We start from the raw sequence: 72,089 nt of genomic DNA, 5'->3' as shown, positions 1-72,089 counted from the left end.
AGTACCAGAACAGAGTAGCACGTCCAATCCTCCAATGGACGTTACAGCTACTACAATGGAGACATTGTTAAAAAGGTTTCAGTCTTTCCATCCACCGACTTTGAAGGGTACGGAGAATTCCGTGGAGTGTGAGAGTTGGTTGGACGATATTGAGATGATGTTCGAATCTTTAGAGTATACTGACGAGCGAAGGGTGAAATTGATAGGACACCAGTTACACGACGTTGCTAAAAACTGGTGGATTACAACAAAACGGGCATTGGAACACCGAGGTACGACCATTACCTGGAATGTGTTTAGAACTGAATTCTATCAGAGGTTCTTTCCAGTGTCTTACAGAAAGGACAAGGGAGCCGAATTTGCTAATTTGAGACAGGGCCAGCTTAACATTGAGGAATATGTAGCCAAGTTCTCTTCACTGTTGCGGTTTGCTCCACACGTTGCTGAACATGATGAGGCCGTTGCTGACCAATTTATTAATGGCCTAAATCCGGAAATATTTACGTTGGTAAACACTAGGAGACCGAACAATTTTACCGACGCCTTGAACAGAGCCAAGGGAGCCGAAGCCGGTCTGATGAGGCAGAGAGGAGCTTCTTTTATGATTCCAGCACCGGGACCACAACAACCACCTCCTCGATTTGAAGGTGGCAGCAGCAGTATTAGGAAGAAGGATTTCTTTAAGGCTAGAGGGAAGCAGTTCGAGAAGTCCGGAAGCAGTTCTTCTAGCTCTGGGAGTCCTCGACAGAGCCAGAGCTATAGTGGACCTATTTGCAATACTTGTGGAGGGAAGCATCCCACTGAGCAGTGCCGAGGAGTGTTTGGCAGCTGCCGTATCTGCAAACAAAGGACACTTTGCCCGAATGTGCCCACAGAGAAGTAACCAGGGATCCCAGGAAGCTGAGTCATCTGGATCAGTGGCTCAGACAGGTAGACAACCATCTGTTGTTCATTCCTTTCAGCCAGCACCGTCTACTCAGTCACAGCAGAGGCCAGGAGGAAGCCAGACAGTGAGCCAGCCTCCTAGACAGCAGGCCCGAGTTTTTGCTTTGACCGAGGAGCAGGCACAGGATGCACCTGATGATGTTGTGGCAGGTAACTGTTTTATTTCTGGTTATCCTGCATACATATTAATTGATACTAGTGCATCGCATACTTTTATTTCTGAAAGGTTTGCATTGAGTCATACATTAACTATTGAGTCATTGCCTGCGGTAGTGTCTGTCTCTTCCACGTTAGGGACAGGTTTGATATCAGTGAAGTCTGTGAAATCTTGTATACTGCAGTACGATGGGCATACAATTGAGTTAGACTGTATTGTGCTTGGTTTATCTGATTTTGATTGTATTATCGGTATCGATATGTTTACCAAGGACCGAGCTACAGTTGATTGTTTCCACAAGATAGTGAGATTCAGACCTGAAATGGCTGAGGAGTAAAAATTCTATGGTAAGGGTTCTCGTGCTAGAATTCCTTTGATATCTGCTATGAATATGACTCGATTGTTGCAGAAAGGAGCGGATGGATTCCTGGTTTATTCAGTTGATTTACTGAAGTTGAGCCCATCATTGGCGGACTTGCCAGTGGTGTGTGAGTTTGCTGATGTCTTTCCAGATGAGATTCCTGGATTGCCTCCGATTCGAGAGATAGACTTCAGCATTGAGTTGATGCCAGGAACAGTTCCGATTTCGAGGACTCCGTACAGGATGGAACCGATCGAGTTAAAAGAGTTGAAAGAACAGTTGGAGGATTTACTGGCCAAGGGGTATATCAGACCGAGTGTATCTCCTTGGGGTGCTCCAGTCTTGTTCGTGAGAAAGAAAGATGGGTCAATGAGACTTTGTATCGACTACCGGCAACTGACTAAGGCAACGGTAAAGAATAAATATCCATTGCCTCGTATTGATGATTTATTTGATCAGTTGCAAGGTTCTTCGGTGTATTCCAAGATCGATCTGAGATCTGGATACCATCAACTGAGAGTCAGGGATTCTGATATCTCAAAGACAGCATTCAGAACCAGGTATGGACACTATGAATTTATTGTCATGCCATTCGGTTTGACGAATGCACCAGCGGTATTTATGGGATTAATGAACCGTGTCTTTCAGAAATATCTCGATGATTTTGTGATTATTTTCATCGATGATATTTTGATTTATTCAAGGAATGTGATGGAGCATGCTGAGCATTTAAGAACTGTGTTGAGAATTTTAAGGGCAGAGAAACTATATGCTAAACTGTCGAAATGCGAGTTCTGGTTGAAACAGGTGGTATTTCTGGGGCATATTATATCCGGAGACGGGATATCCGTTGATCCCAGTAAGGTTGAGGCGGTGATCTCTTGGCCGAGACCGACATCTGTACCAGAGATACGCAGCTTTATGGGTTTGGCAGGATATTATCGCTGATTCATTAAAGATTTTTCGAGTATTGCCAAACCGATTACACAGTTGACTCAGAAGAATGCTCCATTTGTTTGGTCTGAGGAATGTGAGACCAGTTTTCTCGAATTGAAGAAGAGATTGACCAGTGCTCCAGTGCTGACTATCCCGTCAGGTACTGGTGATTTTGTTGTTTATTGTGATGCACCTCACCGCGGATTGGGTTGTGTTTTGATGCAGCGGGGGCATGTGATTGCGTATGCCTCGAGACAGCTGAAACCCCATGAATCTCGTTATCCAATTCATGATCTTGAATTGGCAGCCATCGTCTTTGCATTAAAGATATGGCGACATTATCTGTACGGTGAAAAGTTTGAAATCTATTCTGATCACAAAAGCTTGAAATATCTGTTTTCACAGTCCGAATTGAATATGAGGCAGCGAAGATGGCTTGATTTGCTTAAAGATTTCGATTGTGAAATCAAATACTATCCTGGAAAGTCCAATGCAGCAGCTGATGCACTGAGTCGAAAGGTATGTTCTCTATCCTTATCGACTATGGGTGTGAGGCCTGGGGCCGAAGAGGGCGGGGGGTGATCGCCGGTGCCATCAGTTGCACGGACAATGAGCGGCTCCTGGCAGGCTTCTAGGTGAAGGGAACATGAATGAACCGAACCCACACGGGAATGAGAGGGATTCCGAGACTGTTTAATGTAATGGACTGTACAGTTTAAGAGGGCTTAAAAGATTTGATTTGTACTACTCATATCACGAAGGTGCATCTTCTTTTCGGTAGCTCATCACATAAGAACCCCAAAGTTAAGCGTGCTTGACTTGGGGCAATTTTGGGATGGGTGACCTCCTGGGAAGTTTCCCAGGGTGCGTGTGAGTGAGGACATAAGCACGCTGGAAAGACTCGTCTTGATACAGTGAGGACAGTCGTCGAATCTGGGGCGTTACAAGTGGTATCAGAGCCGACCTCTCTTAGTACGGTGTGGTTCGAGGACGAACCAAGCGGAAGCTGGTGGGCATGTGAGGCCCGGGGCCGAAGAGGGCGGGGGGTGATCGCCGGTGCCATCAGTTGCACGGACAATGAGCGGCTCCTGGCAGGCTTCTAGGTGAAGGGAACATGAATGAACCGAACCCACACGGGAATGAGAGGGATTCCGAGACTGTTCAATGTAATGGACTGTATAGTTGAAGAGGGCTTAAAAGATTTGATTTGTACTACTCATATCACGAAGGTGCATCTTCTTTTCGGTAGCTCATCACATAAGAACTCCAAAGTTAAGCGTGCTTGACTTGGGGCAATTTTTGGATGGGGGTGACCTCCTGGGAAGTTTCCCAGGGTGCGTGTGAGTGAGGACATAAGCACGCTGGAAAGACTCGTCTTGATACAGTGAGGACAGTCGTCGAATCTGGGGCGTTACAATGGGTGTCTCGAATTTGATTGAAGACTGCTGTTTGTCTGGATTGGTATTTGAGACAGATTGTAAACCGATGAGATTATATACTGTGCAAGCTGAACCAGAGCTGATTTTGAGGATTAAAGCAGCTCAGAAAGTTGATCAGAAAGTACAGAAATCGATTGAGATGGTCAGATCAGGTCATTGATCAGAGTTTCAGGTACATGAGGATGTACTGTATGTGAATCATCGTCTTGTTGTGCCGAATGTTTCAGAGTTGAGACAGCAAATATTGACAGAAGCGCATAACAGTCGATTTAGCATTCATCCTGGTGGCAGGAAAATGTATAACGATCTGAAAGGACAGTTTTGGTGGAAACAGATGAAGACTGACATTGCAGAATTTGTTTCCAGATGTCTGAATTGCCAACAGGTGAAAGCGGAAAGAAAGAAACCCGGAGGACTGTTACAGAGTTTGTCTATTGCTGAATGGAAATGGGATCACATTTCCATGGATTTTGTGACGCAGTTACCGCGTTCCTCCAGAGGGTCTGATGCGATTTGGGTCGTGATTGATTGATTGACCAAATCTGCATGTTTTATTCCATACAAAATGACGTACAGATATGATCAGATGGACGATATCTATGTCAAGGAAGTGATTAGATTGCACGGAGTACCGAAGTCGATTGTTTCAGACCGTGATCATCGGTTTACTTCGCACTTCTGGCAGAGCCTGCAGCAAGCTCTCGGTACAAAGTTACATCTGAGTACCGCATATCATCCGTAGACTGACGGACAGTCAGAGCGAACGATTCAGACATTGGAAGATATGCTGAGAGCTGTAGTGCTTGATTTTAGCACTAATTGGCAAGATGCATTGCCTCTTTGTGAGTTTTCGTACAACAACAGCTATCAAACGAGTATTGAGATGGCACCATTCGAAGGGTTGTACGGAAAGAAATGTCGATCCCCTCTTTATTGGGATGATATCTCTGAAGTTCCTGAGACTGGACCTGACATGATCAGAGATATGATTGAAAAAGTGAAACTGATTCAGAAGAAAATGAAGGCAGCTTAGGACCGACAAGCCAAATATGCCAACCTTCGACGTAGACCGTTAGTATTTGAGGTAGGAGACCGAGTATTCCTGAAGATTTCTCCTTTTAGAGGTGTGGTTAGATTTGGAAAGAAAGGAAAATTGTCTCCACGATATGTTGGTCCTTATGAGATTCTCGAAAAGATAGGAGATCGTGCCTATCGACTCACCTTGCCGCCTTCATTATCAGGGATACATGATGTCTTTCATGTATCTATGCTGCGAAAATATCTCCCTGATGATTTTTACGTTATTCAACCAGACGAGACTATGCTGGATGAGACATTGAGTTATGTCGAGAAACCGATTCGGATTATCGATCGTAAAGAAAAACAGCTCAGAACAAAGACGATTCCTCTTGTGAAAGTTCAATGGACTCGTCATGGCATTGAAGAAGCCACCTGGGAGACTTAATCAGACATGAAAATGGAATTCCCCGCATTATTTCACTGATGTAAATTTTTATTCGGTTTTAATTACATTCCTTCTTAATGATATGATTTGACTATCTATGATTTCGAGGACGAAATCGTATCTTAGAGGGGGAGAAATGTAATGCCCGAGATTTAATATCGTGTTAAATTACGATTATTGATTTTAATCGAGACGATTATGAGAGGGGCTAACCGAGACACAAAAGAAGATTTTATGTGGGAATTGTTGGTGCGAGGACCGAAGGTCTCGCGCATATGCGCGAGCTGTGCGGAAGCCATAATGAGAGACCGAGCATTGGGCGCACATGCGCGACCTCAATACGCGCACATGCGCGAGAGGTACAGAGAGTTGGGCGCACATGCGCGACTTAGATTCGCGCATATGCGCGAGACGATGTGCATGATACGCGCGGAGACAGAGTTCCTCGCGCATATGCACTGAGTGATGTCGCGCATATGCGCGAGACGTGGGTTGCAAAGAAGCGAGCCACTTGCCTTAATGCATGTAACGTATATATATATATATATACACATGTCTTCTTAAGCCTCAGAAAAAGGAAATCGAAGGAAACGTTGTCAAAATTGTTTTTGAAATCGTGGATTCGCGATTGTGTACAATCCGTCCGTCCGAATTGTAATCTGACTTCAGTACTGCAATCCTATCGACGTAGGCTACAACTGGACGTAAGTTTTGCTGTGTTTTGACATTTTTTGAAATTACGCTATTGTCGGAATTGAATAGGATTCATATATGATGTTCTTGATATACTAGACATCATAGAATCAAAGTCAGATTGAGAAACAGATCGATTATGAAATTGTTATGAATTTTCAGGGTATATTGATTTATACCAGACAGATTTGAATTGTGACTGGATTATAGATTGTATCGGATATGAGTTATGATTGGTAATTGATGTCTGTTGATATGGTATTGACGGGGATACTGAGATTGTGCCGTTATGCCGTGATTTGAATTAAATCCAGATTAATCAGATTCAGTGTTGAATTGAGAATGGAATATTGATATTATGATTCTCAATATGTCGTTTCAGATTTACAGAGACAGTCTTGAGTTCAGAATTGATATTGCTTCAGACCGAGACTACAAACGAAAGGTATAAGTCAATGTGGTATTGGGAGATCGACTTGAGTCGGTTTAGACTTGAGTTTCCCTAAATCACATACTTTATTTTATTGTATTGATATTTGCATTGATTTGATTGATGTACTTGTTCTCTTGAATTATAGATAGCAGGTATTAGACGAGTAATCTTGTGACAGAAGTGCCTGATAGTGGTGGGATCGCCACGGGCACATTGCACGATGTCACAAGATAGTATAGAAATCTTTTTAGAGATGTGCTTGATAGTGGCGGGATCCCCACGGGCACATTGCACGATGTCACAAGATAGGATATTGGCGATAGGGCCACAGTCCATGACGGTTAGGTCAGGACACTGGATGCTTGGTTATATCGACGTGGATAAAACTGGAGTCTTTTCTATTACTGTTGGTCGATATAGGAATATCCACATCTGGAAACCGGGATCCCTATACTAGGATTGAGTCTAGTCTTAGTCGTGGAGTCACGAGCATTGTCGACAGTTTGATATTGATTATGTTTCATCTTTTGATATATATTGCTGTTATCTATCCATGCTTTTATGTGTATCATATGATTACATGTTTAGTTGATTTATACTGGGATTATATTCTCACCGGAATTATCCGGTTGTTGTCTTGTTTGTATGTGAACATGACAACAGGTGGGACAGGATCAGGGTCCAGGAGATGAGGAGAGATCGTGATAGAGTGGAGACTTCGGACTTTGATGTATATAGGGTTTTGGCACTTGATAATTAGATGTTGAACCTTAGTCTTTATTGATTTGTAGACGGTACAGGACTTGTACTTTATTTTATATTGAGTTGTATATTAGTTTGATCTCACTACTTTCCGCATTAAAAAGAAAAAAATTTATGACCCTAATTACTTGATTAGTAAATTGATCTTGATGACGATTAAGAATTGATTCGCGTCCGTGTCCCCACATAGGCTCCACCAAACCTAACATTATCTTCCCCAAACAACCGACACCCTCCATTTCAGACACTTGCCCTTGGTTTTAGCAGCAACACTCTCGGTCTCAGCAAATCTCTTCAAGGAGGCCACGGCCAAGCTCATTTCTTGAAGGAAAAATAGTCTCCGACACTCGTTCTTCGATCCCCTCGCTTCTATAACATCTAAGGCACGCATGTATCATCCTTTTCTCTTCATACACGCTGATAGTATATTGAGTTTTATACAAATGCATGAAAGTTTATCGATCTACTTGGTGTCATGATTTTTATGCAAGAATTTGCCATGAAATGCTTCCTTTTGTAGCACTCTCTTTTTTTTTAATGTTTGTGCAAGGGGCTGTCCATTTTGTGGTGCCAAGGGCTGGTTATGTCGGTTGAGTCATGGGTTTAAGTGCTGGAGGTATAGGAAGATCTAAATCTAGCATAGGCCAATGGAAGTCCATGGTTGGTTGTGTGTCGAGATGGCAAGATCGGAAAGGTTGGGGTGTTTCAGCTATGCAAAGGACGTCCCTAGATCTGAACCAGACCCTATTAGGTCTGAACCATGGCCTGGGGTGGCTCGAACATGGCTGGAACTAGCGGCGGGGCCGTTAGTGCAAATTGTGCTAGTGTTGGTTTCGGGTAGGCTTTGTGGTGAACTAGTGGTTGTGTGAGTGGTACGGGCTGCATGGGGCAGTGAATTTATGTTTGTGGGGTTCAGAGGGGCCCTAGGGTGGTCTTAGGAAGGAAGAGTCGTAGCTGGTTCCATCAGATTTAGGCAAGAGTCGAAATAAGGAAAGATGGTGGCTAGGGTGTTCGGGTTAGCACGTTCAGGAATTTCCAGCAGCTTGCTGGCCTATGGTGCTAGTGACTAAGGTGCTGGTTTTGAGGTTTTTAGGACCTTTTAGATGTTTATAAGGTGTGGGAAAAGTTGAGAATAATTTGGTTAAGTTTTGAGTCGGTTCGGGTTAAAACCGGGACCCCGGTACAAGTTTTAAAATAATTCGATTAAGCTATGAAATGGACTCGAGTTTACGTCTAGGGATGGTTTTAAATATGTTTTGGGACATTTTTATGAGTTTGGTAAGTTTCGGATCAAAATGATGAGTTTTTGATTTATCCGAGATTTAATCGTCGGACGAAACGTTAATTAAAGGATTAATGGAAACACATAGATTTAAGCTTAATAAAATTATGGAAAATTATATTTAAGCTGAAATAATTATTAGAAGTCTAAGTTTTTAAATTGGGAATTTTATGCTAAGGTTTGGTTTAATTCGGGATTAAGATGCATTAATAGGTTATTTTTAAAGATTAATTTAAAAGTCATAGATTTAAGCCAAATAAAAATATGGGAAAGTTCATATAGGCTTAAATAATTATTTGGGACATGTTACAGTCAATGGAATTAAGAAAATATCAAAGACGTGAAATTTTACGTCTAGGGACAAAACGGTAATTTTTGGGTTTACAGGGGCAAAATGATCATTTTGCACCCGGAGTGAGATTTTGGTCAAGACAGCGCCCTGAGCACAAATTTTTGATATTTTAAATGTTCATGCATCATGATCACGATTTTAAGATTTTATGAAGATATACGTCGCATGCTTGGATTTAAGAAAAATTGCATTTATTCAAGATTTTTATAAGTGATGAAAATGATATGTTTTGAATGATGGGAATTAGTTGTAGCTATCGAAGTATATGTAAATGGTTAAGACGTATATGTAAATGCTGATGATGAGGCCTAGGCAAAGTTGATGGGTGATCCTGTCACTGATGTCCGACAGCCGCCGGGTACCACGGTTCTATGTATGATGGATCCATCGTAAATGATGTACGATAGTCACCTCTAATGAACTGAATTCACCAATGATAAATGATGAAATTTGAATGACGAACGATGAATGACGAACGATGAATGACGAACGATGAATGATGAATGATGATTAACGATGAGCTGTTTTGACACGTCATGATTTTACACGACACGTTTATGTCACGTTTGTAAAGTTCATGAAAGGTATGTTGAGTATGATATTTTTCACTGTTGTATGCTATGTATATGTATTTGCTATTAAGGGTGCAGGTGTGTTGAGTCTTTAGACTCACTAGGCGTGTGTGATGCAGATGAGCTTCATGATGAGGAGACTAGAGGTGCCGAACTCTGAATAGGCAGACCTGGTGCGGTGACATGACCCGAGGACCACATGTTTTTCGCATTACGATTTATGAGATTGAAATGAGAGGAATATTTTATTACGTGATGATTTTTAAGATTTTTATACGTTTATGTTTACGTATGTTTTAAAAAAAAATATTTCCGCACTTTTAAAACGGGTAGACGTTTCAGTTTAAAAATCCAAAATTTTGAAAACGGTAGTCGTTACAGTTTGTATCAGAGCCAGGGTCCTGTATAGGGTTGTGCCACCGCCGGTTTCTGCAGCTCAGTCTTCAAGCCTCGAGTCTGTAAGCTTTTATGATTTAAATGTTTTAAATGATTTGCTCATATCACCTGCATGTTAACTTGATTTACGCTTTATGATGATCTACGGTATATGTTTAACTGCTTTTATGATTTAAAAATTTACTGTTTAAATAAAAAAACAGATTAAATTGCATGTTGGTTACGTTTGGAATTGAACGTGTCTAAGAATTTGAATATTGGGCTTTAGGAGAAGTTGATAATGATTTGATTATATTGATTTTTAGGTCAGTAGTACTGATGTCCTCATTATGGGTCATTAGTTAATTTTGAAAATTATGAATAATTTTGGAACTTGTAGAATTTCTAAGAAATTATTGATGGTTCGTGGTTGCTAGTTGAATTAATTTTTGAGGATTTCATGTAAGGATTAATGATTCGATGACTACGAAAATCTTTAGGATTATAAACGTACAATTTGAGGATTTTAAGTAGCTATGAAAATGTAAGACAAGTTATGAAAATTTATTTAAGATGCATGCTCTACTTAGTGGGAACTAAGGATTGAATTGCATGGATTGAGAATTTTAAGGACCTAACTGTATTAACCAATAATTTGAGGACCTAAGTGCAACAATAAAATTCTAAGAGACTATTTCGATTATACCAAACTTTGGGATTAAATTTTTAGTTTTGAGAATTTTAAGGTTTAATGAAGTCAAGTCGAAAATTTTAAAAAAAAAATGCAAATTTCGAGTAGTTATCGGGCCAAAATTGTAATTTTCAAGAATTTTAAGGACCGAATTGAAAATTTTGAAATTTTGACGATTAAATTCAAACTTTTGAGGAACATTTGGGTAAAATCAGTAATTTTTGAGGTTATGAGAATTGATATTGGGTCTAATAATCTTAATATTATTAAACTTTATGTTACGATAAACCAATAAAATGGAATTAAGAACGCCAAGAAATTATGGGTAATTGTGGAATTTTCTAAATTAAGGACAAATTGGATAATTTTTGAGGAAATTAAGAGTTAGTTTTTTAATTTTTTAAAAAAATGCGGGGACTAGTTTAGCAGTAAGTGAGAATTGAATGATTTAAATGATATGAAATTTTGATGATTTAGATTTGAAGGGATATTTGGAACCTTGAGATATCTGGGTTATGTAAGAAATGGTAATCAAAAACATTGTAGGATGAATCAATCTTGGGCTTGAAAATTTAAGTGTTAGTGAAATAATGTTGTGGCAAATTAAGAATTTAAAGTGATGACAATTTAAGGTGAAGTTGATCAGTTAGTTAAGTTATAATAATAGACATGGAACTAACAAAATTTTGGGTGAAAAAAAAATAAAAATAAAAATAAAAAGTAATTAGTGGTGTTCAACATAGGTTACCAATGAACGAATATTGAGATTTTTACCGAGTAAGAAATCTAATATCTTGATATGGGAACTCTAGAATTCTATGGGTTATAAGTGGAGTTGATTTATTAAGGTTAGTCAAATGCTACCATGAGATAACTTATTAAGTTTTATACGTTAATATTAATTAAGCATTAGGGATACGTAAGAATGCGATATTCGTTTTGAGATGAAAATCTAAGAGTCTTAGGCCTCAACTATATTGTAATTGGGAAAAGAATAATTTAAGCATGCAACCGATGCGAGAAGGGTTTTACTAATTAGGTAGAAGATCATTATTGTATAATTGGGTTTTATGGATTATCATTATTCGAGGTTTAAGATTTTCAACAATTTTACATCTCGGATGTACTTGTAAATAGTAAGTTACGTAAGTTGGTGCCGTAAGATAAAGATTCGATTCAAGGATCTTATGTTAATAATATTATGGAGTTGAGATAAGGTTAACTTTTAAGTGTATTATCGAGGATAGAAGTCGATCAGTAATTTTTGGGTGCTAAGGTTTTTCAAGTTTAACTGCATAAATGCTAATATAATAGGTCAATGAATATCCTGAGTATAGTATAAAAAAGTAAGACACAATAAAATTCAGACTGCTATTTCTAATATTGGGAAGTTTAAGAAAAGTTGAAATTTGAGATTTATAGAAAAATGAAACTAAGTTACCATGGGTCGTTATAAGTTGAGTTTCACAAACGAGGATTTAGATGGTAGAGTTTATTAGAATTGAGGAGACGTAAGGACAACCTAACACTTATTTTATTAGAGTAGCGCAGCGGAAGCGTGAATTATTGGAATATTAGAATTAAGAGTCTAAAATTTCTGTTTATTGAGGATAATCAAATTTCGGGGACCAAATTCAATTTAAGGGGGGGAGATTGTAACGTCCCGAAAATCGAAAAGTCCACGTAAACCACATGCATGCAAATTATTAAATTCTTTTAAAGCATAAAATGTATTTTTATTTTATTAAATTGTGTTTAATTATTTTTATGTATTTTATGCATTATTATTGCATTATATGATTTAATTCATGAAATTTTAAAAGTTCATGCACTATGATTTTTAAGTTTCATTTCGCGCACGAACGAGGAACGGGAACCGGACCGGAGAATTTTCAAGAAAATTATTTTAATTACATGATTCATTTTTATAAATTAATATAAGATGTTTTAAAGGTATTTTTTTTTCAAGAATTGAGATTTATTGGTAAATTTTATCGAATCGGAGGACTTTTTGATGGTTCGGTTAATATTTTCAAAAACTTTCCAAAACGAAATATTTTTCGGGAGTGTGTTTGGATTTAATGGGCCTACTTTCAAGATTATTGGACTTAAATATTTTTTTAAACCTTTAATTAACAATTTAAGGTCCATTATCTTATTAATTAATTAACTAATTAATATGAAGGCTCCATCAAACCTAACATTATCTTCCCCAAACAACCGACACCTTCCATTTCAGACACTTGCCCTTGGTTTTAGCAGCAACACTCTCGGTCTCAGCAAATCTCTTCAAGGAGGCCACGGCCAAGCTCATTTCTTGAAGGAAAAATAGTCTCCGACACTCGTTCTTCGATCCCCTCGCTTCTATAACATCTAAGGCACGCATGTATCATCCTTTTCTCTTCATACACGCTGATAGTATATTGAGTTTTATACAAATGCATGAAAGTTTATCGATCTACTTGGTGTCATGATTTTTATGCAAGAATTTGCCTTGAAATGCTTCATTTTGTAGCACTCTCGTTTTTTTTAATGTTTGTGCAAGGGGCTGTCCATTTCGTGGTGCTAAGGGATGGTTATGTCGGTTGAGTCATGGGTTTAAGTGCTGGAGGTTGAGGAAGATCTAAATCTAGCATAGGCCAATGGAAGTCCATGGTTGGTTGTGTGTCGACATGGCTAGATCGGAAAGGTTGGGGTGTTTCAGCTATGCAAAGGACGCCCCTAGCTCTGAACCAGACCCTATTGGGTCTGAACCATGGCCTGGGGTGGCTCGAACATGGCTGGAACTAGCGTCGGGGCCGTTAGTGCAAATTGTGCTAGTGTTGGCTTCGGGTAGGCTTTGTGGTGAACTAGTGGTTGTGTGAGTGGTACGGGCTGCATGGGGCAGTGAATTTATGTTTGTGGGGTTCAGAGGGGCCCTAGGGTGGTCTTAGGAAGGAAGAGTCGTAGCTGGTTCCATCAGATTTAGGCAAAAGTCGAAATAAGGAAAGATGGTGGCTAGGGTGTTCGGGTTAGCACGTTCAGGAATTTCCAGCAGCTTGCTGGCCTATGGTGCTAGTGACTAAGGTGCTGGTTTTGAGGTTTAGGACCTTTTAGATGTTTATAAGGTGTGGGAAAAAGTTGGGAATAATTTGGTTAAGTTTTGAGTCGATTCGGGTTAAAACCGGGACCCCGGTACAAGTTTTAAAATAATTCGATTAAGCTATGAAATGGACTCGAGTTTACGTCTAGGGATACTTTTAAATATGTTTTGGGACATTTTTATGAGTTTGGTAAGTTTCGGATCAAAATGATGAGTTTTGGATTTATCCGAGATTTAATCGTCGCACGAAACGTTAATTAAATGATTAATGGAAACACATAGATTTAAGCTTAATAAAATTATGGAAAATTATATTTAAGCTGAAATAATTATTAGAAGTCTAAGTTTCTAAATTGGGAATTTTATGCTAAGGTTTGGTTTAATTCGGGATTAAGACGCATTAATAGATTATTTTTAAAGATTAATTTAAAAGTCATAGATTTAAACCAAATAAAAATATGGGAAATTTCACATAGGATTAAATAATTATTTGGGACATGTTACAGTCAATGGAATTAAGAAAATATCAAAGACGTGAAATTTTACGTCTAGGGACAAAACGGTAATTTTTGGGTTTACAGGGGCAAAATGGTCATTTTGCACCCGGGGTGAGATTTTGGTCAAGACAGCGCCCTGAGCACAAATTTTTTATATTTTATATGTTCATGCATCATGATCACGATTTTAAGATTTTATGAAGATATACATCGCATGCTTGGATTTAAGAAAAATTGCATTTATTCAAGATTTTTATAAGTGATGAAAATGATATGTTTTGAATGATGGGAATTAGTTGTGGCTATCGAAGTATATGTAAATGGTTAAGATGTATATGTAAATGCTGATGATGAGGCCTAGGCATAGTGGATGGGTGATCCTGTCACTGATGTCCGACAGCCGCCGGGTACCGCGGTTCTATGTATGATGGATCCATCGTAAATGATGTACGATAGTCACCTCTAATGAACTGAATTTACCAATGATAAATGATGAAAGTTGAATAATGAACGATGAACGACGAACGATGAACGATGAACGATAAATGATAAACGATGAATGATGAATGATGATTAACGATGAGCTGTTTTGACACGTCATGATTTACACGACACGTTTATGTTACGTTTGTAAAGTTAATGAAAGGTATGTTGAATATGATATTTTTCACTGTTGTGTACTATGTATATGTATTTGCTATTAACGGTGCAGGTGTGTTGAGTCTTTAGAATCACTAGGCGTGTGTGATGCAGGTGAGCTTCATGATGAGGAGACTTGAGGTGCCGAACTCTAAGTAGGCAGACTTGGTGCGGTGACATGACCCGAGGACTACATGTTTTTCGCATTACGATTTATGAGATTGAAATGAGAGGAATATTTTAATACGTGATGATTTTTAAGATTTTTATACGTTTATGTTTACGTATGATTTAAAAAAAAAATATTTCCGCACTTTTAAAACGGGTAGACGTTTCAGTTTAAAAATCCGAAATTTTGAAAACGGTAGACGTTACACCCCACTCACCTGCGATCGTTACTCATAGGACTTCTCCAGCCCAGGCACTGGAGATTTTACCTTCCCAAGATTAGAACCCAAGACCTCCTGGACATATAGGTCTTGACAGCAATCCTGGTACCAGTTGAGCTACTCTAAATGTGACACCCTAACCCGTTTTAAAAATAATAAACTCTATAATGCGGAAGCTTTTAAAAATAGACTTGGAGGAAGGTAAGTGCTTTAAAAATTGTGACAGAGTTTGCTCGTAAAAAGGAACTCATATCCAGTCTCAAGCAATAAAACCAATATGCCATAAAAATTTCCCACAACTAATACATAAAGATATACAAAATCAAAAGCATTCCAATTGATTACCAAAATAATTGAGACAAATTTAAACTCCCAAGATAACAAGTGGGCTACAACAAAATATATTAGCCAACTCCAACCATTACAAAACAAAATACTTTTTAACCATCCATTGACAAAATAATCATTTCATCCTTCCTCCAAGCTTGGCACATTTCTTTCTTCCGTCTCGACACCACGCCGTATCAGTCTCGGTTACTGCATCTGCATCTCATGAACATAACTGAAATGAGTTACAAAAACTCAGCAAGTAGACCTTTAAATAACAAGTACATATACCATAGTGTAAAGAAGGAATCCATACCATTTCTTAACCGTAATATGCCATCAGTCAATAAAATGTGTATATAACAATTATAAGATGGCATCTATAGAACAATTCATTTCTTTTCATTCGTATGGCATTGATAGGTCATCAGTCAATGGTACACATGTACGTCTCAGTCAAAATCAGTCACGGTACATGTCGATATGTTGATTAACTTCAGTCAAGTAGGTTTAGAATTACCATAGGTAACACCACAATACCACATAACCATCAAGCCATAAAAACATTCATTAAAACATTTTATCAAACACGTGGTGTGCGTGCTAAAGAATTAGCTCCTTTACTTTGCCCTTGGCATCAATTCCATTTCTTTTCAATATATCACTACATACAATATTCATAATCAATGATTTAAAGGAGCTAAAATCAATAAAAACTTCATTTATCATATACATAGCTCATGAGATGCATTCAAAGGAAAAGTCTATTTACAACCCAATATACAAGTAGTTGCTTAGTTCTTGACGGATTCCTACAACACAATATCAATAATAATACCATTAATCATTATATTAACAACCTTACCTCAACATTTAAACCAAACAACCCAATATCTTTCCTTCAATCACTAACCCAAGGAAAATAAGCTTTCTTACCTTGTTCCTAGACTCTTGAGGAGAAGAACTTCTAATCTCCAAGCAAAAATTAAAGAAATTGGATTGAAGGAGAAATGAGAAACCCTAGCTTTCAAGCCGATGGAGAGAAAAGAAGGAGAAGGAAAATGAGTAAAAAGATGATCCCATTCGATTTTATGCCTTCCCAAACCTCAAAACCGCCCTAGAGCCGAATTACTGCCAAAACAAAAAAATCCAGAAGCAGTGGCGCTCGGGCGGTATTTTCTTACCGCTCGGGCGCCGCTCTGCGCACAGCTACTGTAAAGATCGCTTCCGAAACGCCTCTTACCGTCCTAATTAGAAAAATTGGTAAACATGAAAGTTATAGCCCTATGTCTTGGTTTTCATCTCCAATTGGCCTCATGTCATTTGAAGGTTTGAGAAAATAGTTATGCTCATTCTCCCAACATGTGTCATTGTAGGAAAGACGATACGCACGACACACTTCGGGGCGCTTTTGGCTTGTCTTCCACAATGATTTGAACAAAACTCTAAACATGAAAGTTATAGCCTTATGTCTTATCTTTCTAATGAAAGAGACCTCACATTGATTGGATCAATAAACAAAACATTATGCTAAAAACCACAACTTCTGCCACAATTTCATACCGTTACAGCACTTCCATTACCTATTTAACTCAAAATCAACCTTCTATTCTACCCATCCATTATCTATTCCATTCTATAACATTCATTACCATTCATATCATAATGTAAAGCCATAAACCATCAAAATAAAAATACCGTAATTCTTAATAAAAGACATGAACGATCGACTATTACAATTCTCCTCCCCTTACAAAAATTTCGTCCCTGAAATTTACCTAGTGACATAAACAAGTCAGTATAACTTTGCTTCATCTCTTCCTCAGATTCCCATGTTGCTTCTTCGATGATATGATTACTCCATAACACCTTCACGATCCCAATTTCTTTTTTTCTAAGCACTTTAACCTTTCGATCCAGTATTTGTACCGGTCGCTCATGATAGCTCAAATTTGGCGTTAAGTCTAGTGGTTCGTGACGAAGTACATTAGTTGGATTCGATGCATATTTACAAAGCATTGAGACATGAAATACATTATGCACTCTATCCAAATCCGGAGGCAAAGCCATTTGATAAGCTCGCTCGCCAATTCTGTCGAGAATCTCGAAAGGTCCAATAAAACGAGGACTCAACTTCCCCTTCTTTCCAAATCTCATAACTCCCTTGAGAGGAGCTATCTTAACAAACACGTGATCACCTATCTCGAATGCCAAAGGCCTTCTTCGAACATCTGCATAGGTTTTCTGTCGAGACTGGGCAGTTTTCATTCTTTCTCGAATCAATGCTACAACATCAACCATTTGTTGAACCAACTCTGGTCCTAACATCTTTCTTTCACCTACTTCATCCCAAAACAAAGGTGAATGACACCTTCTCCCATACAGAGCTTCATAAGGTGCCATGCCAATCGAGGACTGATAGCTATTATTATATGTGAATTCCACAAGAGGAAGCTTCAAATCCAAACTTCCAGGAAAATCAATAATGCAGGCTCTTAACATGTCCTCAAGAATCTGAATAACTCGTTCTGATTGTCCATCACTCTGAGGACGATAAGCTGTGCTGAAGGCCAACTTTGTACCCAGAGCTCTATGTAAACTCTTCCAGAATTCAGACGTAAATCTTGGATCACGATCAGAAACAATTGACACTGGTATCCCATGAAGTTAAACAATCTTTTGAACATAAGCCTCAGCATCATATTGATTCATCGAATAAGTTGTCTTGACAGGAAGAAAATGTGATGACTTGGTTAAACGATCAACAATAACCCAAATGGAATTATAACCTTTCTGCGTCTTCGGAAGTCCGACAACAAAGTCCATTGTGATGTGTTCCCATTTCCACCGAGGTATCGGCAATGACTGCAACAATCCTGCAGGTCTTTGATGCTCAATCTTAACCTGCTGACATGTTAGACATTCAGAAATATACAACGCAATATCCTCCTTCATACCTGGCCACCAGAAAAGTCGACGAAGATCTTGATACATCTTGGTATTACCTGGATGTATCGAATATGGTGAGGTATGAGCCTCAATCAAAACATCTCGTCGAATATCATCGTCAATAGGAACATAGATTCGACCTCTGAAGGTCATCAACCCATCACTGTTTAAACCAAACTCAGAATTTCCTTTCAGCTCAGCATTAGATCTCATTTCCAGTAATTGCTTATCATTCTGTTGTCATCTTTAATCCAGTCATTCAAAGTGTAATGCTCGAGATTTTATTACCGTAATCTGAATCTAATCTGAAATGAGTTAGTGATTAATTGATGTGATTATAGACGGAACGGATTAGACCGAGAAAGACGAGAAAATACGCAAAATTATGTGCGAGGGTGTGCCATTCGCGCAGATGCGCGAGCCATGCGCGGATTTGGCAGAAGACCCCGCGCATATGCGCGGTGTGAGGGCGCGCATATGCCCGAGGTGTCCAGTAGCCAAGGGGCTGGAACAGAACACTGCGCGCACATGCGCGACGTGAGCCGCGCACATGCGCGAGGTAGGCAGAGAGTTGGGCGCACATGCGCGGGGTGAAGTCGCGCATATGCGCGAGCTATGGTAAAGGTTACGCGCGGAGACTGAAGGTCTCGCGCATATGCTCCAAGGAGTGTCGCGCATATGCGCGAGGCGTGCTGCATGTACACCGAGCCACTTGCCTTACATGCACGAGATGTATATATATATATACATGCAAATCTTCATTCAGCAGCCGAGAGTTTACGGAAAAAAGGCTTCAAGTTGCTTCGGCGTGGGAAATTGAGATTTACGAGAAATCCGTCCGTCAGATTTTGAATCCGACTTCAGTACTAAGTTTCTATCGATGCAGGCTACAACTGGATGTAAGTTTTGTTACGTTTAGACATGATTTGGAATTATGATATTGTCAGAATTGAATATACATCATATATGGTGTTTCTGATATAGTAGACATTATATATTTGAAGTCCGATTGAAGAACAGACTGTTTATGTAATTGTTATGATTTTCAGAGTTGATTTGATGAAGATTCAATATCAGAGTTGTATTGTTATTCAGATTATAAGTTGTACTAATATTGATTATGAGTGCTGTTATTATAACTGGATGTTGAGACTGACAGGGTTAGCGAGAATGTATTGTTATACCGTCGAAACATCAGTGGGTTGATATTGATCAGATTCAGTAGTGATTTCGATTATATCGTGATATCGTCGATATGGATTAGATTGTATCTTGATTCGATATTGATCAGATTATGTTTGATTTGAGTATTGATCAGAATAGATTTTGAATTGAGTTGCATATTGAGATTGTGCATATTCGATATTGTATTTCAGATTGATATGGACATATTTGACTTCGAGATTTCAACTTCGTCAGATCGCGAAGACAAAGGTCTAAATTTATGTTGATGTGGGATTGCACAACTCGAGTCCGATTGACTTAAGTTTTCCAAAATCACATACTTTACTTTATTGCATCGATATTTGCAATTGTATGAGATTGATATCTTTGATTTATTGATTTATGTATTGAGTCATTAAGCGGATACGCCTAATTGTGAATGAGTAATCTTGTGACAGTAATGCCGGATAGTGATGGAATCGTCACTGGCACATTGCACATTGTCACAGGATAGGATACTGGTGAAAATGCCAAAGTCTGTGACGGTTAGGTCAAGACACCGGACGTTTGGCTATATCGGAGTGGATAGAATTGGAGTTTCTTCTATTACTGGTGTTCGATATGGAAAGAGCCAAAGTTCATGAATAAGAACATACTACCACCCCGATCGGGAGTATAGGTGGGTGTATGTTCTTATTCTGATCGGGATCCCTAGATTAGGACTGAGTCGAGTCTCAGTCTGAGAATCACGGAGAGTGATTCATTACTTGATATGGAATTATATTCCTGATGATAGTATATGTTTAGAATATAATTTATTCTTGATATTGATTCATGTTTAGAATTATAATACATGTGATGAATATTTGATTCATGTTCTGATTTTGATACATGTTATGAATGTTTAATTCATGCTTTTATATTGTTTATATGAAATGCATGTATACATGGTTTATACTGGGAATATAATTCTCACCGGAGTTATCCGACTGTTGTCTTGTTTGTATGTGTGCATGACAACAGGTGGGACAGGATCAGGGTCAAGACAAGAAGAGAGAGAGATCATGATTAGAGTGGAGACTACGGACTCGGATTAAAGATAGGGTTGAACACTTGATAATTAGTTGTTAAACCTTAGTTTTTATTGAATGTAAATTGTACATGACTTGTACTTTATTTATACAAATCTGTATATTAGTTAGATTCCATTACGTTCCGCAATTAAAGAATTTTTTTTTATGACCCAAATTACTTGAATTAATAAATTGATCCTAATGATGATTAAGAATTGAATTAGCGTCCGGGTCCCCACAACAGGTGGTATCAGAGCAGTAGGTTCCAGAACTGTAGGTTACCTTAGACTAAGGTAGAGGCTAGTGAGCGGGGTAGAATGAATTTTCTTTCCTTGCGTGTGATTGCTTGCATGTGATTTATTATAATGTTGAATTACATTGTGTGTGCTAGCATGATATTATGTGTTATTGTTTTTAAATACATGTTACCTGAATATCTGAGTTGATTTGGTAATATGTCTGATTTGAAAATGAATCAGAACCAATTCTTGATCAGAGGTAAGCTGATCAGAAAGGGACTGAGATTGATTTATCTCCTGTGATTGCTAACTCTGGTGATTATCAGATATACCTACTCGAAGAATTCCAGAAAGAGGTAGTACTTCGATTGATCAGATAGATGTGTCAGAAACTCCGATGGAAATACAGTTGAAATAGTTTCAGTCATTTCAACCGCCGATTCGGAGAGGTACTGAGACATCTGATGATTGGGAGAATTGGTTAGATGATATAGAGATATTGTTTGATTCACTTGAGTATCCAGACGAACGGAGAATTAAACTAGTGCCCAACCAGTTACACGACGTCGCAAGGAGTTGGTGGATTACAATCAAAAGAGTATTAAAACAGCGTGGTACGGTAATTACGTGGGAAATCTTTAGAGCGGAATTCTATCGAAGATTTTTCTCAGTTTCGTACCGAGAGGACAAGAAAGCAGAGTTTAAAAATTTGAAACAGGGCCAACTGAATATTGAAGAATATGTTGCTAAATTCTTTACTTTATTACATTTTACTCCTATTATAGCTGGGAATGATGAAGCTGTAGCGGATCAGTTCATCAACGGATTGAATGCTGAGATCTTCTTTGGTATAGGTAGAGCGACCCCAGCATTTTGGTGACGCTTTGAATAAAGCAAAGAGAGCTGAGGTAAGTTTTAGTCGACAACGAGGGAGGTTGGATGTGATCCGACCCCAGACACAGCAGTCCCCTCTCAGATTTGATAGTGGCAGTACAAGTGGGAAGCCAGATTTGTTGAAAGCTCGAAAGAGACAGTTTAAGAAATTAGGGAGCGGACCGAGCGGTTCATCTAGCTCCAGTGGTTCTAGCCCGAGTTATACTGGAGTTTATTGCAGGACTTGCGGAGGAAGACATCCCACTGAGCAATGCCAAGGAGTATTTGGTAGTTGCCGTATCTGCCGATAGTTAGGACATTTTGCGAGAGTATGTCCACAGAGAGGTTCCCGAAGATTCCAGGGAGCAGAGGCGTCTGGTGGTAGTGACCGAGGAACAGATCCAGGATGCACTTGATGATGTAGTGACAGATATCTGTTCTTTTATGATTTTGTCCCATATGTATTGGGAGATTCTCGTACATCTTATACATGATTCTGTATGAATTGCATTGACATATGCTTTATTCTATTGGGTCTGTATATACTGTAGTATTGATTTTTTTATCTTTTGGGAGAAAGATTGATACCAGTGAATTCTGTAAATATCGTATACTGCAGTGAAGCGAGAATGAGATTGAGTTAGATTATGTTGTACTTGTATTGTCTGATTCTGGAAGCATTATTGATATGAATATATTGAACAAGTACAGAGCTATTGTAGATTCTTACCAAGAGATGGTAAGATTCGGACTTGAAATGGCCGAAGAATGAATAATGTACGGTAAGGATTTTCGATTTTGAATTCCTTTAATTTCTTTATTAATTAGGATTCGATGAGTATCGAAAGGAATGGAGTTATTCCTTATGCATTCAGTTGATTACTGAAAATGAATATACCATAAGCTGATTTGTCAGTAGCAGGAGAAATGCTAAAGTCTTTCTAGATGAAATTCCGGATTTGCCTTATATCAGGGAGAGTGATTTCCGCCTTGATTTGATACCAGGTACTGGTTTTATTTTAGAAGTCCGTACAGAATGATACTGATTGATTTGAAAGAATTGAAATATCAGTTAAAGGATTTACTGACCGAAAGTTACATCTGATTGTGTGTTTCTCTGTAAAATACTTCAGTTCTGATTATGGGTTGATGAATCCAGTATTCAGAGGTATTCTGATGATTTTATGCCGTTTATCTATGATATTTTGTGCGTGGCATATGACTGACTAAATCGAATATCTTGTATTGAAGGATCTGAGAAATGAAATTGTTGTATATAGAAATTGTTCAGATATGAATCTTGATTGAAACAGATTGTATTCCGAGTATGTGATATTCGAATATGGTATACCGATTGATATTAGCACAGCTGAGGTAGTGATCAGTGGCTGAGAATGATACCGATGTCAGAAACTTCTTTATTTTCTTGCCTGAGTTTAACAGATTATTGTATATGTGACTGTTGTTGTGAAATTGCTTGAGAATTGTTATTGTTCTAAAACAGTATTAAAGACAGATTATATTGTTTGTGGGACATTACATCCGAAAATGATATAGCAGTTGATTTAAACAACGTCGAGGATGTGATACAGATTATTGGGAACCGTTGAGAGTATATACAGTTCAAGCCGAATCAGAGCTAAACTCGCGAATTAAAGCAGTCCAGAAGTTTAATAAGAATGTTCAGAACGCGGTTTCGATAATCAGAACAGGGTTTCGATCAGAATATCAGGTAGGTAATTGTGATGACCTGATATTAATTACTCAATTATTTGGCAAGAATTGATATTAATTATTTTAAAGTGCGAAATTAAAATAATTAAGCTAAATAAATTTAATCGTGTGTTAAAAATGTGTATTAGAAAATATCGGAAGTATAAACGATATTAAAATACATGTCGGAATTAAATAGCACACGGGAGTTGAAATAATTGGACCGGGTCACAGTCTAGCATTTTGAGCAAACATTTAATAATTGCAAATGCATGTTAATATATTTGTGGGGTGTATATTTTTATGGGTTATTTTATAGGAAACCCATTTCCCCTGCACCATTCCCATAAGTCTTCTCCTCAACCCTACCTCACGCCTCACCCTCTTCTCCAGCTACCTTCTTCGTGTCTTGTGGTTCAACCACCATAGCTGACAGTAATTTATCCAGCAACCATCAGCTGAAGCTCGTGCACCTTGTTCCTTGTTTGAATCGAAGAAGACACGTGCTCTTCCATTGTGCAGCGAGCTGCGTGTTGCTGCTGCAACATTTTTCCAGCCCCTTGCTTGCCTTCTTATTTGTTCCTTGGAGGATTGTAGAGGTTAATTCTTGCTTCATTTCAGTTTATAGGAAGCTTTGGAAGGTAATCCCTAAGCCTAGAGTTGCAAATTTGTTCATGGGTTGAATTCATTCTTAGCTACTGTGATATTTCGAGATTTTGGTGTCTAGTTTTTTGGATATTTGGGTATGTTTCACGAAGAATATCGACTTGTGGTTCAAATAAAACTTGTAGAACGTTGTGTTAGCTTTCTACAGCCACTGGAAAATTGAATTACAATAAGAAACGGATTTGATATGATTTTTCTACCATAATGTGTCAAAAACCGAACTCTGTACTGATGCGTGCAGAAGACATTCTGTAATTCAAGTTTGTGACCTGTTTTCACTCGGATTCTGTAATGCCCTAGATGGTCATATTTAAAATGCAAAGATGAAATGTTGCTTGAAGGGAGACCGTCCCCGCGCCTAGAGAAGCACCGCACCCGCGGTGCATGGACAGAAAGATGGCCATTTTACCGTAGGGTCACCGCACCCGCGGTCCAGAGAGAGTGCACCCGCGGTCGTCGAATTTCAGAAAATGAAAGGCATGCCGTGGGCACAGCGCACCCGCGGTGAAGAGTGACCGCACCCGCGGTGCTGCATGCGAGAAATCCACCTTTGTTCCTTGTTGTGACACATGGCATATATATATATAGATATTGGACTGATTTAGTCTTTCTCATTTCACAATTCAGAACCGAGAGCATCGTCAAAAATTCCTCAAGTTCTCCCAAAGTTATAATTGTGATGGTGTGAGATTTATACATTAAAACTTGAATCTAAATATAGATTTGGATTCCTCTCTTTGAAGGCTACAAGGGAATGTACATATAACATCCTTTCAGCATGTTTTGAAGTTGAGTTGTATGAGGAAATCAGATATGAGTTACATTATATGTTCTTATGATTATGGTGAGTATGGAAATACAATCGGATCGATTTTCGGATACCGTTTGAGATGGTGTCGATTTTCCAGAATGTATATTGAGTTAAGATAGTGAAGAGTTTAGTATAATACATTATATTTTAATGAGGAGTATGAGTTGATTGTGATTGATTATGATGTTATTGAGTGATCGGTATCGCAGGATTATGCCGTTGTACCGTCGATTTGTATTGAGATTGATTTTCAATTCATATATGTGTTGAATTGAGTAGAAGTTTGATAGAATACACATTGATTATGCCATTTCAGATTTGTATTGGTAAATTTGGGAACAAGACTTCGACTACGACGACGATTATACTACGACGAAAGGTATAATGCATGTCTTGTTTAGGGAAGACACAACTCAAATAAGATTCAATTTGAGTTTCCCAACAAAATCACATACTAGATTAGTTTCTTGTCTTTTGATATGATTATGATTTGTTTATAGATTATATTCAAATCTTTTGATATGATTATGCATTTTATAGATTTATATTCATGCATTTGAGATAGGAGAGTCATTGGCAGATTTGCCAAACTTCTAGACATTCGGTGTATCGACGCATAGGAGCAGATATCCTCCGATTGTAGACATTCGATACAGACATGACCGAAGTCTAGGAATAAGACGTACAGTTACCGCGATTGGGAGGGTAGGTGACAGACAATGACATCTTATTCACACCGGGATCCCTAGAGTTAGAGTTGAGTCGAGTCAAGACATGATTTGATTTGAATTGTATGCTTATATAGATTGGTTTCATAGACTATGGAACCTATTGTTATTGTTTCCATTCATGATTATGATTATGTATCAGCATGCATACATGTTTTATACTGGGATTTGTTCTCACCGGAGTTTCTGGCTGTTGTTATGTCTGTATGTGTGCATAACAACAGGTGGGGCAGGATCAGGGTCGCGACAGAGATGAGAGATGGACATAGTGTGGTGATGACAGGCGTAGCAGAGGAACTAGTAGTTGTACTTTTGACATGTACTGTACTTAAATACTGGTTTGTAGAATATGAATAAAACGAGGCATGTATATTATGTTTGTTGTAATGAAATGAATATAGAATTATATTGTGCTTGAGTTGTAAACATTTGATTTAATATTAAAAGCAAAATTTTGACCCGTATTTTTGAACAAGGATCCGATTAATCCCGAGAAGAATTGAGTTAGAGCCCGGGTCCCCACATATTCTGGACTTGTGATCTAAATGAAAGTTGTAGAGCTATGTCTTGTCTTCGAAACCATAATTGACCCGTTAAATTCCATTAAGAATTGAGGGAGTTATGCTCATTTTACCGAAACTGCTCAGTCTGGGAATTCAGTCCGCGAGTTGGTGAGTAACAGCATGTTCTTGCTTAATTCTGGAATTATCTACTAAGATTTTGGGAATGATTTCTTCTAAGAAAACTTAAATATTTGAGTTTTCTTTCATTTAAAATTGGCGGATTTTAAATTGGGTCAATAATGAATTAGATATGAATTTTATGCTACAAGGTGTCGAACCAGAATCTGTACAGATTTATTGTTTTCAAAGTTTCTTGTTTTTGGTGTTTATCAGCATCTAGATGACCGATTTTTGTGTCGGTATCTTCTGATGAAATGTGGGATTTTGAGTTAGGATTTCAGCCATGTATGATAAGTGTAATTCGGTTAGGTTTTGATTGAGTTCTGACCTTAAAATCGATCATAGGTACAAGCTGGAATTTGTAAATTGTAATTGGATAAGAGTTGAGTATTTAATTGATGAAAATAAATTAATTGCCACAGGTTTTGATAACCAGGAAGCGCCGAGGTCTTCGTAATTATTGTGGTAATTTAATTTGAAGGTTAAGGTACGGATTGATCGATTTCTTACAGCGTCTATGTCGACGTGTAATTTAATTGATGTGAGTTAATTGATTTTATGTGAATTATGTGATTATGTGCTCTTTGTGGAATTTGGATGCAAATTTAAGATTATTTCTCGTTTTCTTAAAATATAACATGATTTTCAAATATATTGGAATAATCTATGGATTGATATACATTGTTGAGCACACATTCATATTGAGCCCTTCAGTTATTGATACCCGTTGATATTCGATTGAGATCTGTATATGATATTATATTGTGTCTTGTGGATTTTGGGCACCTTGACTCGGTCCGGCTTAGGTAGTTGCTGGCATCAAGTGTGAAGCCATATCCCCAGACACTGTCCGCTGAGTCGTGGACATGTCCACTGAGTCGTGGACCAGCTCGAGCATATATTATGATTGTTGATATCGATCCTTTGACTCCTGATATCCAGACATCTTGCACCCGTACATGCATTGCATTGATTTCATTACATGTCATTTATATATGCTGTAATTTATTTGATCTTCGTACTGGGGTTTGACCCCTGTCCTTTGGGACTGCTGTGGTTTGTTCTGTGTTTCCATAGCAGGTCATGCAGGTGGTTTGTCTTCGGCTGCTCAGGATGAAGCACCGAGGGGCGCTAGAGCTCTTTGAGTTTTGAGCTCAAGCCTTTATTGTTTTTCTCTGTGAGTTCAGTCATCGAGTCCCTAGATATTATATTTATGTATTATGGAGTCTATGTATTACCGGGGTATGCCCCGAGTAGTTGTATATTGTGTTTGTGGAGGATCGTTGTTGTGATTGTGCCAGGTTGGCATTGTTTCGTATTGGATGTTTGTTGAGAGTTTTGATTTAGTCGTTTTGGTTATTTTATATTTTTTCGGTATGTCCTATTTACAGGTTGGTCATGCCGAAATTTCTATTGGGCCAAAAAGCAAAATTTTAACTCGTTTTCGCAGTTTATACTAATTAATCCTGATTGTGTGTTAATAAAATATTAATTAGGAACAAGGCCCTCACAGTTTGGTATCAGAGCATAGACTGGGATACGCTCATATAGAGTTAGTGCACTCGAGTCTAGGGACAAATAAATTGTGCGCATGTGATTGATTATTTGGAATTCCTTGCTTTTGCCTGGTTTGAATTGCATGTTAGTATTTTAGAGATGAACATGTTTTGGCATTAGTAGGTAATGGATTCTTGAGAATTTTGGCATTTCCTTTTCGGTGCTTTGAATTATTTTGAAGTTAATGAATATTTTGGGAATTAACTTTGGTTTTGTAGAATGGCACCGAGAGGTAGGAAAGGTAAAGAAGTGGTTCAAGAGTCTGGTGCTCAGAATATGGATGTTATTGATGTGAATGCTCGAGGTAGACGTGGTCGACCTACTGGTGAAGCAGTACAGAATGTTAATGTGGAAGTTGAACAGATCACCCGTAGAGTGAATGATATGGAATTGGTGGTATCGAGATTTCAGAATCTGAATCCTCCTATCTTTGATGGCTCCAGAGGTAATGAAAAAGCTGAAAGTTGGTTAAGGGCCATGAATAATTTGTTTGATTTGGTGGAATATGATTCCAACCGAAGAGTAAAATTAGTAGTTCTTCAGCTGAGGGACAATGCTGAACGTTGGTGGGAGGCTACTGCCAGGGCTTTGCGTGATGCTGGCACAGTTATTACTTGGGATGTTTTCAGTACTCAATTCAGACAAGAGTATTCTCCGCCTTCTTATTATGCTGCCAAATCATCTGCATTTCATAAATTGGTTCAGGGTAATTTACCAGTTGCGGAATATGCTCGACAATTATCATCTTTATTGATTTACGTGCCGCATATCGCCGGTAATGATGGGGCAAAAATGGAGAAATTTCTGGAAGGATTGGGTTCTCATTTATATTCCTTGGTTCTGGCTAGTAATCCGGTTAGCTATGCCGATGCAGTCAACAAGGCAATAAGATTAGAAGCAGGATTTCAAAGAGATAATCAGCAGCAGACTTTACAGATACCCAGTGGAGGTATGCAATTACCAATGGGTACATCATCTTATGTACCTCAGCAGCCTTTCCAGCAGCAGCAGTTCTTCCAACACCAAAAACCTCAACGGTTTAAGCCCAGAGGAAAGAACTTCAAGAAGAAAGGTCAATCGAGTTCATCTAGCTCAAGTGGATCTAAAAGTGTATCGGGGACGCTTTTTCAGGGAATCAGTATTCAGTGGTGTATTGTGAGCGTTGTGGAGGTAGACATCATACATCTCAGTGTGGTGGTGTACATGGGACATGTCGTAATTGCGGTCAGAAAGGACACTTTGCTAGATCTTGTCCAAACCGTACTCAAGGGCAGATGAGACCACAATAGTTTCCTCAGAACCGAGGTGGTTTTTTCGGGTGGTTCGTCTCAGAGACCCTTTACTCCTGCGCAGTCTTTTCAGCAGTCCAATTATCCACAGGTTCGGGGTAATGCACCTCAATCATTCCCAGGTCCACAACAGGCTAGAGTGTATGCTTTGACAGAGGATCAAGCCAGAGAGGCTCCAGGTGGTGTAATCGCAGGTACTTGTTTAATTAATGGTTACACTGCACGAGTTTTATTTGATACAGGAGCATCTCACTCTTTCCTCGCATCCAATTTTGTTGATGAATATGACTTTGTGACTACATCATTGCATGAGTTTGCATCTGTGTCCACTCCAGCCGGTAAAGTGATTTTATCAGGGCAGGTTGTGTTGACCTGTGTATTTCATTTCGGTGACAGTATTATGATTTCTAATTTGATTGTGTTAACCGATGTATGACTTTGATTGTATCAATGGTATGGATACCTTGACAAATTATCGAGCTACTGTAGACTGTTTTCATGGTGTAGTACGTTTTCGACCTCATTTTGGTGACAAATGGAATTTTTATGGTCGAGGATCGTAAGCTAAAATACCTTTAGTTTCAGCGATGGAAATGTTTAAGCTATTATCCTTAGGAAATGAGGGATATATGATTTATGCTGCGGATGCTTTAAAGGAAGAGCCGAGATTGTCTGATATACCGGTGGTGAAAGAATTTTCTGATGTCTTTCTGGAGGAGATACCATGTTTTCCACCGCAGAGAGAGCTTGATTTTAACATTGAATTGATGCCAGGAACTGCTCCAATTTCAAAAGCTCCGTATAGAATGGCACCTGCAGAACTTAAAGAGTTGAAAGAGCAATTGCAGGATTTACTGGAAAAAGGATACATACGACCTAGTATGTCACCTTGGGGAGCCCCTGTTTTGTTTGTTAAAAAGAAAGATGGTTCCATGAGAATGTGCATTGATTATAGGCAATTGAATCGGGTCACCGTCAAGAATAAATACCCTTTGCCTAGAATCGATGATTTGTTTGATCAATTACAGGGAACTTCAGTATATTCGAAAATTGATCTTCGATCAGGATACCATCAACTTCGAGTTAGAGAAGAAGATGTTCCTAAGACAGCTTTTAGAACCAGATACGGGCATTATGAATTTTTGGTTATGCCATTTGGGTTGACTAATGCACCAGCAGTATTTATGGATTTAATGAACCGAGTGTTCAGGAATTTTCTGGACAAGTTTGTTATTGTTTTTATTGATGATATACTGGTGTATTCGAAGTCAAGAAAGGAACATAGAGAGCATTTGAGATTAGTTCTTCAAACACTTCGTGATGCTCAGTTGTATGCTAAATTGTCAAAGTGTGAATTTTGGTTGGATCAAATCATATTTTTGGGTCATGTGATATCAGCCAAAGGAATATCCGTCGATCCAAGTAAAATTGAAGCGGTCTTGAATTGGACTAGACCAACCAATGTACCAGAGGTTCGAAGTTTTATGGGATTGGCCGGGTATTACAGACGATTTCATTGAAGGGTTTTCTCAGATTTCCCGACCTATCACGCAACTGACCAAGAAGGATGCAAGATTTATTTGGTCAGAAGAGTGTGAGCAGAGTTTTCTGAAACTGAAAGAGAAATTGACGACAACACCAGTGTTGGCGTTGCCGTCTGGATCAGGTGGATTTGTGGTTTGTACAGATGCATCAGCTAAAGGATTGGGATGTGTATTGATGCAACATGGAAAGGTTATTGCCTATGCTTCGAGGCAACTAAAGATACATGAATCCCGATATCCAGTTCATGATCTTGAACTTGCAGCCATTGTTTTTGCCTTGAAAATTTGGCGACACTATCTATATGGTGAACAGTTTATTATTTACTCAGATCATAAGAGTTTTGAAATATCTGTTTACTCAGTCAGAGCTGAATATGAGGCAGAGACGTTGGTTAGATCTATTGAAGGATTTTGACTGTGAAATACAGTATCAACCAGGGAAGATGAATCAGGTTGCAGATGCATTAAGCCGGAAGTATCAGGATGGCATGTTAGCATCCATTCATATTTGGCAGAATCATGATGAATTGTGTACTTCTGGATGGAATTTTCAGCCACAAGATAATTATTTTATTTTTTCTGCATTGCAGTTTGAGCAACAGATTATTGCTGAAATTAAAAAGGCTCAAAAGACAGATCCAAAAGTTCAGAAATCAAAAGAGTTGGTTTTGTCTGGTAATCCAGATAAGTATAATGTCTCATCAGATGGTTGTTTGCGAATGAATAACAGATTAGTGGTACCAAATGTTGCAGAATTGAGAGAAGCATTGCTTCAAGAGGCGCATTGTAGTCGTCATAGTGTTCATCCTGGTAATCGTAGGATGTACCAGATATTGAGACCTTATTTCTGGTGGGATGCGATGAAGAAAGACATTTCTGAATTTGTAGCAAGATGTTTGACATGCCAACAGGTGAAAGCTGAGAGAATGAAACCTGGAGGTATGTTACAGAGTTTAGAAATACCGCAATGGAACTGGGAACATATTGCAATGGACTTTTTAACTCACTTACCCAGGTCTATCAGAGGTTGTGATGCTATCTGGGTTATAGTTGATAGATTGTCCAAGTCAGCACATTTCATTCCATATGATCGTACCTATCCTTACAAGAAAATGGCAAGGTTATATTTGGATAATGTGGTTCGGTTGCATGGAGTTCCAGTGTCTATTGTGTCTGATAGAGATCCAAGATTTGCATCTAAGTTTTGGAGCAGTCTTCAGAATGCTTTGGGAACTAAGTTGGCTATGAGCACAGCTTATGATCTCCAAACTGATGGTCAGACAGAAAGAACCATTCAGACTTTGGAATATATGCTTCGGTCGGTAGTTATGGATTTCGGAGGTAATTGGCAAGAAGAATCTCTATCATTGGTAGAATTCTCATACAACAACAGTTTCCAAACGACTATTGGAATGGCACCATTTGAAGCTTTGTATGGTAGAAGGTGTCGATCGCCGATATGTTGGAATGAGATTGGAGAAAAACCATTGGCACAACCTGAATTTGTTGAAGAGATGAATGAAAAGATTGATTTGATCAGAAAAAGAATGAAAGCATCTCAGGATCGTCAAGCTAGCTATGCAAATAAAAGGTGTAGACCTTTGGAATTTCAAGTCGGTGATCAAGTTTTTCTAAAGGTGTCACCATTTCGCGGCACAACGAGATTTGGGAAAAAGGGAAAGTTAGCTCCACGTTATATTGGACCATATACTATCGTTGAGAGGATCGGTTTGTTGGCTTATAGATTGAACTTGCCGCAGAGTTTGTCTGCTATACATGATGTGTTTCATGTATCTATGCTGCGGAAGTATGAGCCAGATCCATCTCATGTTCTGAGACACGAGAATGTGGAGTTAGATAGTTCTCTTAGCTATGTTGAGTATCCTTTGCAAATTTTTGATCGCAAAGAAAAGCAGCTTCGTAATAAGACGATTCCTCTAGTTATGGTGCAGTGGAGTAAACATGGGACAGAAGAGGCAACATGGGAGCTCGAGGCTAGAATGCGTCAAGAATGGCCTCATTTGTTTGAGAATGTGACAAATTACTCCATGTACTCTGAGTTTCCTATGTACTAGCAGTAATGTAAATTTGAATTCCTTTTATCTTATTTGTATTGAATGTTCTGATTTCGAGGGCGAAATCTTTGTTAGCAGTAATGTAAATTTGAATTCCTTTTATCTTATTTGTATTGAATGTTCTGATTTCGAGGGCGAAATCTTTGTTAGAGAGGGAGAATGTGATGACCTGATATTAATTACTCAATTATTTGGCAAGAATTGATTTTTATTATTTTAAAGTGCGAAATTAAAATAATTAAGCTAAATAAATTTAATCGTGTGTTAAAAATGTGTATTAGAAAATATCGGAAGTATAAACGATATTAAAATACATGTCGGAATTAAATAGCACACGGGAGTTGAAATAAATTGGACCGGATCACAGTCTAGCATTTTGAGCAAACATTTAATAATTGCAAATGCGTATTTATATATTTGTGGGGTGTATATTTTTATGGGTTATTTTATAAGGAAACCCATTTCCCCTTCACCATTCCCGTAAGTCTTCTCCTCAACCCTACCTCACGCCTCACCCTCTTCACTAGCTACCTTCTTCTTGTCTTGTGGTTCAACCACCATAGCTGACAGTAATTTATCCAGCAACCATCAGCTGAAGCTCGTGCACCTTGTTCCTTGTTTGAATCGAAGAAGAGACGAGCTCTTCCATTGTGCAGCGAGCTGCGTGTTGCTACTGCAACATTTTTCCAGCCCCTTGCTTGCCTTCTTATTTGTTCTTTGGAGGATTGTAGAGGCTAATTCTTGCTTCATTTCAGTTTATAGGAAGATTTGGAAGGTAATCCCTAAGCCTAGAGTTGCAAATTTTTTCATGGGTTTCATTCTTAGCTACTGTGATATTTCGAGATTTTGGTGTCTAGTTTTTTTGGATATTTGGGTATGTTAGACGAAGAATATCGACTTGTGGTTCAAATAAAACTTGTAGAACGTTGTGTTAGCTTCCTAAAGCAACTGGCAAATCGTAATTACAATAAGAAACTGATTTGATATGATTTTTCTACCATAATGTGTCAAAAACCGAACTCTGTACTGATGCGTGCAGAAGACATTTTGTAATTCGAGTTTGAGACCTGTTTTCACTCGGATTCCGGACTTGTGATCTAAATGAAAGTTGTAGAGCTATGTCTTGTCTTCGAAAAGATAATTGACCCGTTAAATTCCATTAAGAATTGAGGGAGTTATGCTCATTTTACCGAAACTGCTCAGTCTGGGAATTCAGTCTGCGAGTTGGTGAGTAACAACATGTTCTTGCTTAATTCTGGAATTATCTACTAAGATTTTGGGAATGATTTCTTCTAAGAAAACTTAAATATTTGAGTTTTCTTTCATTTGCAATTGGCGGATTTTGAATTGGGTCAATAATGAATTAAATATGAATTTTATGCTACAAGGTGTCGAACTAGAATCTGTACAGATTTATTGTTTTCAAAGTTTCTTGTTTTTGGTTTTTATCAGCATCTAGATGACCGATTTTTGTGTCGGTATCTTCTGATGAATTGTGGGATTTTGAGTTAGGATTTCAGCCATATATGATAAGTGTAATTCGGTTAGGTTTTGATTGAGTTATGACCTTAAAATCGATCATAGGTACAAGCTGGAATTTGTAAATTGTAATTGGATAAGAGTTGAGTATTTAATTGATGAAAATAAATTAATTGCCACAGGTTTTGATAACCAGGAAGCGCCGAGGTCTTCGTAATTATTGTGGTAATTTAATTTGAAGGTTAAGGTACGGATTGATCGATTTCTTACAGCGTCTATGTCGACGTGTAATTTAATTGATGTGAGTTAATTGATTTTATGTGAATTATGTGATTATGTGCTCTTTGTGGAATTTGGATGCAAATTTAAGATTATTCCTCGTTTTCTTAAAATAAAACATGATTTTCAAATATATTGGAATAATATATGGATTGAGATACATTGTTGAGCACACATTCATATTGAGCCCTTCAGTTATTGATACCCGTTGATATTCGATTGAGATCTGTATATGATATTATATTGTGTCTTGTGGATTTTGGGCACCTTGACTCGGTCCGGCTTAGGTAGTTGCTGGCATAAAGTGTGAAGCCATATCCCCAGACACTGTCCGCTGAGTCGTGGACCAGCTCGAGCATATATTATGATTGTTGATATCGATCCTTTGACTCCTGATATCCAGACATCTTGCACCCGTACATGCATTGCATTGATTTCATTACATGTCATTTATATATGCTGTAATTTATTTGATCTTCGTACTGGGGTTTGACCCCTATCCTTTGGGACTGCTGTGGTTTGTTCTGTGTTTTCATAGCAGGTCATGCAGGTGGTTTGTCTTCGGCTGCTCAGGATGAAGCACCGAGGGGCGCTAGAGCTCTTTGAGTTTTGAGCTCAAGCCTTTATTGTTTTTCTCTGTGAGTTCAGTCATCGAGTCCCTAGATATTATATTTATGTATTATGGAGTCTATGTATTACCAGGGTATGCCCCGAGTAGTTGTATATTGTGTTTGTGGAGGATCGTTGTTGTGATTGTGCCTGGTTGGCATTGTTTCGTATTGGATGTTTGTTGAGAGTTTTGATTTAGTCGTTTTGGTTATTTTATATTTTTTCGGTATGTCCTATTTACGGGGAGGTCATGCCGAAATTTCTATTGGGCCAAAAAGCAAAATCTTAACTCGTTTTCGCTGTTTACACTAATTAATCCTGATTGTGTGTTAATAAAATATTAATCAGGAACAAGGCCCTCACAGTTTGGTATCAGAGCATAGACTGGGATACGCTCATATAGAGTTAGTGCACTCGAGTCTAGGCACAAATAAATTGTGCGCATGTGATTGATTATTTGGAATTACTTGCTTTTGCCTGGTTTGAATTGCATGTTAGTATTTTAGAGATGAACATGTTTTGGCATTAGTAGGTAATGGATTCTTGAGCATTTTGGCATTTCCTTTTCGGTGCTTTGAATTATTTTGAAGTTAATGAATATTTTGGGAATTAACTTTGGTTTTGTAGAATGGCACCGAGAGGTAGGAAAGGTAAAGAAGTGGTTCAAGAGTCTGGTGCTTAGAATATGGATGGTATTGATGTGAATGCTCGAGGTAGACGTGGTCGACATACTGGTGAAGCAGTACAGAATGTTAATGTGGAAGTTGAACAGATCACCCGTAGAGTGAATGATATGGAATTGGTGGTATCGAGATTTCAGAATCTGAATCCTCCTATCTTTGATGGCTCCGGAGGTAATGAAAAAGCTGAAAGTTGGTTAAGGGCCATGAATAATTTGTTTGATTTGGTGGAATATGATTCCAACCGAAGAGTAAAATTAGTAGTTCTTCAGCTGAGGGACAATGCTGAACGTTGGTGGGAGGCTACTGCCAGGGCTTTGCGTGCTGCTGGCACAGTTATTACTTGGGATGTTTTCAGTACTCAGTTCAGACAAGAGTATTCTCCGCCTTCTTATTATGCTGCCAAATCATCTGCATTTCATAAATTGGTTCAGGGTAATTTACCAGTTGCGGAATATGCTCGACAATTATCATCTTTATTGATTTACGTGCCGCATATCGCCGGTAATGATGGGGCAAAAATGGAGAAATTTCTGGAAGGATTGGGTTCTCATTTATATTCCTTGGTTCTGGCTAGTAATCCGGTTAGCTATGCCGATGCAGTCAACAAGGCAATAAGATTAGAAGCAGGATTTCAAAGAGATAATCAACAGCAGACTTTACAGATACCCAGTGGAGGTATGCAATTACCAATGGGTACATCATCTTATGTACCTCAGCAGCCTTTCCAGCAGCAGCAGTTCTTCCAACACCAAAAACCTCAAAGGTTAAAGCCCAGAGGAAAGAACTTCAAGAAGAAAGGTCAGTCGAGTTCATCTAGCTCAAGTGGATCTAAAAGTGTATCAGGGACGCCTTTTTCAGGGAATCAATATTCATTGGTGTATTGTGAGCGTTGTGGAGGTAGACATCATACATCTCAGTGTGGTGGTGTACATGGTACATATCATAATTGCGGTCAGAAAGGACACTTTGCTAGATCTTGTCCAAACCGTACTCAAGGGCAGATGAGACCACAACAGTTTCCTCAGAACAGAGGTGGTTTTTCGGGTGGTTTGTCTCAGAGACCCTTTACTCCTGCGCAGTCTTTTCAGCAGTCCAATTATCCACAGGTTCGGGGTAATGCACCTCAATCATTCCCAGGTCCACAACAGGCTAGAGTGTATGCTTTGACAGAGGATCAAGCCAGAGAGGCTCCAGGTGGTGTAATTGCAGGTACTTTTTTAATTAATGGTTACACTGCACGAGTTTTATTTGATACAGGAGCATCTCACTCTTTCCTCGCATCCAATTTTGTTGATGAATATGACTTTGTGACTACATCATTGCATGAGTTTGCATCTGTGTCCACTCCAGCCGGTAAAGTGATTTTATCAGGGCAGATTGTGTTGAACTGTGTATTTCATTTCGGTGACGGTATTATGATTTCTAATTTGATTGTGTTAACCGATGTATGACTTTGATTGTATCAATGGTATGGATACCTTGACAAATTATCGAGCTACTGTAGACTGTTTTCATGGTGTAGTACGTTTTCGACCTCATTTTGGTGACAAATGGAATTTTTATGGTCGAGGATCGTAAGCTAAAATACCTTTAGTTTCAGCGATGGAAATGTTTAAGCTATTATCCTTAGGAAATGAGGGATATATGATTTATGCTGCGGATGCTTTGAAGGAAGAGCCGAGATTGTCTGATATACCAGTGGTGAAAGAATTTTCTGATGTCTTTCTGGAGGAGATACCATGTTTTCCACCGCAGAGAGAGCTTGATTTTAACATTGAATTGATGCCAGGAACTGCTCCAATTTCAAAAGCTCCGTATAGAATGGCACCTGCAGAACTTAAAGAGTTGAAAGAGCAATTGCAGGATTTACTGGAAAAAGGATACATACGACCTAGTATGTCACCTTGGGGAGCCCCTGTTTTGTTTGTTAAAAAGAAAGATGGTTCCATGAGAATGTGCATTGATTATAGGCAATTGAATCAGGTCACCGTCAAGAATAAATACCCTTTGCCTAGAATCGATGATTTGTTTGATCAATTACAGGGAACTTCAGTATATTCGAAAATTGATCTTCGATCAGGATACCATCAAATTCGAGTTAGAGAAGAAGATGTTCCTAAGACAGATTTTAGAACCAGATACGGGCATTATGAATTTTTGGTTATGCCATTTGGGTTGACTAATGCACCAGCAGTATTTATGGATTTAATGAACCGAGTGTTCAGGAATTTTCTGGACAAGTTTGTTATTGTTTTTATTGATGATATACTGGTGTATTCGAAGTCAAGAAAGGAACATAGAGAGCATTTGAGATTAGTTCTTCAAACACTTCGTGATGCTCAGTTGTATGTTAAATTGTCAAAGTGTGAATTCTGGTCGGATCAAATCATATTTTTGGGTCATGTGATATCAGCCAAAGGAATATCCGTCGATCCAAGTAAAATTGAAGCGGTCTTGAATTGGACTAGACCAACCAATGTACCAGAGGTTCGAAGTTTTTTGGGATTGGCCGGGTATTACAGACGATTCATTGAAGGGTTTTCTCATATTTCCCGACCTATCACGCAACTGACCAAGAAGGATGCAAGATTTATTTGGTCAGAAGAGTGTGAGCAGAGTTTTCTGAAACTGAAAGACAAATTGACGACAGCACCAGTGTTGGCGTTGCCGTTTGGATCAGGTGGATTTGTGGTTTGTACAGATGCATCAGCTAAAGGATTGGGATGTGTATTGATGCAACATGGAAAGGTTATTGCCTATGCTTCGAGGCAACTAAAGATACATGAATCCCGATATCCAGTTCATGATCTTGAACTTGCAGCCATTGTTTTTGCCTTGAAAATTTGGCGACACTATCTATATGGTGAACAGTTTATTATTTACTCAGATCATAAGAGTTTGAAATATCTGTTTACTCAGTCAGATCTGAATATGAGGCAGAGACGTTGGTTAGATCTATTGAAGGATTTTGAATGTGAAATACAGTATCAACCAGGGAAGATGAATCAGGTTGCAGATGCATTAAGCCGGAAGTATCAGGATGGCATGTTAGCATCCATTCATATTTGGCAGAATCATGATGAATTGTGTACTTCTGGATGGAATTTTCAGCCACAAGATAATTATTTTATTTTTTCTGCATTGCAGTTTGAGCCACAGATTATTGCTGAAATTAAAAAGGCTCAAAAGACAGATCCAAAAGTTCAGAAATCAAAAGAGTTGGTTTTGTCTGGTAATCCAGATAAGTATAATGTCTCATCAGATGGTTGTTTGCGAATGAATAACAGATTAGTGGTACAAAATGTTGCGGAATTGAGAGAAGCATTGCTTCAAGAGGCGCATTGTAGTCGCCATAGTGTTCATCCTGGTAATCGTAGGATGTACCAGATATTGAGACCTTATTTTTGGTGGGATGCGATGAAGAAAGACATTTCTGAATTTGTAGCAAGATGTTTGACATGCCAACAGGTGAAAGCTGAGAGAATGAAACCTGGAGGTATGTTACAGAGTTTAGAAATACCGCAATGGAATTGGGAACATATTGCAATGGACTTTGTAACTCACTTACCCAGGTCTATCAGAGGTTGTGATGCTATCTGGGTTATAGTTGATAGATTGTCCAAGTCAGCACATTTCATTCCATATGATCTTACCTATCCTTACAAGAAAATGGCAAGGTTATATTTGGATAATGTGGTTCGGTTGCATGGAGTTCCAGTGTCTATTGTGTCTGATAGAGATCCAAGATTTGCATCTAAGTTTTGGAGCAGTCTTCAGAATGCTTTGGGAACTAAGTTGGCTATGAGCACAGCTTATGATCTCCAAACTGATGGTCAGACAGAAAGAACCATTCAGACTTTGGAATATATGCTTCGGTCGGTAGTTATGGATTTCGGAGGTAATTGGCAAGAAGAATCTCTATCATTGGTAGAATTCTCATACAACAACAGTTTCCAAACGACTATTGGAATGGCACCATTTGAAGCTTTGTATGGTAGAAGGTGTCGATCGCCGATATGTTGGAATGAGATTGGAGAAAAACCATTGGCACAACCTGAATGTGGGGAACCGGGCTCTAACTCAATTCTTTTCGGGATTAATTGGATCTTTATTCAAAATGTGGGTCAAATTTTCGTTTTTTAACATTAATTCAAATGTAAATACTAAGCATAATATCTTTCTTTATTTCATTACAACACATATAATATACATGTCATGTTTTTACTACAAACACATCACTAGTGTTTAATACAAACCATAAACTAGAGTAGTACAAATCTAGTACAACATCATCACTAGTGATCTTCTGCGCCCGTAGTCACCACACTATCTTTATCTCATCTCTGACGTGACCCAGATCCTGCCCCACCTGTTGTTATGCACACATACAAACATAACAACAGCCGGAAACTCCGGTGAGAACAAATCCCAGTATAAAACATGTATACATGCTGATACGAAATCATAAATCATGCAAGAAAGCAATAACAATGGTTCCATAGTCTATGAAACCGATCTATCTAAACATGCAATTCAAATCAAATCATGTCTTGACTCGAATCGACTCTATTCTAGGGATCCCGGTGTGAATAAGACGTCACTGTCTGTCACCTACCCTCCCAATCGGGGTAACTGTATGTCTTATTCCTAGACTTCGGTCATGTCTGTATCGAATGTCTACAATCGGAGTGAATCTAATCCGAAGCGTCGATACCACCGAACATCTAGTTTGGCAAGTCTGCCAATGACTCTCCTATCTCAAAGGCTTGAATATAAATCTATAAACAAGACATCATCATATCAAGAGATTTGAATATAAATCTATAAACAAATCACAATCATATAAAAAGATAAACAATAATTCTAGTATGTGATTTTGTTGGGAAACTCAAACTGAATCTCATTTGAGTGGTGTTTTCCCCAAACAAAACATGCATCATACCTTTCTTGTTGAACTTTTATCGATGTCGAGGTCTCGAAGTCGAAGTGAGGCACAATGAATCTGAAATGGTAATGTTCAATAGATACAAGATCAACATTCCATTCAATCCATACATGTACTTAACAATATTCATTCTCGGTACATTTTGGACGGCATAACGACGTATTATTTCGATACCGATCAACTCAATAACATATATATAATATCAACAATTCCCAATTCTCAATAATCATTCACCACACTTCAAAATCTGCATAATCCCCTATACCCATTTTCTGAAAATACAAAATAATCACATACGATAATCTTTCTTCGATCCGTTTTGAAATATACGTTCAGAGACATCACAAGAATACATAATAACCATCAATATCTGATTTCTTCAACATCTTAACTTCAAAACATGTTGAAAGTTAACAATACTTACTTCCTTTTGTAGCCAATAGCAAGAGGAGTACGAATATCACCTCGGATCGAAAATCGGATAACTAAATGTGAGACAATCACAATTCTAAGCTAGGGAGAACTTGGAGCTTTTCTGAATCTCTTTCTCTCAGTTATTGCTGATGGAGATGAAGAAATATAAGTGTTACACATTATATAGCTCATGCCATGTGTCAACTTAGTGTGCATGCTGGACCTCTCGCGCATATGCGCGCCCTTAACTCGCGCATATGCGCGAGACATATTGTCTCGGCATCAATACCTCGCGCATATGCGCGCTTCATCTCGCGCATGTGCGCCAAAGTCTCTGGAGGTGTCGCGCATATGCGCGCCTTATCTCGCGCATGTGCGCCAATACTTCTGTACTTTTCGCGCATGTGCGCCGGTCTAGTGGCGCATATGCGCCGAGTTCATCTCATATCTATAATTTGCATCTACTTTCTCGTCTCTTCCGGTCCGATACAAGGCGTCTACAGTTACCTTAATTATCAACAAAACAAATCTGATTATGATAATCAAATTCTCGGGCCTTACATTTCTCCCCCTCTAATGCGATCCCGCCCACGAGATCTTTAATTTTTCCCGATCTTTGAAACAAGTAATTGATAGGTGTGAAAATCGCCTCTAGATCACGCGGTCTAGCAACAATTCATCAACGATAGAAACAATCTCGTTCAAGAGAACCTCCAAAGAACCCGTCCTTGGCAACCCTCGTGATATTCGATTGACAAACGCACAAAAGATAAATCTTTTGATAAGTTTGATTTGATACAACGCAAAAGTTATAACGAAACTTAAGCTTGTTTTTGAGAGAATTCTCAAAAAAGTTTTTATAAACTCAATCAATAATGAACAAAAGTTGTTTTCAATCAATAAAATTCGTCTATATATTGATACCAAATCAAAAAGATATAAAATCTACTTGCCAAGATAATAAAAACTCTAAAATAGGAAAGTAGGATTCTTTCCGAAACTGACTCGCGCTCGGGCGGTAGAATATTACCGCTCGAGCGCCAAGGCTTCTGTACTACTCGCGCTCGGACAGTAAGTATGGCGCTCGGGCGTTAATATTGGACCACTCGGGCGCCGATGCTGCTGGACTCAACTTCATCTATCACTTGAATAATGTTCTTGTGACTTCCAAACTCACTTCCATGCATCAAAAACCCTCCAGCACTTTGCACCTTGCTTGTAAGACCTTCTTCATTGCTCATAAGTCCGTGCAACGCTTCCTTGAACTTCTTCAATCGTCCCCTCGTGATTGGTCCCTCCGGCAACTCCAAAGGGTCCCATGCTTTCCTTGGCGCCTGACCATCCGTGTTCGCATCATCCTCCCCTTCTTGAAAAGGATTTGTCCTCAAATCTTTGATACCTACACAAAAATGAAGCAAGTTAGTAATAACAAGAATTGTATGACTAATATGCTTACCTTTAAACTCAAGTTTGTAGGTGCTATCGCTTGCTCGCTCCATCAACACTGGACTTTCCAACATCACCATTGTCTTTCCTATAAACTCATCAACTTTTCCACATATCAAGTAACAAATGACACCAAATAATAACAACAAGATATCATTAAGTATCACAAAAATCAGATTTCTCCCCTCCTTAGACCTAGTCAACACCAAAATAATATCCACACACGTGTATGACCATAGTTCACTAGGAATAAGATATAACTGATGCCTGACATATGAATACACTCGACATGTCATTCTCCTGTATGTAATGCATATACCCCAATCACACTCAACATGTCGTTTCATGTGCAACCAACACATAAAATCATTCATTTTATCAAAGGTAAAAACACCACTATATGCATCACTAGTACGTAACTCATGCAATGAATGTAGAATGACGAATTTATTCTCCTTAAAATTGTACTCATTATGAACATAAAAATTCTTATGTTCGATGCATGATTCACAATTCCACCCAATAGACCTCCTCATATGCAACCATAGTAAAAATTCATGCATCCTATCAATGACCCTATTTACTTCATGGCTACCAATCAAACAAAGGTCATGCGCCTAAATATCAAGCAGAAACTCATGCAATAGGTGTGTGATGAAAATTTTATTCTCTTTAAACATGTATTCATCATAAACAAAGAAATAAGCATCTTCATCCCTGCACCTCTCAAAACCATAACCAAACAAATATAAATCATGCAAATAGGACACAGTAAATGTACTATCCATGCAATCATTTAACTCATCACATGAATTTAATTCTGATGCACACAAGTCATTGCCATGACAAAGCCTCATCAATTTGACAATCTTTGAACACTCAAAATAACTAACATTTGAATTTAATTCATGCATTATATCACCATCCTCAATGCTGTGACTCCCTGACAAAATCGTCATCTCATCGTTAGACCATTTGGACATCACACTTTCAACACTCACCCCAAATTCTTGAGCACAACACAACAATGAACTAAGATAAGGACTAAAGTCATACCTCATGCTTGTTGCATTGGCAACTATGCTTACCTCACGGTGATTGCTCTCAACGCCAAATGGATCATTCCATTGCATTTTTACACATTCCACATTTGCTCGTCTCCTCATCACAACTTCATCATAACCCTGCAAATGAGAAATAACAATGCTCGGGATTGAACCGGCTATATCATCACAAGAATAATAAACCACTTTGTACAAAGATACTTTAAGGGGTTTATACAAAAGTAAACAACTCTCATCCTCACTCTTTTCACTCTTTTGGGCCTTAAAATTATTTTTCTTTTCTTTTTCTTTTTCTTTGGCCTCTTTTGCATTTTCTTTTTCTTTTCTTTCTATGGCCATCTTACTCTTTTGATCACTCATTTTTCGGCCATTTTAAATTCTTTTTCACTCTCACAATTAAATTGCAGTTGATCATCAGTAATTACAACTGAAATAGGTTGATCAAGAAAGGTACATGATGAATCATAACATGTGTGCAACAAATTATTACTACTTTATTCTTTCTCCTCCATAGCGCACACACATTAGAAGAAAATTCATCATCTAAGGATTCACCCTCCACAGCACAACATTCTATGCTCAAGTCAGAAATCAGTGGGGTACCAACCTCCTCAATTCTCTCAACCTCCACTTTAGGTTCAACAACAATGCTCACATCAACTCCACACTCGACTGCATTCTTAGATTCACATTCAACTCTAGACTCCAGTACATTCATCTCCTCCTTTGTACATTGGCTAATATCATGTCCAAACTCTAGACACCAAATAAATTGAATATCATAAGTACTAACATTTGAAATTTTAGATGTACCTTGATACCCATGCTTCAAAACCAACTTCGGTCTAGTTATGACCTTCTTCTCTTCACTCGACCTTCGTGCGGATGTCAAGAACTCCTTCCACGAGTCAATTCCTTGCCTAGCACTCGATTTGCACCTCCTATCATCACGATCCAAATGCGATGCTCTATCCCCACCAAATCTACTACCTCGTCTCTTCTCATTAGCTAGTCCCTCAAGCCTATCCAACCTTTCATGTAAAGGCTTAAGCTCCTTCTCCCATATTCTATCAATCCCCCTTAACATTGTTTGAAATTGAAGATCGTCAATCATTATACCTGCAAGAAAAGGTTAGTAGAAACAATAAAATAAATAAACTTCCTCACCACAAATCCTCACTAGTCACTCCAAGGAAAATTCACTCGCACTCGTCTTTTTCCCTCACCACAAAACCTCACAAATCACTCCAATGAAAATTCACTCCACTCAAATATTTTTCACTCAAGTGAGAATCCTCAAGGGGGAGCTTAAGTCTCGTGGCTTCCACGTATCAAACTTATGAGATCAATCCTATGACGCTTGAAATTCGACTCACTTAGACCACACAAGAACAAGCAACTCTGGAAATTGACTAGAATGCGACTAAATGACAAGGACAAACTTAACGCTGAAATATAAGCGCTAAAATTCCAACAAACACCCGAGTCAAATATATATATATATATATTTTTTTCTGCTTCTTTTTTTTTTCGGGTGAACAGTACGCTACAGTAATCCGGAGATGAACAGTTATGAATAATTTCGGCGGATGAACAGTAACTCCGCCAGATGAACAGTAATTTCGTAGACGATGAACAGTATCTCGGCGGATGAATAGTGCCGTGAACAGTAAATCTGGCAATGAACAGTAATTTCGGATATGAACAGTACTTTCGATGAACATTAATTTCCGATATGAACAGTACTTCCGATGAACAGTAACTCTGGCGAATGAACAGTAATTCGCGATTTTTTATTTTTTTTTTGAATTCAACAAATCCGTAGAAATCGCTACACGAAAATCGGTATTGAAAATCCTACGAAGAATTGAACGGATACGCTTACTTGAATCAAAAACCAAAAGCTCTGATACCAAATGATGCGATCCCGTCCACGAGATCTTTAATTTTTCCCGATCTTTGAAACAAGTAATTGATAGGTGTGAAAATCGCCTCTAGATCACGCGGTCTAGCAACAATTCATCAACGATAGAAACAATCTCGTTCAAGAGAACCTCCAAAGAACCCGTCCTTGGCAACCCTCGTGATATTCGATTGACAAACGCCACCAAAGATAAATCTTTTGATAAGTTTGATTTGATACAACGCAAAAGTTATAACGAAACTTAAGCTTGTTTTTGAGAGAATTCTCAAAGAAATTTTTTATAAACTCAATCAATAATGAACAAAAGTTGTTTTCAATCAATAAAATTCGTCTATATATTGATACCAAATCAAAAAGATATGAAATCTACTTGCCAAGATAATAAAAACTCTAAAATAGGAAAGTAGGATTCTTCCCGAAACTGACTCGCGCTCGGACAGTAAGTATGGCGCTCGGGCGTTAATATTTGACCGCTCGGGCGCTGATGCTGCTGGACTCAACTTCATTTATCACTTGAATAATGTTCTTGTGACTTCCAAACTCACTTCCATGCATCAAAAACCCTCCAGCACTTTGCACCTTGCTTGTAAGACCTTCTTCATTGCTCATAAGTCCGTGCAACACTTCCTTGAACTTCTTCAATCGTCCCCTCGTGATTGGTCCCTCCGACAACTCCAAAGGGTCCCATGCTTTCCTTGGCGCCTGACCATCCGTGTTCGCATCACCCTCTAAGAAATGATTTCGTCCTCGAAATCGCAGACAATCAATTAAATCAAGTAGAAGAGGCAATGTAATCGAAAATGGAACGAACACTCACATCATAGAAATAACTCGGGATATCTCTGTCTCATCTCTGACTCTGTCTCCCAAGTTGCTTCTTCAGTGCCATGACGACTCCACTGGACTTTCAATAGTGGAATAATCTTCGTTCTGAGCTGTTTTTCTTTTCGATCAAGAATCTGTATCGGTTGTTCAACATAACTCAATGTCTGATCCAGCTCAGCTTCGTCACGTCGAATGACATGAGAATCATCAAGCATATACTTTCGCAACATTGATACATGAAAAACGTCATGTATTCCGTATAGAGAAGGAGGAAGAGCCAGTCGATATGCTCTATCGCCAATCTTTTCAAGAATCTCGTATGGACCGATGTATCTAGGAGACAACTTCCCGCGTTTGCCAAATCTGACAACGCCTCTGAAAGGAGAAATCTTCAAAAATACTCTGTCTCCTTGTTCAAATACTAGTGATCTACGTCTGATATTGGCATACTTGGCTTGCCTATCCTGTGCCGTCTTCATTCGCTTCTGAATGATCTTCACCTTCTCAGTCATTTCCCGAATCATATCAGGCCCAAGTTCTGGTACTTCAGATATATCATCCCAATATAGAGGAGATCTGCACTTCTTGCCATATAACGCCTCAAACGGTGCCATCCCTATGCTCGTTTGATAGCTGTTGTTGTAAAAGAATTCACACAACGGTAGTGAATCTTGTCGACTAGTGCCAAAGTCTAGCACTACAGCTCTCAGCATATCCTCTAAAGTCTGGATAGTCCGCTCTGACTATCCGTCTATCTGGGGATGATAAGCAGTACTCAGGTGTAATGTCGTACCTAGAGCCTGCTGCAAATTGTGCCAAAAGTGTGAAGTGAATCGTGGATCACGATCTGATACGATAGACTTCAGCACACCATGTAATCTGACAACTTCTCTGACATACAACTCTGCCATCTGATCGTGTCGGTATGTCATTCTGTATGGGATAAAACAAGAAGATTTGGTCAATCTATCAATAATGACCCAAATCGCATCACAGCCCCGGGATGATCGAGGTAACTTCGTCACGAAATCCATGGAGATGTGATCCCATTTCCATTCAGGAATAGACAAACTCTGAAGTAAACCTCCGGGCTTCTTTCTTTCGGCCTTCACCTGTTGGCAATTTAAGCACTTAGACACATATTCGACAATATTTGATTTCATCTGTTTCCACTAGAACTGTGCCTTCAAGTCGTTGTACATCTTTCTGCCACCAGGGTGAATACTGAACCGACTACAGTGCGCTGCTGACAATATCAGTTGTTTCAACTCTGAAACATCTGGCACTACAATACGGTTATTCTCATACAGGACAAAATCATGTACCTGATATTCAGACTGATGTCCTGATCTGACCATCTGAATTGACTTCTGTATATCCTGATCTGTTCTTTGAGCTTCTTTGATTTTCATGATCAAATCTGGCTCAACTTGAATCGAAGCAAGTCGTAGAGGTCTACTAGCTGTATCAAATGTTAAACCAGCCAAACAACAATCTTCAACTAAATTCGAAACACCTATCGTCGATAAAGATAGGGCACAAACCTTTGGACTCAAGGCATCTGCTGCTGCATTTGACTTCCCTGGATAGTACTTGATCTCACAATCAAAATCTTTCAGTAGATCAAGCCATCTACGCTGCCTCATGTTCAACTCTGACTGAGAAAACAGATACTTCAGGCTTTTATGGTCAGAGTAAATCTCAAATTTCTCACCATAAAGATAATGACGCCAAATCTTTAAGGCAAATACGATAGCCGCCAATTCAAGATCATGGATGGGGTATCGAATCTCGTGTGGCTTCAGCTGTCTAGAGGCATATGCGATCACATGACCCCCCTGCATAAGAACACATCCCAGCCCTCTGTGAGATGCATCACAATATACAACGAAATCGTCAGTACCTGAAGGAATCATCAAGACAGGTGCACTAGTCAGCCTCTTCTTCAACTCTAAGAAGCTAGACTCGCGATCCTCCGACCACACAAAGGGTGTATTCTTTTGCGTCAACTGGGTAATCGGCTTCGCAATACTGGAGAAATCTTTGATGAATCGTCTATAGTACCCTGCTAGACCCATGAAACTGCGTATCTCAGGCACCGAAGTCGGTCTCGGCCAACTGATCACAGCTTCCACTTTACTCGGATCCACGGAAATACCATCTCCAGATATGATATGACCCAAGAAGACAACCTGTCTCAGCCAAAACTCACACTTTGACAGTTTCGCATATAATCTTTCATTTCTTAGTGTTTGCAACACAATTCTCAAATGATTGGCATGCTCATTTAAATTCTTGGAATACACCAAAATATCATCAATAAAAACAATAACAAACTCATTTAAATATCTCTGAAAGACACGGTTCATCAACCCTATGAACACCGCTGGAGCATTCGTTAAACCAAAAGGCATGACAATAAATTCGTAATGTCCATACCTGGTTCGGAATGATGTCTTTGGTATATCAATATCTCGTACTCGTAGCTGGTGATATCCAGATCTCAGATCGATCTTGGAATAGATAGATGATCCCTGCAACTGATCAAATAAGTCGTCGATACGAGGCAAAGGATATTTGTTCTTTATCGTTGCCTTGTTCAGTTGCCTGTAATCTATACACAATCTCATAGATCCGTCTTTCTTTCGCACAAATAGCACTGGTGCGCCCCAAGGAGACACACTAGGTCTGATATATCCCTTGGCTAGAAGATCTTCTAATTGTGCTTTCAATTCTTTCAATTCTATTGGAGCCATCCTATATGGAGCTCTCGAAATAGGAACGGTACCTGGAATAAGATCAATGCTGAAATCTACCTCTCGGGCTGGAGGTAACCCTGGAATCTCGTCAGGAAATACATCTGCAAACTCCCGTACTACTGGCAAATCTGCCAATGTTGGGCTCGATTTCAGTAAATCTACTGAATAAATAAGGAACCCTTCTGCTCCTTGTTGCAACAATCTACTCATAGTCAGAGCAGATACTAAGGGAATCCGAGATCTGGAACCCTTACCATAGAATTTTCACTCCTCTGTCATTTCAGGTCTGAATCTTACAATCTTGTGAAAACAGTCTACGGTGGCTCTGTACTTAGTTAACATATCAATCCCGACAATACAATCAAAATCAGATAAACCAAGTACAACACATTCTAAATCGATCTCATGCCCTTCAAACTGTAGTAAGCAATGTCTAATTGAAGTCACAGATATCAGACCACTTCCCAACGGAGAAGAAATAGACACTATAGTAGACAATGACTCGACAGGCAATGCATGTGTCAATGCAAAACGTTCTGATATGAATGTATGTGATGCACCTGTATTTATCAATACATATGCAGGATAACCGCAAAGAAAACAGTTACCTGCAATAACATCGTCTGGCGCATCCTGGGCTTGCTTCTCGGTCAGTGCAAACACCCTAGCCTGTTGTTTGGGAGGTTGGCTCACTGTCTGGCCACCTCTGGCTCTAGGTTGAGACTGTGTAGGCGTGGGCTGGAAGGAATGGACAGGCGAAGCTTGCCTTTCGGGCTGAGTCACTGATGCTGATGACCCTGTACTCTGAAATCTCTGTGCACCTCTCTGGGGACAGACTCTGGCGAAATGTCCCTGTTGCTTACATATGTTACATCTGCCCATCACCCCCTGACACTGCTCTGTGGGATGTCGGCCTCCACAAGTAGTACAATATACACCTGTCACATCTGTACTCTGAACAGGACCTCTCTGTCTTGATCCACTGGAGCTCGATGAACTGCTCCCTGCTCTCTTGAACTGCTTACCCTTAGCTTTCAAAGAATCTTTCTTCCCACTACTACTGATTCCAATATCAAATCGAGAAGGAGGTGGTGGAAACTGTGTGGCGAACGGTGGCGGTCTCTGACCCTGAACACTATAGGAAGCTCCTCGCTGTCTAATCAAGCCAGCCTCTGCTCCCTTCGCTCGATTCAACGCCTCAGAAAAAGTGTTGGGTCGCCCCGTGTTCACTAGGGTGAAGATATCCGGATTCAAACCATTTATGAACTGATCGGCAACTGCCTCATCATTCCCTTCTACATGAGGTGCAAATCGAAGCAAGGACGAGAATTTGGCAACATACTCCTCTATGTTCCATTGGCCCTGTCTCAAGTTTGCAAATTCGGCCCCTTTGTCTTTTCGATAGGAGACTGGAAAGAAACGTTGATAAAATTCATCTTTAAAGACTTTCCAAGTAATATCAATACCTCGATGTTCTAAGGCTCGTTTCGCCGTTAGCCACCCACTCTTGGCCACTTCTTGCAATTGATGCCCAATCAGCTTCACCCTACGTTCATCTGTATAGGCAAGTGATTCAAATAACATCTCTATATCATCCAACCAGCTTTCGCAATCCGCTGCATTCTCAGTGCCTTTCAAAGTCGGGGGTCGGAATGACTGAAACCGCTTCAACAGAGTCTCCATCGGGGTAGCGGTTACATCCATCTGGGTACCTGACGTACTACCTTGTTCTAGCACTTGACCTGCATCTGGTTGTGGTATTTTTCTAGGCGGCATATTTGATTATCAAACAGATTAGGATACAATCTATACAATCTGTCTCAGCCCTCCTCTGATCATATACCTCTGATCCAGAATCGATTCTGATTCAGTCTTTACAAGTATATGCTGTAAATCAACTCAGATACAATACACATATAATAGGGAAAGCATTAAATCATGCTAGCACATCAAAAGCAAGGAAGAAGACTCGATCTACCCCGCTCATTATATTCTATCTCAGTCTACAGAACCTACTGCTCTGATACCACCTGTTGTGGGGATTCGGGCTCTAACTCAATTCTTTTCGGGATTAATTGGATCTTTATTCAAAATGTGGGTCAAATTTTCGCTTTTTAACATTAATTCAAATGTAAATACTAAGCATAATATCTTTCTTTATTTCATTACAACACATATAATATACATGTCATGTTTTTACTACAAACACATCACTAGTGTTTAATACAAACCATAAACTACGAGTAGTACAAATCTAGTACAACATCACTAGTGATCTTCTGCGCCCGTAGTCACCACGCTATCTTTATCTCATCTCTGACGTGACCCAGATCCTGCCCCACCTGTTGTTATGCACACATATAGACATAACAACAGCCGGAAACCCCGGTGAGAACAAATCCCAGTATAAAACATGTATACATGCTGATACGAAATCATAAGTCATGCATGAAAGCAATAACAATGGCTCCATAGTCTATAAAACCGATCTATCTAAACATGCAATTCAAATCAAATCATGTCTTGACTCGAATCGACTCTATTCTAGGGATCCCGGTGTGAATAAGACGTCACTGTCTGTCACCTACCCTCCCAATCGGGGTAACTGTACGTCTTATTCCTAGACTTCGGTCATGTCTGTGTCGAATGTCTACAATCGGAGTGAATCTAATCCGAAGCGTCGATACTACCGAACATCTAGTTTGGCAAGTCTGCCAATGACTCTCCTATCTCAAAGGCTTGAATATAAATCTATAAACAAGACATCATCATATCAAGAGATTTGAATATAAATCTATAAACAAATCACAATCATATCAAAAGATAAACAATAATTCTAGTATGTGATTTTGTTGGGAAACTCAAACTGAATCTCATTTGAGTGGTGTCTTCCCCAAACAAAACATGCATTATACCTTTCTTGTTGAACTTTTATCGATGTCGAGGTCTCGAAGTCGAAGTAAGGCACAATGAATCTGAAATGGTAATGTTCAATAGATACAAGATCAACATTCCATTCAATCCATACATGTACTTAACAATATTCATTCTCGGTACATTTTGGACGGCATAACGACGTATTATTTCGATACCGATCAACTCAATAACATATATATAATATCAACAATTCCCAATTCTCAATAATCATTCACCACACTTCAAAATCTGCATAATCCCCTATACCCATTTTCTGAAAATACAAAATAATCACATACGATAATCTTTCTTCGATCCGTTTTGAAATATACGTTCAGAGACATCACAAGAATACATAATAACCATCAATATCTGATTTCTTCAACATCTTAACTTCAAAACATGTTGAAAGTTAACAATACTTACTTCCTTTTGTAGCCAATAGCAAGAGGAGTACGAATATCACCTCGGATCGAAAATCGGATAACTAAATGTGAGACAATCACAATTCTAAGCTAGGGAGAACTTGGAGCTTTTTCTGAATCTCTTTCTCTCGGTTATTGCTGATGGAGATGAAGAAATGAAAGTGTTACACATTATATAGCTCATGCCATGTGTCAACTTAGTGTGCATGCTGGACCTCTCGCGCATATGCGCGAGACATATTGTCTCGGCATCAATACCTCGCGCATATGCGCGCTTCATCTCGCGCATGTGCGCCAAAGTCTCTGGAGGTGTCGCGCATATGCGCGCCTTATCTCGCGCATGTGCGCCAATACTTCTGTACTTTTCGCGCATGTGCGCCGGTCTAGTGGCGCATATGCGCCGAGTTCATCTCATATCTATAATTTGCATCTACTTTCTCGTCTCTTTCGGTCCGATACAAGGCGTCTACAGTTACCTTAATTATCAACAAAAAAAATCTGATTATGATAATCAAATTCTCGGGCCTTACACTGAATTTGTTGAAGAGATGAATGAAAAGATTGATTTGATCAGAAAAAGAATGAAAGCATCTCAGGATCGTCAAGCTAGCTATGCAAATACAAGGCGTAGACCTTTGGAATTTCAAGTCGGTGATCAAGTTTTTCTAAAGGTGTCACCATTTCGCGGCACAATGAGATTTGGGAAAAAGGGAAAGTTAGCTCCACGTTATATTGGACCATATACTATCGTTGAGAGGATCGGTTTGTTGGCTTATAGATTGAACTTGCCGCAGAGTTTGTCTACTATACATAATGTGTTTCATGTATCTATGCTGCGGAAGTATGAGCCAGATCCATCTCATGTTCTGAGACACGAGAATGTGGAGTTAGATAGTTCTCTTAGCTATGTTGAGTATCCTTTGCAAATTCTTGATCGCAAAGAAAAGCAGCTTCGTAATAAGACGATTCCTCTAGTCATGGTGCAGTGGAGAAAACATGGGACAGAAGAGGCAACATGGGAGCTCGAGGCTAGAATGCGTCAAGAATGGCCTCATTTGTTTGAGAATGTGACAAATTACTCCATGTACTCTGAGTTTCCTATGTACTAGCAGTAATGTAAATTTGAATTCCTTTTATCTTATTTGTATTGAATATTCTGATTTCGAGAGGCGAAATCTTTGTTAGAGGGGGAGAATGTGATGACTTGATATTAATAACTCAATTATTTGGCAAGAATTGATATTAATTATTTTAAAGTGCGAAATTAAAATAATTAAGCTAAATAAATTTAATAGTGTGTTAAAAATGTGTATTAGAAAATATCGGAAGTATAAACGATATTAAAATACATGTCGGAATTAAATAGCACATGGAGATGAAATAAATTGGACCAGGTCACAGTCTAGCATTTTGAGCAAACATTTAATAATTGCAAATGCATATTTATATATTTGTGGGTTGTATATTTTTATGGGTTATTTTATAAGGAAACCCATTTCCCCTTCACCATTCCCGTAAGTCTTCTCCTCAACCCTACCTCACGCCTCACCCTCTTCACCAGCTACCTTCTTCGTGTCTTGTGGTTCAACCACCATAGCTGACAGTAATTTATCCAGCAACCATCAGCTGAAGCTCGTGCACCTTGTTCCTTGTTTGAATCGAAGAAGAGACGAGCTCTTCCATTGTGCAGCGAGCTGCGTGTTGCTGCTGCAACATTTTTCCAGCCCTTTGCTTGCCTTCTTATTTGTTCCTTGGAGGATTGTAGAGGCTAATTCTTGCTTCATTTCAGTTTATAGGAAGCTTTGGAAGGTAATCCCTAAGCCTAGAGTTGCAAATTTGTTCATGGGTTTCATTCTTAGCTACTGCGATATTTCGAGATTTTGGTGTCTAGTTTTTTTGGATATTTGGGTATGTTACACGAAGAATATCGACTTGTGGTTCAAATAAAACTTGTAGAACGTTGTGTTAGCTTTCTACAGCCACTGGAAAATCGTAATTACAATAAGAAACGGATTTGATATGATTTTTCTACCATAATGTGTCAAAAACCGAACTCTGTACTGATGCGTGCAGAAGACATTCTGTAATTCGAGTTTGAGACCTGTTTTCACTCGGATTCTGGACTTGTGATCTAAATGAAAGTTGTAGAGCTATGTCTTGTCTTCAAAACGATAATTGACCCGTTAAATTCCATTAAGAATTGACGGAGTTATGCTCATTTTACCGAATCTGCTCAGTCTGGGAATTCAGTCCGCGAGTTGGTGAGTAATAGCATGTTCTTGCTTAATTCTGGAATTATCTACTAAGATTTTGGGAATGATTTCTTCTAAGAAAACTTAAATATTTGAGTTTTCTTTCATTTACAATTAGCGGATTTTGAATTGGGTCAATAATGAATTAGATATGAATTTTATGCTACAAAGTGTCGAACCAGAATCTGTACAGATTTATTGTTTTTAAAGTTTCTTGTTTTTGGTGTTTATCAGCATCTAGATGACCGATTTTTGTGTCGGTATCTTCTGATGAAATGTGGGATTTTGAGTTAGGATTTCAGCCATATATGATAAGTGTAATTCAGTTAGGTTTTGATTGAGTTATGACCTTAAAATCGATCCTAGGTACAAGCTGGAATTTGTAAATTGTAATTGGATAAGAGTTGAGTATTTAATTGATGAAAATAAATTAATTGCCACAGGTTTTGATAACCAGGAAGCGCCGAGGTCTTCGTAATTATTGTGGTAATTTAATTTGAAGGTTAAGGTACGGATTGATCGATTTCTTACAGCGTCTATGTCGACGTGTAATTTAATTGATGTGAGTTAATTGATTTTATGTGAATTATGTGATTATGTGCTCTTTGTGGAATTTGGATGCAAATTTAAGATTATTTCTCGTTTTCTTAAAATAAAACATGATTTTCAAATATATTGGAATAATCTATGGATTGATATACATTGTTGAGCACACATTCATATTGAGCCCTTCAGTTATTGATACCCGTTGATATTCGATTGAGATCTGTATATGATATTATATTGTGTCTTGTGGATTTTGGGCACCTTGACTCGGTCCGGCTTAGGTAGTACTGACATCAAGTGTGAAGCCATATCCCCAGACACATGTCCGCTGAGTCGTGGACCAGCTCGAGCATATATTATGATTGTTGATATCGATCCTTTGACTCCTGATATCCAGACATCTTGCACCCGTACATGCATTGCATTGATTTCATTACATGTCATTTATATATGCTGTAATTTATTTGATCTTTGTACTGGGGTTTGACCCCTGTCCTTTGGGACTGCTGTGGTTTGTTCTGTGTTTCCATAGCAGGTCATGTAGGTGGTTTGTCTTCGGCTGCTCAGGATGAAGCACCGAGGGGCGCTAGAGCTCTTTGAGTTTTGAGCTCAAGCCTTTATTGTTTTTCTCTGTGAGTTCAGTCACCGAGTCCCTAGATATTATATTTATCTATTATGGAGTCTATGTATTACCGGGGTATGCCCCGAGTAGTTGTATATTGTGTTTGTGGAGGGTCGTTGTTGTGATTGTGCCTGGTTGGCATTGTTTCGTATTGAATGTTTGTTGAGAGTTTTGATTTAGTCGTTTTGGTTATTTTATATTTTTCAGGTATATCCTATTTACGGGGAGGTCATGCCGAAATTTTTTTGGGCCAAAAAGCAAAATTTTTAACTCGTTTTCGCTGTTTATACTAATTAATCCTGATGTGTGTTAATAAAATATTAATCAGGAACAAGGCCCTCACAATAATACTGTATTATATGTGAATAATCAACTTGTTTATGTCGAATATTTCGAATCTGAAACGACAGATATAGTCAGAAGCGCACGATAGTCGATTCAGTATTTATTCTGGTGACAGAAAATGTATGATTATTCAAAAAGACAGTTTTGATATAAACAGAGGAGATCTGTTGTAGCAGAGTTTGTACTGAAATTTATGCATCGTCGACAGATGAAGACAGAAAAATAGAAACCAGGAGGTTGGTTATATAGATTATCGATTCTTGAATAGAAATGAGAGTACATTTCTATGGATTGTGTGACGACACTACTGAAATCTGGATAAGATTGTGCTATGATGTAATTATGATTGACAGATTGCTTGAATATGCTTATATGATGTTGTACATGATGACATACAGATATGGCCAGACAAATGAGATGTATGTCAAAAAAGTAGGCAAATTGCACTGAATGCCAAATTTGATTTTATCATATCCCCGATTTTCGGATTATTTTGTACTTTTGGCATAATATACAACAAGATCTTTCACCTATCGTTTATAGATCAACGGATAGTCGGAGCGAACTATCCTGATTCTGAAGAATATCCAGGAACTATAGTGCTGGATGTTAGCACTAGTTGACATGATTTATTGTCACTTGTAAATTATCGTATAACGATAGTTATCAAATGGGTATCGAGATAGCATCATTCGAGGCATTGTACAGTGAAAACTGCAGATTTTCTTCGTATGAGGATTATATATCGGTGATATCTGAGATTGGATTTGATAGGATCACAGAAAAAAAGAAAGAAATTGAAACTGATTCGGAAGAAAATAAAGACAGCTCAGAATAAATAGACTGAATATGTCAACGTGGGATGATGACTGTTGATATTCGAGGTTGAAGATGGAATATAACCTTGATTGAAATTATCAGATTGATAGGAGATGATAGTATTGATTTATTATGAACTGTTAATTGGTATATACGGATATAGTATAGCCAGTATTGTGAGATTGATTCTATCATCAGTTATTCGAGTAGTATTATGAGATTATACTCCTTGCATTAATATTCCAGATTGGAGTTAGAGATTCAGGAAAGAAGAATAATCTAGAATGAAGACTATTCTGCTGTTGAATATACAGTAAAGTCGTCAGGGTATCAAAGAAGATTATTCCTTTTGTGAAAGTTCAATGGAGGCGTTGTGATAATGAAGAAACTATTTGGGAAACAAAATCTGATATGAGACTGAAATTTCAGAATTGTTGCATTGCAATGAGTTTTCTGATTAACCTCTATTATACATTTCTTTCTTTATCTGATTTGATTGCCTATGATTTCGGGGACAAAATCGTATCTTAGAGGGGGAGAAATGTAATGCCCGAGATTTTATTATCGTAATCTGAAGCTAATCTGAAATGAGTTAGTGATTAATTGATGTGATTATAGCCGGAACGGATTAGACCGAGAAAGACGAGAATAGACCCAAAATTATGTGCGAGGGTGTGCCATTCGCGCACATGCGCGACGTGATGCGCAAGCCATGCGCGGATTTGGCAGAAGACCCCGCACATATGCGCGGCGTGAGGGCGCGCATATGCGCGAGGTGTCCAGTAGCCAAGGGGCTGGAACAGAACATTGCGCGCACATGCGCGACGTGAGCCGCGCACATGCGCGAGGTAGGCAGAGAGTTGGGCGCACATGCGCGGGGTGAAGTCGCGCATATGCGCGAGCTACGGTAAAGGTTACGCGCGGAGACTGAAGGTCTCGCGCATATGCGCCTAGGAGTGTCGCGCATATGCGCGTGTCGCGCATATGCGCGAGACGTGCTGCATGTACATCGAACCACTTGCCTTACATGCACGAGATATATATATATATATATATATATATATATATATAAATGCAAATCTTCATTCAGCAGCCGAGAGTTTACGGGAAAAAGGCTTCAAGTTGCTTCGGCGTGGGAAATTGAGATTTACGAGAAATCCGTCCGTCAGATTTTGAATCCGACTTCAGTACTGAGTTTCTATCGACGCAGGCTACAACTGGATGTAAGTTTTGTTATGTTTAGACATGATTTGGAATTATGATATTGTCAGAATTGAATATAAATCATATATGGTGTTTCTGATATAGTAGACATTATATATTTGAAGTCCGATTGAAGAACATACTGTTTATGTAATTCTTATGATTTTCAGAGTTGATTTGATTAAGATTCAATATCAGAGTTGTATTGTCATTCAGATTATAAGTTGTACTAATATTGATTATGAGTGCTGTTATTATATCCGTGATGTTGAGACTGACAAGGTTAGCGAGAATGTATAGTTATATCGTCGAAACATCAGTGGGTTGATATTGATCAGATTCAGTAGTGATTTCGATTATATCGTGATATTATCGATATGGATTAGATTGTATCTTGATTCGATATTGATCAGATTATGTTTGATTTGAGTATTGATCAGAATAGATTTTGAATTGAGTTGCATATTGAGATTGTGCCTATGCGATATTGTATTTCAGATTGATATGGACAGATTTGACTTCGAGACTTCGACTTCGTTAGACCGCGAAGAGAAAGGTATAAATTTATGTTGATGTGGGATTGCACAACTCGAGTCCGATTGTCTTGAGTTTTCCAAAATCACATACTTTACTTTATTGCATCGATATTTGTAATTGTATGATATTGATATCTTTGATTTATTGATTTATGTATTGAGTCATTAAGCGGATACGCCTAATTGTGAATGAGTAATCTTGTGACAGTAGTGCCGGATAGTGATGGAATCGTCACTGGCACATTGCACATTGTCACAGGATAGGATATTGGTGAAAATGCCAAAGTCTGTGACGGTTAGGTCAAGACACCGGACGTTTGGCTATATCGGAGTGGATAGAATTGGAGTTTCTTCTATTACTGGTGTTCGATATGGAAAGAGCCAAAGTCCGTGAATAAGAACATACTACCACCCCGATCGAGAGTATAGGTGGGTGTATGTTCTTATTCCGATCGGGATCCCTAGATTAGGACTGAGTCGAGTCTCAGTCTGAGAATGACGGAGAGTGATTCATTGCTTGATATGGAATTATATTCCTGATGATGGTATATGTTTAGAATATAATTTATTCTTGTTATTGATTCATGTTTAGAATTATAATACATGTGATGAATATTTGATTCATGTTCTGATTTTGATACATGTTATGAATGTTTAATTCATGCTTTTATATTTTTTATATGAAATGCATGTATACATGGTTTATACTGGGAATATAATTCTCACCGGAGTTATCCGGCTGTTGTCTTGTTTGTATGTGTGCATGACAACAGGTGGGACAGGATCAGGGTCAAGACAAGAAGAGAGAGAGATCATGATTAGAGTGGAGACTACGGACTCGGATTAAAGATAGGGTTGAACACTTAATAATTAGTTGTTAAACCTTAGTTTTTATTGAATGTAAATTGTATAGGACTTGTACTTTATTTATACAAATATGTATATTAGTTAGATTCCATTACGTTCCGCAATTAAAGAATTTTTTTTATGATCCAAATTACTTGAATTAATAAATTGATCCTAATGATGATTAAGAATTGAATTAGCGTCCGGGTCCCCACAACAGGTGGTATCAGAGCAGTAGGTTCCAGAACTATAGGTTACCTTAGACTAAGATAGAGGCTAGTGAGTGGGGTAGAATGAATTTTCTTTCCTTGCATGTGATTGCTAGCATGTGATTTATTATAATGTTGAATTACATTGTGTGTGCTAGCATGATATTATGTGTTATTGTGTTTAAATACATGTTACCTGAATATCTGAGTTGATTTGGTAATATGTCTGATTTGAAAATGAATCAGAACCAATTCTTGATCAGAGGTAAGCTGATCAGAAAGGGACTGAGATTGATTTATCTCCTGTGTTGCTAACTCTGGTGATTATCAGATATACCTCCTCGAAGAATTCCAGAAAGAGGTAGTACTTCGATTGATCAGATAGATGTGTCAGAAACTCCGATGGAAATACAGTTGAAACAGTTTCAGTCATTTCAACCGCCGATTCGGAGAGGTACTGAGACATCTGATGATTGGGAGAATTGGTTAGATGATATAGAGATATTGTTTGATTCACTTGAGTATCCAGACGAACGGAGAATTAAACTAGTGCCCAATCAGTTACACGACGTCGCAAGGAGTTGGTGGATTACAATCAAAAGAGTATTAGAACAGTGTGGTACGGTAATTACGTGGGAAATCTTCAGAGCGGAATTCTATCGAAGATTTTTCTCAGATTCGTACCGAGAGGACAAGAAAGCAGAGTTTAAAAATTTGAAACAGGGCCAACTGAATATTGAAGAATATGTTGCTAAATTCTCTACTTTATTACTGATGCGAATCCTCGTACGAATGAAAGCAAATACGATTAATTAGAATCGCGCCCTCAATTCAATAACGAACAAGGATTGATTATGTTGTCCCGATCTTTTGAAACAAGTAACGATATGTGATATTCACCTCTAAGTGATTAAAACTTAGCAACAAATATCAACGATAATAACAATCGAATTTCAAACGAACCTTCAAAGAACTTGTTTTGACAATCCGTGCGAAAAACAATTGACAAACGCCACAAAGATGCAATCTTTGATAAGTTTGATTTGATTTTGAACAAAGCTTTAAAAGCCTTGAGAATTGAGAGAAACGCCTCAAAATATTTGATATCAATCTGAATTATTAATTGTTTATAGTGTTTACAATCATTAAATAGACAAAAAAAAGAAAGAAAAACAACATAAATCGTGTAAAAGTAGTAAACTAAGGTTGGCTAGAAAAGTTGACACGGCAGTGCGCGCGGTGGCGCGTGAACTCACGCAGCCGCGCGCAAGGTTCTGCACCCGGACAGCACGGGGCGCGCGGTGGCGCCACATCTGGCACTGGCGCGCGCGCTGTTCTGCTCTGCGCTAGTGCGCGTTGCTGCACTGCTTCTGGCGTGCGCACAGTTCTGCACATCTGCGCTAGCGCGTGCTGCTGCTTCTGCACATTTGCGCTAGCACGTGCTGCTGCACTGCTTCTCTCGGGCAATTTTGCACTCATATGCTTGGTTTTTCGGGACTCCTTCATTAAATTATTTGTTAATCTCCACCACTTACGCGCTAAGGCGCAAACTTCCAATTCATCCTCTACTTGATGGTGATGCAACCCGAACCCCTTGAGCCTTATTTCTAAGCTTTCATTGTTTGAATGAAGGGCAAAATTCAACATCTTCAATCGTCCTCTCGGCATTGGTTCTTGGAACGCATAGTGGCTGGCTAGATTCATATCATACTTCCCTTCTTCAAAAAGATTTGTCCTCAAATCTTGTTTTTCTTGATAGCTAGGAAGATCAATACTTTGCATGTCTTTTCTACAATCCTGCAAGTAGAGTTTAACAATGCTCGGGATCGAACCGGCTATTTCATTAAAATAAAATAAATCAACTTTGCACAGATGTACATGAAGTGGTTTACCCAAAATAAAGAGTCGCTCATCTTCACTCTTTTGAGCCATACATATAATTTCTTTTTTTGTTTGTTTGGCCTCTTTTTCACACAACTCTTTTTGTTCTTCGATGGCCATCCCGCCTTTTTTATCACTCTCTTTTTCGGCCATCTCATTTTCTTTTTCTCTCAACTCATAACAAATTGATTCACCAATACATATTACATTCGTAGACAGTTGAGCGAAAAAAACAACTTGCACATCATCTAACAACTCACCCTCCACATCACAACACTCAATACTCGCATGAGACACAATTGGAGTATCAACCTCAACAATCAAATCATCCACATGTTTGGCTTCAAGGTTGGAAGTTGAATCCACTACCTTCACATCTTCATTTGGACAATGAAGAAAATCATGTCCTATCTCTAGACACCACACACATCGAATATCAGAAATACAATTATGTGAGAATTGCGTTGTACCTGGATATCCATGTTTTGAACTCCTCGCTGGTGTCGCCGTGCTTCTCTCCTCTTTGCTCATCATTCCACTCTCATCCACTCGCCTATACCTTTCATGCAAATGTTTAAATTCTTCCTCCATTCTTTTCCCAAATTCTACCAACAATGACTGAAATTGACTATCAAGCATATTGTACCCCTTTTTGTTTTTTTTTATCCAACAAATACGTAGACAATCACTACACGAATATTGATATTGAAAATCCTACGAGGAATTGAACGGATACGCTTACTTAAATAAAAAAGAACCAAAAGCTCTGATACCAAATGATGCGAATCCTCGTACGAATGAAAGCAAACACGATTAATTAGAATCGCGCCCTCAATTCAATAACGAACAAGGATCGATTATGTTGTCCCGAATAGGGGTGGGAAAAAATACCGAAATATCGAAAAACTGTACCGAAAAAAATACCGAACTTACCGAAAAAATCGGTATACCGAACATTTCCCGTACCGAAATGTTCGGTAATCGGTATGAAATATTTTTTTTTCGGTATTTCGGTATATACCGAAAATAATTTTTTATTATTATTTTTTTTAAAATTAAAGTTCGGTATGCCGAAAAAATTTTCGGTGTCGGTACGGTACCGGTGTGAACTTTTTCCATACCGAAAATTCGGTATACCGAATGTGCGGTATACCGAAATTTCGGCATCGGTATCGGTATGGAAAAATTCCATACCGATATTTTCGGTACGGTATACGGTACCGTAGTTCGGTACGGTATGCCGTACCGTACCCACCCCTAGTCCCGAATCTTTTGAAACAAGTAACGATATGTGATATTCACCTCTAAGTGATTAAAACTTAGCAACAAATATCAACGATAATAACAATCGAATTTCAAACGAACATTCAAAGAACTTGTTTTGACAATCCGTGCGAAAAACAATTGACAAACGCCACAAAGATGCAATCTTTGATAAGTTTGATTTGATTTTGAACAAAGCTTTAAAAGCCTTAGAATTGAGAGAAACCCCTCAAAATATTTGATATCAATATGAATTATTAATTTTTTATAGTGTTTACAATCATTAAATAGACAAAACAAAGCAAGAAAAACAACATAAATCGTGTAAAAGTAGTAAACTAAGGTTGGCTAGCAAAGTTGACACGGCATTGCGCGCGGTGGCGCGTGAACTCGCGCAGCCGCGCGCAAGGTTCTGCACCCGGACAGCACAGGGCGCGCGGTGGCGCCACATCTGGCGCTGGGGCGCTGCTTCTGGCGCTGGCGCGCGCGCTGTTCTGCTCTGCGCTAGCGCGCGTTACTGCACTGCTTCTGGCGTGCGCACAGTTCTGCACATCTGCCCTAGCGCGTGCTGCTGCTTTTGCACATCTGCGCTAGCGCGTGCTGCTGCACTGTTTCTCTCAGGCAATTTTGCACTCATATGCTTGGTTGTTCGGGACTCCTTCATTATATTATTTGTTGATCTCCACCACTTACGCGCTAAGGCGCAAACTTCCAATTCATCCTCTACTTGATGGTGATGCAACCCGAACCCCTCGAGCCTTATTTCTAAGCTTTCATTGTTTGAATGAAGGGCAAAATTCAACATCTTCAATCGTCCTCTCGGGATTGGTTCTTGGAACGCATAGTGGCTGGCTAGATTCATATCAATTACACTTTACTCCTATTATAGTTGGGAATGATGAAGCTGTAGCGGATCAGTTCATCAACGGATTGAATGCTGAGATATCTTCCTTGGTAAAGGTAGAGCGACCCCAGCATTTTGGTGATGCTTTGAATAAAGCAAAGAGAGCTGAGGCAAGTTTGAGTCGACAACGAGGGAGGTTGGATGTGATCCGACCCCAGACACAGCAGTCCTCTCTCAGATTTGATAGTGGCAGTACAAGTGGGAAGCCAGATTTGTTGAAAGCTCGAAAGAAACAGTTTAAGAAATTAGGGAGCGGACCGAGCGGTTCATCTAGCTCCAGTTGTTCTAGCCCAAGTTATACTGGAGTTTATTGCAGGACTTGCGGAGGAAGACATCCCACTAAGCAATGCCAAGGAGTATTTGGTAGTTGACTTATCTGTCGACAGTCAGGACATTTTGCGAGAGTATGTCCACAGAGAGATTCCCGAAGATTCCAGGGAGCAGAGGCGTCTGGTGGTAGTGACCGAGGAACAGATCCAGGATGCACTTGATGATGTAGTGACCGGTATCTGTTATTTTATGATTTTGTCCCATATGTATTGGGAGATTCTCGTACATCTTATACATGATTCTGTATGAATTGCATTGACATATGCTTTATTCTATTGGGTCTGTATATACTGTAGTATTGATTTCTTTATCTTTTGGGGGAAAGATTGATACCAGTGAATTCTGTAAATATCGTATACTGCAGTGAAGTGAGAATGAGATTGAGTTAGATTATGTTGTACTTGTATTGTCTGATTCTGACAGCATTATTGATATGAATTTATTGAACAAGTACAGAGCTATTGTAGATTCTTACTAGGAGATGGTAAATTTCGGACTTGAAATGGCCGAAGAATGAACAATGTACGGTAAAGATTTTCGATTTTGAATTCCTTTAATTTCTTTATTAATTAGGATTCGATGAGTATCGAAAGGAATGGAGTTATTCCTTATGCATTCAGTTGATTACTGAAAATGAATATACCATAAGCTGATTTGTCAGTAGCAGGAGAAATGCTAAAGTCTTTCTAGATGAAATTCTAGATTTGCCTTATATCAGGGAGAGTGATTTCCGCCTTGATTTGATACCAGGTACTGGTTTTATTTTAGAAGTCCATACAGAATGATACTGATTGATTTGAAAGAATTGAAATATCAGTTAGAGGATTTACTGACCGAAATTTACATCTGATTGTGTGTTTCTCTGTAAAATACTTCAGTTCTGATTATGGGTTGATGAATCTGGTATTCAGAGGTATTCTTATGATTTTATGCCGTTTATCTATTATATTTTGTGATATACTCGTGGCATATGACTGACTAAATCGAATATCTTGTATTGAAGGATCTGAGAACTGAAATTGTTGTATATAGAAATTGTTCAGATATGAATCTTGATTGAAACAGATTGTATTCCGAGTATGTGATATTCGAATATGGTATACCGATTGATATTAGCACAGCTGAGGCAGTGATCAGTGGCTGAGAATGATACCGATGTCAGAAACTTCTTTATTTTCTTGCCTGAGTTTAACAGATTATTGTATATGTGACTGTTGTTGTGAAATTGCTTGAGAATTGTTATTGTTCTAAAACAGTATTAAAGACAGATTATATTGTTTGTGGGACATTACATCCGAAAATGATATAGCAGTTGATTTAAACAACGTCGAGGATGTGATACAGATTATTGGGAACCGTTGAGAGTATATACAGTTTCCAGCCCCTTGCTTGCCTTCTTATTTGTTCCTTGGAGGATTGTAGAGGCTAATTCTTGCTTCATTTCAGTTTATAGGAAGCTTTGGAAGGTAATCCCTAAGCCTAGAGTTGCAAATTTGTTCATGGGTTTCATTCTTAGCTACTGTGATATTTCGAGATTTTGGTGTCTAGTTGTTTTGGATATTTGGGTATGTTACACGAAGAATATCGACTTGTGGTTCAAATAAATATTGTAGAACGTTGTGTTAGCTTTCTACAGCCACTGGAAAATCGTAATTACAATAAGAAACAGATTTGATATGATTTTTCTACCATAATGTGTCAAAAACCGAACTCTGTACTGATGCGTGCAGAAGACATTCTGTAATTCGAGTTTGTGACCTGTTTTCACTCAGATTCTGGACTTGTGATCTAAATGAAAGTTGTAGAGCTATGTCTTGTCTTCGTAACGATAATTGACCCGTTAAATTCCATTAAGAATTGAGGGAGTTATGCTCATTTTACCAAAACTGCTCAGTCTGGGAATTCAGTCCGCGAGTTGGTGAGTAACAGCATGTTCTTGCTTAATTCTGGAATTATCTACTAAGATTTTGGGAATGATTTCTTCTAAGAAAACTTAAATATTTGATTTTCTTTCATTTACAATTGGCGGATTTTGAATTGGGTCAATAATGAATTAGATATGAATTTTATGCTACAAGGTGTCGAACCAGAATCTGTACAGATTTATTGTTTTCAAAGTTTCTTGTTTTTGGTTTTTATCAGCATCTAGATGACCGATTTTTGTGTCGGTATCTTCTGATGAAATGTGGGATTTTGAGTTAGGATTTCCAGCCATATATGATAAGTGTAATTCGGTTAGGTTTTGATTGAGTTATGACCTTAAAATCGATCCTAGGTACAAGCTGGAATTTGTAAATTGTAATTGGATAAGAGTTGAGTATTTAATTGATGAAAATAAATTAATTGCCACAGGTTTTGATAACCAGGAAGCGCCGAGGTCTTCGTAATTATTGTGGTAATTTAATTTGAAGGTTAAGGTACGGATTGATCGATTTCTTACAGCGTCTATGTCGACGTGTAATTTAATTGATGTGAGTTAATTGATTTTATGCGAATTATGTGATTATGTGCTTTATGTGGAATTTGGATGCAAATTTAAGATTATTTCTCGTTTTCTTAAAATAAAACATGATTTTCAAATATATTGGAATAATCTATGGATTGATATACATTGTTGAGCACACATTCATATTGAGCCCTTAAGTTATTGATACCCGTTGATATTCGATTGAGATCTGTATATGATATTATATTGTGTCTTGTGGATTTTGGGCACCTGGACTCGGTCCGGCGTAGGTAGTTGCTGGCATAAAGTGTGAAGCCATATCCCCAGACACTGTCCGCTGAGTCGTGGACAGGTCCGCTGAGTCGTGGACCAGCTCGAGCATATATTATGATTGTTGATATCGATCCTTTGACTCCTGATATCCAGACATCTTGCACCCGTACATGCATTGCATTGATTTCATTACATGTCATTTATATATGCTGTAATTTATTTGATCTTCGTACTGGGGTTTGACCCCCTGTCCTTTGGGACTGCTGTGGTTTGTTCTGTGTTTCCATAGCAGGTCATGCAGGTGGTTTGTCTTCGGCTGCTCAGGATGAAGCACCGAGGGGCGCTAGAGCTCTTTGAGGCAGCGATATTAGTACAAGCTGAGGCAGTGATCAGTGGCTGAGAATGATACCGATGTAAGAAACTTCTTTATTTTCTTGCCTGAGTTTAACAGATTATTGTATATGTGACTGTTGTTGTGAAATTGCTTGAGAATTGTTATTGTTCTAAAACAGCATTAAAGACAGATTATATTGTTTGTGGGACATTACATCCGAAAATGATATAGCAGTTGATTTAAACAACGTCGAGGATGTGATACAGATTATTGGGAACCGTTGAGAGTATATACAGTTCAAGCCGAATCAGAGCTAAACTCGCGAATTAAAGCAGTCCAGAAGTTTAATCACAATGTTCAGAACGCGGTTTCGATAATCAAAACAGGGTGTCGATCATAATATCAGGTAGGTAATACTGTATTATATGTGAATAATCAACTTGTTTGTGCCGAATATTTCGAATCTGAAATGACAGATATAGTCAGAAGCGCACGATAGTCGATTCAGTATTTATTCTGGTGACAGAAAATGTATGATTATTCAAAAAGACAGTTTTGATATAAACATAGGAGATCTGTTGTAGCAGAGTTTGTACTGAAATGTATGCATCGTCGACAGATGAAGACAGAAAAATAGAAACCAGGAGGTTCGTTATATAGATTATTAATTCTTAAATAGAAATGGGAGTACATTTCTATGGATTGTGTGACGACACTATTGAAATCTGGATAAGATTGTGCTATGATGTAATTATGATTGACAGATTGCTTGAATCTGCTTATATGATGTTGTACAGGATGACATACAGATATGGCCAGACAAATGAGATGTATGTCAGAAAAGTAGGCAAATTGCACTGAATGCCAAATTTGATTTTATCATATCCCCGATTTTCGGATTATTTTGTACTTTTGGCATAATATACAACAAGATCTTTCACCTATCGTTTATAGATCAACGGATAGTCGGAGCGAACTATCCTGATTCTGAAGAATATCCAGGAACTATAGTGTTGGATGTTAGCACTAGTTGACATGATTTATTGTCACTTGTAAATTATCGTATAACGATAGTTATCAAATGGGTATCGAGATAGCATCATTCGAGACATTGTACAGTGAAAACTGCAGATTTTCTTCGTATGGGGATTATATATCGGTGATACCTGAGATTGTATTTGATAGGATCACAGAAAAAAAGAAAGAAATTGAAACTGATTCGGAAGAAAATAAAGACAGTTCGGAATAAATAGACTGAATATGTCAACGTCGGATGATGACTGTTGATATTCGAGGTTGAAGATGGAATATAACCTTGATTGAAATTATCAGATTGATAGGAGATGATAGTATTGATTTATTATGAACTGTTAATTGGTATATACGAATATGGTATAGCCAGTATTGTGAGATTGATTCTAACATCAGTTATTCGAGTAGTATTATGAGATTATACTTGTTGCATTAATATTCCAGATTGGAGTTAGAGATTCAGGAAAGAAGAATAATCCAGAATGAAGACTATTCTGCTGTTGAATATACAGTAAATTCGTCAGGTATCAAAGAAGACTATTCCGTTTGTGAAAGTTCAATGGAGGCGTTATGATACTGAAGAAACTATTTGGGAAACAAAATCTGATATGAGACTGAAATTTCCGAATTGTTGCATTGCAATGAGTTTTCTGATTAACCTCTATTATACATTTCTTTCTTTATCTGATTTGATTGCCTTTGATTTCGGGGACGAAATCGTATTTTAGAGGGGGAGAAATGTAATGCCCGAGATTTTATTACCGTAATCTGAAGCTAATCTGAAATGAGTTAGTGATTAATTGATGTGATTATAGACGGAACGGATTAGACCGAGAAAGACGAGAAAAGACGCAAAATTATGTGCGAGGGTGTGCCATTCGCCCACATGCGCGACGTGATGCGCGAGCCATGCGCGGATTTGGCAGAAGACCCCGCCCGCGCATATGCGCGGCGTGAGCATATGCGCGACGTGAGCCACGCACATGCGCGAGGTAGGCAGAGAGTTGCCGCACATGCGCAGGGTGAAGTCGCGCATTTGCGCGAGCTACGGTAAAGGTTACGCGCGGAGACTGAAGGTCTCGCGCATATGCGCCTAGGAGTGTCGCGCATATGCGCGAGACGTGCTGCATGTACATCGAGACACTTGCCTTACATGCACGAGATATATATATATATATATATATATACATGCAAATCTTCATTCAGCAGCCGAGAGTTTACGGGAAAAAGGCTTCAAGTTGCTTCGGCGTGGGAAATTGAGATTTACGAGAAATCTGTCAGTCAGATTTTGAATCCGACTTCAGTACTGAGTTTCTATCGACGCAGGCTACAACTGAATGTAAGTTTTGTTACGTTTAGACATGATTTGGAATTTTGATATTGTCAGAATTGAATATAAATCATATATGGTGTCTCTGATATAGTAGACATTATATATTTGAAGTCTGATTGAAGAACAGACTGTTTATGTAATTGTTATGATTTTCAGAGTTGATTTGATTAAGATTCAATATCAGAGTTGTATTGTGATTCAGATTATAAGTTGTACTAATATTGATTATGAGTGCTGTTATTATATCTGTGATGAAACAGTCCTGCTCTTTTTATTGCTTTAAAAGTACTAGAATTTTTTTTTTTCCTTTCTCTAAAATTCTCGGCTTTCACTAAAATATTTTTATAAAATATTTTAACCCTTAAAATAAAATACCAACAATCTAGCATTTTAAAAATCAAGTGCAATGGTCATAAAATAAAATCGTTGCATGATTACCAAACTTAAAAAGCAATAAATTTGAAAAGTAAAGCCCATACTAAACCTTTTAAAATCTCTCAAAAGCATAAGTAAATAGTCTTAAAATCTTTAAATAAAATCATAAAGCATAATGCGGAAAATGTAGCGCTGGTCCTCGGGTTATGTGCGCCTTCAGTCCAGTCAAATCACTCATCAAGTCCTCCCTCAATACCACCTGCATCCATCCCACCTAGTGAGTCTAAAGACTCAACACACCATAATCTTTATAACGAGTAATACGTAATACAGTCAGCATATAACGGTGAAAAATATTTGTACTTAAAATATCGTTTTCATGAAGATGCATAAACTTGAACATAAACATTTTCATAAATATTTTCATGATGCATTTCATAAACCTTAACCTTTTTCCTTTTTTCCTCAACATGACATGACATAAAACATTTTTCATGATCATAAACATTTTCCTTTTCCTTTTCCTTTTTCTTTTCCTTTTTCCTTTTCCTTTTTCCTTTTGTTTAATTCAGATCGTTAATTGTGACTTTCCTGATCATGCTCATGAGGGTCGATGGATCCATCTACATAAAACCACAGTACTGGGCGGCGGGGGACACCAGCAACACTCTCACCGGTCAACTGGGCCCTGGCCTATCATGATTCGAATAGAAATACGATCGCCGGGGCTCCCTCTGGGGCCTTTTCCCATAAATGGGCTCCCTCTGAGGCCTTTTCCCTTCACGATATTCCCATTCTTCCGTTACCACAAAACCGTTACCACGTATCCGTTACCACATATTCGCAATGATGGAAACACGATCGTCGGGCTCCCACTAGGAACATAACCCTCACAACGTCGCCAACATTAACGAATTAGTCACAATTATTTCACATCCTTCAACATTTTTCATTCACATCACTTTAGAAAAATCATGAATATCATTACGTTTTTTATTTTTGAAACCAAGCATGCAACATGTATTTTAAATGTCTTCTTAAATCATAAAATCCCTTAGACATTTAAAAACCATCATTTAATCATGAACAATTCATAAACATTTAAAAATAATCATATTTTCATAAAAATAGCATTCAGGACACTGCCATGACGTTTACTAATGCTCTGGGTGCAAAAAGACCGTTTTACCCCTAGACGTAAAATTTTACCTTTTCGACTTTTTCCTTGATTTCATGACTCTAACATGTCCCAAATAATTATTTAAGCTTACGTGAATTTTTTCATAATTTTATTTGGCTGAAATGTTAGACTTTTTCAATTATCTTTTCTTAATTATTTTGACGGTGTTTTAATCCCGAAAAATCCCAAACTTTAATATAAAATTCCTAAATTCTAAATTTAGTCCTTTTATATTATTTTAGCCCTTGTGGACCACAACTCGACCCCCGTGAGCCGTTTTCCAATTTTTCTTATTTTAAATACCCTATTTGACACCTAAACTTCGACCCCGAGCCATCTCTTAATTTTTGCGAGTTACCCCCAAACCATGTCGAGCCAAAAGGTGCCCAACATGTTAATTTAGCCTACTGGACTCCTAGTTTACCAAGAATCCACCCCAAAACCTGAAAACAAGTTGCCCCAAGCACCACCATGCTCTGGCCGAGAGTTTCAATGAGATTGGACTCTATGCTTTGGTGCCTAGACTCTAAGCCAACGCCCTAGCCCCTGAACCAACAGTGTTGTGCACCGCTTTAGGACCCTAGTGAACCATCCTTGCCCAGCCCGTGCCCCATGCATCGAGCCCCTGGCCCCTGCAGCCGCGCGAAGACCCCCCCCCCTCGGCTACTGTCCTAGTTTCTCGGGTAGAGTCCTAGCTTGGCTAGGACTCTATCCTGACCCTTAGCGTGAGTCCTAGCATGGCTAGGACTCCCACCATGACTCACTCAAGGTCTTGGCTAGCCCCTAGAACCAGCCAACCAAGCCCCCAGCCCCTGCACGACGAAACCGAGC

At 38.6% G+C, this 72,089-nt stretch overlaps 2 protein-coding genes and 1 long non-coding RNA gene across 7 annotated transcripts; all 3 read left to right on the top strand.

The window, feature by feature from the left end:
- The first annotated feature begins 26,151 nt into the window (after positions 1–26,151).
- Positions 26,152–27,614, top strand: LOC142547422 (uncharacterized). The gene is made up of 2 exons (XR_012820670.1): positions 26,152–26,783; positions 27,377–27,614. It is a non-coding gene; the product is annotated as an uncharacterized LOC142547422 (long non-coding RNA).
- A 458-nt stretch (positions 27,615–28,072) lies between these two features.
- On the top strand, positions 28,073–31,101 carry LOC142544334 (uncharacterized). The gene is made up of 6 exons (XM_075651393.1): positions 28,073–29,113; positions 29,234–29,336; positions 29,385–29,480; positions 29,758–30,053; positions 30,171–30,320; positions 30,676–31,101. Exons 1-6 carry the CDS (start codon positions 28,073–28,075, stop codon positions 31,099–31,101), a joined length of 2,112 nt encoding a protein of 703 aa, XP_075507508.1.
- On the top strand, positions 29,196–56,121 carry LOC142547421 (uncharacterized). Of its 5 annotated transcripts, XM_075655718.1 has the most exons (3): positions 34,244–34,487; positions 35,061–37,020; positions 55,863–56,121. In XM_075655718.1, exons 2-3 carry the CDS (start codon positions 35,814–35,816, stop codon positions 55,925–55,927), a joined length of 1,272 nt encoding a protein of 423 aa, XP_075511833.1. In that variant the 5' UTR covers positions 34,244–34,487; positions 35,061–35,813; the 3' UTR covers positions 55,928–56,121. The 5 variants fall into 5 exon arrangements, with proteins under 5 accessions (XP_075511831.1, XP_075511832.1, XP_075511833.1 ...); XM_075655716.1 differs by lacking the exons at positions 34,244–34,487; positions 55,863–56,121 and adding an exon at positions 29,196–29,336 and having other exon boundaries at positions 35,058–37,277; XM_075655717.1 differs by lacking the exons at positions 34,244–34,487; positions 55,863–56,121 and adding an exon at positions 29,198–29,336 and having other exon boundaries at positions 35,061–37,277.
- Positions 56,122–72,089: the final 15,968 nt, after the last annotated feature.

The sequence above is a fragment of the Primulina tabacum genome, chromosome 5 (genome assembly GCF_025594145.1).
Source record: "Primulina tabacum isolate GXHZ01 chromosome 5, ASM2559414v2, whole genome shotgun sequence".
NCBI lineage: Eukaryota > Viridiplantae > Streptophyta > Magnoliopsida > Lamiales > Gesneriaceae > Primulina > Primulina tabacum.
This window is presented reverse-complemented; position numbering and strand designations above follow the sequence as displayed.

Coding starts and splice junctions, on each gene's coding strand:
- LOC142547421 (XM_075655716.1), top strand. CDS start 35,814: ATGGATGGTATTGATGTGAATGCTCGAGGTAGACGTGGTCGACATACT.
- LOC142544334 (XM_075651393.1), top strand. CDS start 28,073: ATGGCACCGAGAGGTAGGAAAGGTAAAGAAGTGGTTCAAGAGTCTGGT. Junction 29,481..29,757: donor ATCTGTGTCCACTCCAGCCG/GTAAAGTGATTT, acceptor TATTATCCTTAG/GAAATGAGGGATATATGATT. Junction 30,054..30,170: donor GGGGAGCCCCTGTTTTGTTT/GTTAAAAAGAAA, acceptor GATCAATTACAG/GGAACTTCAGTATATTCGAA.